This window comes from Athene cunicularia (genome assembly GCF_003259725.1).
Source record: "Athene cunicularia isolate RWA chromosome 4 unlocalized genomic scaffold, athCun1 chr4_part1, whole genome shotgun sequence".
In the NCBI taxonomy this organism is placed as follows: domain Eukaryota; kingdom Metazoa; phylum Chordata; class Aves; order Strigiformes; family Strigidae; genus Athene; species Athene cunicularia.
In genome coordinates, this window is record NW_020799098.1 from 6566863 (window position 1) to 6638951 (window position 72089).

At 36.7% G+C, this 72089-nt stretch overlaps 3 protein-coding genes across 3 annotated transcripts; all 3 read right to left on the reverse strand.

The window, feature by feature from the left end:
• Positions 1 to 24040: 24040 nt before the first annotated feature.
• Positions 24041 to 47023, reverse strand: RNF212 (ring finger protein 212). Its single transcript, XM_026846551.1, has 12 exons — positions 46912 to 47023; positions 45222 to 45283; positions 41090 to 41164; positions 38308 to 38364; positions 35187 to 35245; positions 32996 to 33060; positions 32841 to 32910; positions 31979 to 32024; positions 30611 to 30674; positions 27433 to 27505; positions 26457 to 26653; positions 24041 to 24078 (listed from the first exon to the last, which is right to left on the reverse strand). Exons 1-12 carry the CDS (start codon positions 47021 to 47023, stop codon positions 24041 to 24043), a joined length of 918 nt encoding a protein of 305 aa, XP_026702352.1.
• Positions 47024 to 49697: 2674 nt separating this feature from the next.
• Positions 49698 to 54338, reverse strand: LOC113479305 (transmembrane emp24 domain-containing protein 11-like). The gene is made up of 4 exons (XM_026847102.1): positions 54169 to 54338; positions 53158 to 53258; positions 52290 to 52415; positions 49698 to 49847 (listed from the first exon to the last, which is right to left on the reverse strand). Exons 1-4 carry the CDS (start codon positions 54296 to 54298, stop codon positions 49698 to 49700), a joined length of 507 nt encoding a protein of 168 aa, XP_026702903.1. The 5' UTR covers positions 54299 to 54338.
• A 5811-nt stretch (positions 54339 to 60149) lies between these two features.
• Positions 60150 to 66510, reverse strand: SPON2 (spondin 2). Its single transcript, XM_026847267.1, has 6 exons — positions 66311 to 66510; positions 65291 to 65516; positions 64722 to 64945; positions 64266 to 64457; positions 63046 to 63220; positions 60150 to 60900 (listed from the first exon to the last, which is right to left on the reverse strand). The coding sequence occupies exons 2-6, from the start codon at positions 65511 to 65513 to the stop codon at positions 60722 to 60724; spliced, it is 993 nt and encodes a 330-aa protein (XP_026703068.1). The 5' UTR covers positions 65514 to 65516; positions 66311 to 66510; the 3' UTR covers positions 60150 to 60721.
• Positions 66511 to 72089: the final 5579 nt, after the last annotated feature.

Consider the following 72089-nt stretch of genomic DNA (forward strand, 5'->3'; position numbering starts at 1 on the left):
ACAGATCCTGTGAAGGAGACAGAGGAGTTAGTACCTTCCTGTGAGTCTCTTCCTCCCAGCGCTCCTCAGGAAGGGCTTTTAAAATGTGGATGCTTAATTATTTCAGCTCATGTGAGTCTGATATTCCAGAGAAATACTGGAGTGGCTTGTAATTCTGAAAACTGGAAGTTGCTCAGCCAAAACTTTAGTTTGAAGTTAAGGAATCTACTTCTGTATACAGCAGCTGGAGATGTAAAGAGGAGGAGATATAACTAATCAACTGGATGGAAAGCTTCATAGCTCCAACCCTGCGCCACTGCATTTACATGTAGATCACTGCTAGGGAAAGAGGAGATTGTCTGTTTTTAATAACTCTCCTGAGACCATTGCAGTACGGCTATGTAATGTGAACACCTGGTAACTGAGGACAGAACGGAGGCTAATAATCTCATTTTGAGTGGGCCACCAGCCCAAATACCATTTGCATCTATTATCAGGCTGGACTAGAGTTTGGCTGGGCTTGGAAAAGAAAACTGTATCTTTCAACAAGCCCCTTGAGCCATCCTGTTCAAGGAAGAAACAAACAGCAGTGAGACATCACAGTAAGGTAATGGAAAAACATTGTCTTTTCTCTTAAAGTACATGTCTAATGTTTAGAGCCATCTTCCTTTGGTGGTAACATCGTGCAGGCCTATAGAAAACAAAGCTATGTGCAGGTGCTCAGAAACACCCCGGGAGCAGACACAGAGGAATCCAAACTACAATCTTCCAGTCTTCTTTGAGGTAAAACAGTGACAACCTGCATCTTCAGAGACTGACATTCACAATCCTCAAAGAGGATCAGTGGCAGTCTTGGAATCTTAATATTTATGGCAAAGCGTTTCATAACTGAATAGAGCTGAATAGCAAAATAAAAAAATTAATTCTTTAGAAATTAATCTGCACAATTACACAATGTCATAGAAGTGAAAGCATTTCTACAGGAAACCTAAAAATTCTGCCCTGAGGATGTAATTCCCTACTAAACTCCCCAGAAGGAATTTAACTACTGGATCAAATGTAATCAGTTTGCACTATTTGGGTTAGTAAATAATGTTCTGACTTCTGTAAAATTACTGCTAATTTCTTTCCTTTTGGTCAAGTTCTGATGATGGTCAGTAAAAGAAAGGGATGTTTGAGAGAAGTAAGAGAGCAGCTTTGTAGTGAAGATTCATTTAGACAATTTGGTATCTATTACAAGCTGAAGTCAGACAGTGTCTGCATGCAAATGTGGAGAGGTAGTGAAAGGAAACCTCACACAGTGAGAGGGTCCTTTTTCTTCATTAGCATTTACAAAGTTAAGTGACATAAATATGGGATCTGATGACTTGAACCACACTAGACACGTCCTGTATGTCACGAAGCTCTCAGGGCTCTGTGCTAACACCATGTGCTACTATCATGTTCAGGCGCTCTCTTCATCCACTTGACCTTGAGGATTTATTACCATTGTGAAAAGGGTCTGTAATCTCACATCGGTAGGATGTGACTGTCCACTGCTGCACACAAGAAGAACCTTTGTCCTTCAATTCCTTGTCCCTTAAGCAGAATGGCTGCACTTAGGGGAAGGTAGTAAGGGTATTCTCAGATGCTCTAAATTCTTTTCCATGGTTGAAAAACAAGGAAAACAGAAAGAGGGTGCAACTCAGAAAATGACAGTGCATGTCCCAGTCTTGTCAGTGTTTAAAGAGGCATTTGGACAATTCCCTTAATAACATTCTTTAAGTTTTGGTCAGACCTGAGTTGGTCAAGCAGTTAGACAAGATGATCATTGTATGTCCCTTCCAACTGAATTCTATTCTATTCTATTCTATTCTATTCTATTCTATTCTATTATTCTATTCTATTCTATTCTATTCTATTCTATTCTATTCTATTCTATTCTATTCTATTCTATTCTATTCTATTCTATTCTATTCTATTCTATAGTCAGTTGTCTTTGCCTTCAGATCATGTCAGGAAAACAAGACACAAATTTCTCACAGAGCATGACAATAGCTGTTACCTGTATAAAATAATTTTTTGCCATGCTCCATGACCACTGCATGTGTGAGAAGGCATGGGAGCAAGGGAGGAAGGCAGAGGATGGCCTTGCACCAGGGCAGGTGATTTTGAATAGTTTCCAGATGGCACTGGCACAATATGTTCTATCTGTCTCCTGAAGAAAGTGGATCTGTCATTCAAGTCATTCAGACAGAGTTTCTTTTCACTCTCCTGGAAGTGTTTGACTTTACCTGGTGGTTTTCTTACTGTTACTCATGAAATAAAGATTTTTATCAGTTACAGTGGAATAGTCAGAACTTCTTTATGATCAATTCTGTTGAAACAGGATGCCAGCAATAACTGGTAGAGTTGGCAGACTGTGCAGGCTGACATGAAAAATAATTTGCTGAGCCCTATCATTCAGGTAAGGACAAAGGACCAGATCCAGCTCTGGGGAAAGAGTGCAGCTTAAACAAGGGTCTGCAATTTGTCAAGAGCCAAGGCAGCAGACGGGTATGGGTGGGGAGATATTTCTGAAGTGGGGATTGTGAAAATAACATCGAAAAAGATGGATCAAGAGATGGCAGGTATCTAAAAAAATGTTTACAAGATTTTATGCAGAAAGGAAGGGACAGAACATCCGTACTACAAGAACAACTTGTACAAAATCTTCCCACCACTCTCATCTAGCCCCATTATTGCACAGGAAAGAAGGAGAGATATTTTGGGTACAGCTTTAAAACAAGCAATCATTTGCTTGAAATTACACAAAAAAAAATCTGGTTTTAATTTCCCTGCTGAAGTACTTTTGCTTGATTTAAGTGGCCAGACCAAGACAGCTCAGAAGAACAGTAGGAAGCTTTGTAACGTATGATTGCAGAAAGAATTTAGCAGGGACAGTAATCTGAATGTCTTTAGACATAATATTAATTCCTTTTAGCCTCGCAGTGGAATCAGAATATACCATTAGTAAGCGTTACATGCCATATCCTAATTACTGTACTTACATACAAGATATATTGTTATAATGCAGCAGCCCCTGCCTTGGCCTCGTCATGAACAAATATATGAGACAATACACTTCCCATGAGTCTTTCAACATGCCAGACAAATGTTTTTTCCAGAGAAAAGACAAAAAAGAAAATCTCATGAAGGCTGAGTGAAGCAGGAGAGACGAGGGGTAGGAGAGGGAATGGGGAGTGATAAAATGGTGAGTACAGAGAAGTACTGACTGTACAGAGGGATTAGCAGGTCTGTTGTACCCCCTTTTTTGCAGCACACAGTAGCATTTTGTCACTTGAAGGACGAGAAGAACCAGCACAGGGACCTTCTCCTGCATCTTCCACCCTGCAGACACCATCACTGCTGTCTTGGACCATGACAGTGGAAGTTGAACAAGATATTACTGATATTACTGCATTTACAGGATAGGTTCAAACTAAACTGCTAAAAATAATTTAAGGGTTTTTTTTTCAATGTTTAAATCTCAAAATATTCCTTGAAGGCAGTTCCTCAGCAGGAGCTGAAGGAAAATAGGCTGGTTATGGTTTAATGGACTAGTCCCAGAGAGCTTTTCATAAAATGGTTATAATATTATAAATAAGAAATGTTGTAAGAATAGCTAAAATGGGAATTTACACAAAGTATGGTGCCTTTTATTTGCATATGACCTCAATGATTATGTGCAAGATTTGGCCCTCGTCACAATAAGTGCCACATTCTGGTTAGAGAAATATGATGCCTTTGTTTTGGCAGAAAATAAATCTCGCAAGGTAATCAAAAATTCATGTAACGTATTCTAAAAATATCCATTCCAAAACTGTCTGTGCCAGACAAAACAAGAGAAAATATATGCTTTTGCTAGGGATATTGATCTATAAAATGTTTCTTTTCTTCTCCCTCCTTTGCCCTCTTGATTTTCTTCCAAGCTCCCCTCTTCTGGTACTTTCAATGGAGCAAGGGCTTCTACTGGTAAGGAACATCTTGAAACATAACTTTGCCAGCTATCCCCTGGATTTTATTTACACTGAGGCCCTCAGCACTGTTCTGGCAATTTAGAAAGGGATTATGTCCATTTTTAGCTCTTTAGACTTCTCCCAGCATGTGTAAGGACCTTTGTATGAATAAGGACTTAGTATGCACATTACTGAAAAGTTGCTTTGGATGCCCTCTCCCCTACATAGAAATAAATGGAAGTGAACCTGGAAAAAATGTTTCACTTCCTATGAAAGTCAATCCACCTAGAAAGAAATCCTCATAAAGAGGAATACTGCTCGAGGCAGGGATTTCTCTGAATAAAGTAAGTGTCTAGTTGCTCAGGAGGTGGATTTCCTATTCATTGGTGTACACTAGTGGCTTTATAATGCTACGGTGACGCAAAGCACCTATGCTAGCTTAAAAATACAAGTTTTAGGATCCCTGGAACAGAAGTGCAAAGCAGCTGGGCTAGACCAGTGTATCTGGCACTTGCTATACTGGTTGTGGAAGCTAATTTAGACCAGCTGTGTCTTCCTTACATTGGTCACAACTCACACCTCACATCTTTTTAAGCTGGGGTGAGGAGAACTTGCACCAGTATACCTCTTCAAGAACAGGATCGTGTTTAATTTCCACTTTACTTCAAAGGCCCAACAGTGTAAAAAAAAAAAAATAATCTGCAGGTCTGACTGATAGGATTACAAGACAGGGGGTTTTCTTGGGTAGAGTGAGGTTGTTTCTCAAGCACAACAGCAAGTCACTGGGGGGATGGCATTTCCAAACAACAAATATCCCACCTGTCTCTTTGACCTGGCACCCTGTCACACCAGGAACAGTGATGGATTAAAGCTTTTATACAGCTGACTGGTGTTTCTGGGTCTCATTTTTCCACCAAGGGCTCTATTTCCCCATTAGCAAATGTTTTCATTTCACACAGGCTACAGTGCTTTGTTTGTGTTTGTTTGGCAAGCCATGGTTATGCCTGGTCAAAGGAAGACGGAGACAAAACTCATCCCTTATGTGACTGTCTTTTAACAGCTCTGAAATGCTGCTGATGGGCAGCTGTCCCTTCTGCTTCCATGCTGTTCTTCAGGCAGACCATTACTGAGATAACCCAATATAACCTATTAAGCATAAGCTGACATATGGCTTTTGAGGGACAAAATCAGATAGGAAAGAGTTTAAATATTGAATTTACTTGCACAGACTTATAATTTCTCTGTTTGTAAGGAGGAACAACATGGAGGCTTAGTATGAACTCAGTCAACCATTTCAAAATGCAGTCAATAAAACCAGTACATAATAGCTGCTGGTAGCCACAACCATGTGACAAATGAACCATCATATTTTCTAGAAAAGAGGATGTAAGAAAGTCTGGTTACAGGACCATTCTTTTGCCTGGAATACTCTGTGTCTAAAACAGCAGTTTAACAAAACACCACAAAGTACAAGGGACATTTGCTGTCAAAGACCAAAGGAAGCACAGGGTTCCTAAACTGAGGAAGCCTTCAAGGCCTAAAGGAGCACTGAAAATGGTCTTCCAGATTCTCTTTCTCTCCTTTCTAGTCTATTTTTTATTTGAGGATATTTCTAGTCATTTGTTGAACCGAGGCCTTCTTTCAGATAATCACAGACTCATGGAATGGTTTGTGTTGGAAGGGACCTTAAAGATCATCTGCCACCCCCCTGCCATGGGCAGGGACACCTTCCACTAGCCCAGGTTGCCCAAAGCCCAGTCCAACCTGGCCTTGAGCACTGCCAGGGAGGGGGCAGCCACAGCTGGGCAACCTGGTCCCATGTCATACCATCCCCACATTAAGGAATTTCTTCCTTAGATTTAATCTAAATCTCCTTATTTCAGCTTAAAACTGTTACCCCTTATCCTATCCCTACACTCCCTGATAGAGTCCCTCCCCATCTTTCCTGTAGCCCCTTTATGTACTCGCAGGCTGCTATAAGGTCTCCCTGGAGCCTTTTCTTCTCCAGGCTGAACCCCCCCAACTCTCTCAGCCTGTCCTCACAGGGGAGGGGCTCCAGCCCCTGGTCATCTCTGTGGCCTCCTCTGGACCCACTCGAGCAGGTCCGTGTCCTTCTGATGTTGGTGCCCCCAGAGCTGGACACAGCACTGCAGGAGGGGTCTCACTAGAGCAGAGTAGAGGGGGAGAATCCCCTCCCTTGCCCTGCTGGACACACTTCTCTTGATGCAGCCCAGCACAGGGTAGGCTTTCTGGGCTGTGAGCACACATTGCTGGCTCACAGTCAGGTTTCCATCCACTAATACCCCCAAGTCCTTCTCCTCAGAGCTGCTCTCAACCCACTCTTCATCCAGCCTGTAGTGAAGCCATGTTGGCTGTCACCAACCACCTCCTTATTCTCCATCTGCCCGAGCATAGTTTCCAGGAGGATCAACTCCACAATTTTGCCGGGCACAGAGGTGAGAGTGACTGGCCTGTAGTTCCCTGGGTCTTTGGGTTTTTTCCCCTTTTCCAGTCAGTTTCCCCTTTTCCATCATTCGTCCTAATTTTTAATTCATACTTTCGCATGGAACAGGCTTAACATTTGTTCAAGACACATGACACAAACCGGTATTAAGAAATCTGAAAATTTACATCCATATCTTTGTGCATACATGTAAGTACATGGAGGGTAACCAGGTACTCTGCTAGCAGTGTCAGGCTAAGGATTTAAGCCTTAATATTTAAATAAGTCCTTCAGATCTTCACATTTTGTGACAGGGCTTACTCTTTTCAATGACCTTTCAGAAGTGCTACCATGTTCCTGGTCCGTCTTTCCCTGCAGCCCTCAGAGATGTCAGGTCAGGTCTCTAATTTCTAGTACTGTCATATATTTTGGAGCAAAATAATAAGGGAATCATATCACATCTCTAACCTCTTATAACCCTTCAGACAGTTCTTTGTAGATTTTATCCAGTGCATAACTTTCAAGAAAATTCAATGAAAAGATGAGTGGGTCACCTGAATCCTGCAACCTGTCACTTTCTCAACACAAGAGCAAACCTGGGATCCAAGATCAGGGCTATGCAGAGTCCCACAGTTGAAGTCACATCATTCAGAGCTGTATCTCTGTTAGAGTCAGGTTTTTGGCTCTCAATGAACAAAACGAACACTTACATTTGCTTCTTGAAATCTGGAAGCAGCATGTGCTGTTGACAACACATCAGCATAATTGTTGCCATGGGCATTTTGAGGGCTGTCGATATCGTGACAGTGTAAGCTGCCAAACAGCTTTGAAATGTAGGCCCAAGACCCTGTTGATCACACCTGAGATCACCGAACCATCTGAATTTGGTTGAGCTCCTACCTTTTTCTTATCAGAGAGAAAATACTACAAATTCCTTGTGTGAAATAAAGGGTAAGCAATCGTGGCTGCTTGTGAAAATCAGTCCTGGAAATAGAGTTGCGAATTCAGGAATAGTAAGAGTGATTGTATATTGTTGCATTAAAATATGCTTCTCTCTTGGGAAAAACACCCTGCATGCCGTCACTTTGTGCAACACACAGCCAGTAAGCAAGTTAAATTTCTTTGAGTGAGTAAAAGGAAATAATATCCCTCCTAAGGACAGCATGAGGTTTTTTCTTAAACTGTGCGTCCAAATCAAATAATTTTCAACTTCCATTGCAAAAGCAGGAAATAATCAGATGTAAGAATCACTCACTGCATGGAAACAAGAGGTTTTGCACAGCTTGGCTGAATTCTTTCCTCTACCCTCTTCTTCTGCCAGATCTTCCTGAAAAGAGCTAAAATAACATTGTCACGAGACTATCGATTACTGACAGTTCATTATACTAATTTGAATGGGATTCTTGCTTTCAGTTTAAAACTGGGGATTAATTTGCCATTCATGAATGATTTCATATTTGTTATAAAATACAGCACTGTGGGAATGTGTCATTTCAGTAACAAACTTTCACTGACACTATTAGTCCCTTTCATATTATAGTTAGAATTGCTCTCTGATTTTATTTTAAAAGATAAGAAAGTTTCACATAGTACCTAGAAGCTCCCTCATGCTGAGCTGCTCTTGACTTCTCGCTTAGAAGATGGGTCAAACAGTAAGATGTGACAGAATTACATCTGACAGACTGATCTCCACATCTCCAGGACCAGTGTTATGAAATCAGTGGAAAATATTCTCATTAGACGTTTTGTTAGTTTCTACATTCGAGCAATCTTTTTCTATAAATTTGCAGAAACACAACCACGTTCGAAACTCGTTTTCTCAGAGATTTGCCAATTTATAAGTAATTTGTAATCCGTAATTGTAAAATAGTGCTTTTTTTCCCCCTGGAGATAGTATTTAGTAGTAGGATTTTGCATGTCTGTGTAAGATCATGTATATGTGTGCACAGAAGCACATACTGTTGCATGATTTGCCTTTGAATGGAAATTTCCCATAAATCTAAATTAAACTATTCCACACAAGTGAACACAATTACATCAATGTGTTTCTTACATATTTTGGCAAATTAATAGGATCTGGTTATCAAATTTATGATGTTCTGCTCCCGTAATAAATAATCTGTGAACCCATTAAAACTGTGTTTCTCATATGTCATTAACTACAATAGACTCAGCACATGTGCAGGCATAATCTCCTTCCTAAAGCCAGATACTGTATATCAAACTTCAGGGTTTCCTATGTGGCCTGTTTGTAATATTCTTAGAACCGAGGGAATTAAAATGTTTGCTACATATTTGAGACCTATAAAAGATTGGGTTCATTTCTCCAAAAGTCAAATAAGCTTTCCACTCAACAGATTCATCTGAGTTTTCAGTCAGTACTTCCCACTGTCAGATCTAAACCTTAATCTGCTAATTACCAGCAAAAAAGCAACCCCTTCATTTTTAACTTGCTCAAAATTACAGCTAGACAAAATATTTTCTGCTAATACATCTTCCAGCTTCAGCCTCAACTCACAATGTCAGACCACTTCTTTTCTCCTCTACCCTTATATCTGTCCATTTTACAGCCACTAGCAGGTAGTTTTATTTCCTTAGCATCCTCCACCAACTAATCTCCAGACAATTTTATATCCTTTGCCTCCCCCATACCTTGACAGTGAAAAAAACAGGGGTCAAAAAGTTTCAATGACTTGCTCCTGGTTGCACTGGAGCTCTGTGGATAAGGCATCTTGCAGGAGTGCCAGCACAGTTCTGCAAGGCACCCTTCCTTTGGGCAACAAATACTAATGCTTTTGCAAACACCCATGAATTCAACCTGAGAAGAGTGTTGCTCTTCCCACCAGCAGCACCGCCTCTCACTGCAAAAAAAAAGCAAATTGCAGTTTGAATAAAAGCTGGTAATTGTTAGCACTCTGCATTACTGCGCAGAAGCAGAAGTTGCACTCAAGCTTCCAGATATTTGTCTCTCCCTCTCGCAGAATCACAGAAATTCTCTCACTCACATTCGTTTGAGAATTTTCATCTGTGAGAATATTTTCACCCTGGTCTGTTTCTGACAAAGCTCAGAGAAGAAGCGTCAGTGATATTACAGCCATCTAGCATACTGTTTAGTAAATAATTCTTCATTACATCCCACCGACTGTTTTCTTTGGAGGGAAACAAATATTCTTACAAATACAACAGATGACATATGAAATTATAAAAGTGCCTATTGGGCAAATGAAAGATCTCCTTTATTCTCAAAACCATCCAGCTTTACAAGTCTAATGTGGAGCGCTGTACTATGCCAGATACATTTGGAAACCATCCCAACTATCACTTTGAAACTCTGCCTATTTAAAAGTTTTGGCAACTTTAATCACAGGCACAAAAGCTTCAGAAAAATTGCTGTTTTAATGAGGCCAGCTCTGCCAGGAAGCGACAAAGCAACCAATGCCATCTGTTTGCATCTACCCACATTTAATCTATTAATGTGAGCCAAACTTACAGTCATCAGTATTGTTTTACTGGTATAATTATCTGGTCTAAAAATAAGCTATGGGTCTTATTCATTGCTGAAGTAAGTGAAATCAGCACTCTTACACCAAATATAAGTTTGACCCAATGCTTTTTTGGCCCAAAAGGAAAACAGGAAAAGTTCAGCTCCATATGCTGTGAATACAAGTGAACCTTGGCTAAGCAGACAAATGCTTTTTTTCACATGTGCATTACAAGCTGAGAACTAACTACTCCACTAGTGGGTCACAGTGACTGTATTCTGAATCTCTGTGGAGTTAAAATACGTGGAATAAAAGCAAGTTAAAAAGATGTTACTATGTTCCTGTGCTACTATCAGGTTTCTATTCATTGATCCAACATGCAGTAGCTAAATAAATCAAACTGCCTTCTTTTCTATGCAAGTCCCAAGTCCCTCAAGATTATTTATTCTTCCGTATATTTTCCGTGGTTATAAAACGTTTGACCAATTGCAATGATAAAACATTAATATGGTCATTAGTGACTTCTTTATACTCCAGTGCAAAATTTAAAACCATTAATTGATTTGACACTCCAAAGAAAGACACTGCTGAGAAATGTCAGCTTACATTTCATGATGTCTCTGTCTACACATTATAAATGGAGTAACCAGGGTTAAATGTGAAGTTCAAGAACCTGAGGCAATTCTTGGGCTCTAATTCTGTGAACGAGCTCTAGCTATGTCTCCGCTCTCACACAGGGAGTACCACAGTTATAAATCTCTACTCCCCACCTCCTTATTCCATCCTCTCCCAGTTTGCCCTCATTTTCTAGCTCCTGGGATGCTGGCACACAGATTGAAAGGAACCCAAAGCAAGATCCACTAAGATCCCTGCTCTGTTCAACACCAGGATTGTGGAGCTGCCTTAAAGCACACTTGTCCTGCAGTCTAAGGTAGTTCAAAATGCTTCAAGACTCCTTGAAGAACATGCAAGGCAAAGGTGAAGGTTTTCAGATAGGGATGATGTGAGCTTGTGAGGAACAAAGAGCATTATCTTCCTTGGTTGGCAACAGCCATCCTTCCTGCTGGAATGTTTAAGCCTAGAAAGAAGAATTAATTTCATTTTCCGTAGTATGAGACTGTACACACACAAAAGGAGATGGACAGACGATGTGTATGTGTTGTTCAACAAGTGCTAACACAAAGTAGAGACAATCAAAGCAAAGGAAGAGAAACTGTAAGCTTTTTAACACCTGTAGGATCTGGAATAGGACATTTCTTGTGGCTGGAGAAGGAAATTTTCCTGGTTTCCTACTTGCCTCCCACAGTTAAGAATAAATGTGTGTGAAATTACTATCCTCCTGCACTTTTAAACATAGTTTACTACAAGAAAGATGTTGGTTTCACTGGCTGATTATAGACATTCTCTTGTAATAGGGATAATTCTTCCCAGTTCCTTGGGTCTTTCATGACTTTATTTCTTACTTGTTCAAAAAATTACTTATCATCATGTATATGCACTGAGTTAATGGTACGAAAATTTTTGTTGTTTTGGGCAGCTTATGTTATGATCTCTAAGACCTTACTGGATTTAGGGGTTTCAGTTTGGTCTTTAGTGGCTCATATTTATCACAAATCTAACACGTATCACAGGGCACAGACTAAAACAAAACATGTAACTGAGGACGGCATTTCTGTAAAAGCCCAGAGGGCTGTAGTACATTGGCAGGTTAATCTGTCATGACTAATAATTATTATATTCACAAGTCTGTACCATACAAACCGAATCCTCTGATCTAAATGGAATCACTCTGGTTTCATGGCAGTGCTGCTTAGATTGCATTATAGTCCATTATCCATGGCCTTGTTCTGGCTATAAGAGATGACAGATTCTGGTATCATATATAGCTATATTGCTCATTTACTGTCAGTGCTAGAACAATAGGCACAAACAAGTCTGTTTTGTAAAGATCTGGTACAGCTTGATTCACCTCAGCCTCTTTTCTGGCAAGTACTATATTCTGCTTTTTGATTAAACTTTTTGAATATATCAGTCTTCTCCGTTTTCAACACTCCTCCTTTTATCTTGCTTGCCTGATTCTTAATCATTAGAATTTCACTAAGTTGTGACATGAGCAAACTTTTCCAGCATTTTCTGTCTGCTCAGTGACAAAGTTCACAGTGGTTTATAGATTTTAAATTACCATGTTTACTTCACATTCTATTTAAGATATATCACGTTCTGACATTGCAGCAAGCTATAGGGTTTAATGTTGATTTCTCTTAAACACAATAAATCACAGTTCTCAAACCCAGATTACCTTAAGCATCACTGGGCTGGATGAACCCAAAGGCATAAGCACTGCAGTGCTCCTGCAGGAGAGAAGAATAGCAGCCAAAATGTTTGGTCTGGCTCTGACTCACGGCACTTACACCAGTTGCTGCAGAATAAAAGGTGCAAATAAGCAGATTTAGGGTGACTTCCAAGGAAAATATCTTCCTAACTCACCAGGGCTAGGCATTAGATTAATCTCTGAAAAAGATGCATAGGAAATAATTATGGAGAATGAGAAATATATATATTATTTTTTATGTTTTAGTTCCGTATTATTTTCTCAGTGCAAGAAGAGGTTTAGGCTGGCCTTGGGCAGCGTGGTAGAGTGGTGGCAGCAGCAGGGGCAAGGGAACGTCATGCAATAGTTGCATTTAGAAAGGAAAGTACCGATTACTAATAACAAATACATTATTGCACTTGGGATGCTACACTGTTGTACAGCAATACACAAATAATTCCCCTCAATGCATTGACCTCTGCTGTCTAACATCCATAAATGCAGACCTTAGCCTCCAAATACAAAAAGGGAGATAAACTACGATCCACTTGATTTTAAAATAGCAGTTTAACAACTGTTATAATAGCCTCTGATATTTATTTTCCGAAGTTAAATCCAGACCACTAGCCATATTTAGCAAGCCCTGGCGCATGAGCTGCCTCCGCTGCCCTGCGTGGAGCTGGAACGACGCAGCAATGAATCAGTTACACGCTGCAGACCACACTCCAGCTGTCTTACAATAAACTAAACTGCAGCAGCTCCAGAAGTTCACAGTAGCGGCACTAATTTTTACCAGCTGAGGACTTGAGCCTTTATCTCTTGTTTAGACTTCAGAACAGACCTCAGATTTCTGCAGCGTCTCCTCTAAACAAAGGGCTGATCTTTGGGTTTTTCCCTTTTGCTCAGCCACTCCGGGCGCCAGGACCGTTGCCCAACAAGGGATGGGGGGTTTACATGGTTTGCTCAGCCCCGGAGAGCACGATCTCCCTCGCACTGCAGTAGCGTGCAGCTCTGGTGACAAAATGACATCTAATACCTGGAACAATGCTGCCGTGGATGCGGGAAATGGAGTACCTACCACATGGGTGCTACTGAAATGAAACTGCCCCCCCTGTGCCAACTTTGCAAAAAAAGAACACTTTGTTTCTGCCTGGCCTTGGCAAGCTTTTAACCCTGGCTAATTTAACATTAAAGCTACACTGGCTGTCTCAGATCCATATTGTTAAAGCCAGCTGGATATGCCAAAAACTACAAAGGGAGCGAGCTTTTTGCCTAAACAAATAATACTGACTGTCACTTTGTATCAGGACTTAATCCTGTTAATGAGCTACAGGTGGGGCAATTTCCCTGATTGAATGCATTTTTCAGAGACCATTTCCATTCACTGTATTGCTTGCTGATAGCCATAAGGTATGTACTGTAATTCAGACTTCATTCTTACTCAGCAATTCATTATTTAGAGTGCCTTTTGCTTTTACGTTGACTCAAACCTGTTATCTCTACCATGGTCACAAGGAAATGCGGTTCCCATTCATTGCAGGGTTTGCAAGCTGGATTCAGGTTTGCACCAGACTGCAAATTCATATTTTGTGTCTTGTAAAGAGTTTTTTGGGGGGGTTTCAACTGGTTTCACACTACTCCCGTTCTGCTGTACTGAATACTGGAGGTGCCATAGGATTAAATTATCATCAGTGAAAATGAGGTAAATTCCTTGGTTATTCCACTTCAGATCCCAAGATCTCACTTTGTGCTGTGTAGAAACAGTCCTCTGGATTGGATAAATTTAACATCTGATTAGATATGAAAACTAGCCCAGAAATGTTATTTATATTAATAACATTTTTTTTTCCCATGTATGTTGCTTTAATTTGATCCCACCATGTTTTCATGGATGTAAAAGCAACAAGAGAAAGTTTTTCTTTGCTTCTGAAAACAAATGGTTGAATTCATTTCCCTGTTTATGTTATATGGACATCTTTGGAAGGAAAATCCAGTGTGCTGAATGAAAAGATGCCACCTCAGCCCCTGGAAACTGGGCGAGTAGCTGTTCTTACATTGATCCTGGTGTAGCAGGCTGGGTGAGTAGTTATTTAGCCAAGCTTTGCTGTGTGACACCCTGGCTTTCTTAGCTCCACTTGCTCTCCCAGGGAGAAAAAGATGGGAGAGGAGGCTGTCAGGATACCTGTTTTACTATCTTCTGAATAAGAATATACTATTTCAGGTAAAACATTTTGTGTCTGTGATCTTCCCTGTTTGGTTGACAAGTGGGAGAAATATGAAAAGCCCACGTATTTTTCAATGAACATGAATTTTTAAAATATCACCTACCTCAGAAAACTCATTCCTTTTCACTGAAAACCACTTCTGCTGCTGAAAACCACATAAAGGCCAGTGTTAGCTACAGGCATGGGACCTGCACACCTAACTTCCCTAGGCTGTTTTGCAGATCAATACCACAAATTATTTGCTGCTTGTTTTTAAACTAAGTACTAGACAAAAAGAGCTACTTTAGGTTAAATGAACAAGAACCTCTTTGAGTACAGAAACTAATAAAAGGTTGGCCTCCAGCAGACGGCTATCTTGTGTTCCGTTTGTTTTTACCTGAATTAGATTAGTGCTGCAGTGTGATTTCACCCTTATTAGACACTATGAAGACTACACAATGTAGCACTAAGCTCAAGGAAAAGTTCAGACAGAGTTCACAGCTAATTAGACACCCCAGGCTCCTCACAGCAAAGCAACATGGATGCTGGAGTGGATTCTTGTGTGTCTGATATGACTGAGCCATGTAGGCATGGATTTTTGCTGTCACCAGCTCATGGGGCTCATCTGGTGCCTGAACACTATTGCATCCAGCTGGTGTCTTTCCCTCAATGGTGAGCTAAGAAGGGCTGTTTCTCCACTCTCACGTTGCACATAATGTTTACTGGAAAAACACTGAGAACTCTTGAAAATATCAGTTATATATCACATAAGTATTTATGACAGAACAGGATAACGATACATAACTGGACCCTAAAAACAGATATACATAGCTACTACCATTTAGTATAGCTTTTTGTCTGACTTTTCTATATAAATTGTAAAATTGAAGTGAGCTGTTTGGTTTTTTTTCATATTATTTTTAGGATAAATGATCAGAAGTTAAAGAAATATTTGGTATTATATCAATATATATTTGATAATTATAGCAAGAGTATCAGGTTTACAGAAAAGAATTCAAGACATAACCCCTACTAATTGTCAAGCCAATCTGTGCATTTGTTACCTTCTGGGTTATAACAATTTGATTGCCAGAAGTTTGGTTATTTATGAAATTATGTGGCAAAACACATGCATGAATCTCTTTTTAAACCACCAGAACCTGGGATGTGGGTAGGAACCATGATCATGGCCCTTTGTGTTTCACCCCTGCTTGACTTTTATAGAAATTGTTTTTCTTTCTTCAGTATAAAAGAGACTTGTTGCTATTTTAAAACTGTCGGCAGTGAATAGTTATATTCCAGGCACCTCTACCCAAAAAGCTTCACAAAGAATAAAATTCCCTCTTGCTCAGATGGTCAGGCTCACATATCACTTCTGCCCCACTTGGTCGTATTTTGGGCACGTGAGTGGGAGACCACTGGCTCACGAGCTGTTTGCTGACAGTCATTGCTGGAGTAAATTCACTGCTGGGTGCCGGGCTCCTCAATGACAAAATCTGGCCTGTGCCCACTGACTTGGCTTTAGCTGTGCTGTGTTAATATACTCTTTCAGGATCTGCTTATTACTGCTTAAAATGAAAACGTAAGAGGTTGTATTCCCTGAATAGTCACAATTTTCACTGTCTTGGGGCATAAAGAATGTAGATTAAACAGTATGTATATTAGGGGAAAAAATATAGCTAGTACAGCAGTATCTCATTAAACATGATCTATGCAGTAATATGACATTACATATGGTGTATTCAAATACTTCAATACTGTTGAATGATAATTCAAGTAAAATAAAACATCAATTAGCATATCACAAGAAAGCTCTGAAACACTTTACATAGTTTTTTTTTTTTTTTTTTTTTTACTCACGAGCTAATTAATTTTTTGGAAACAGGCTGCATTTATGAATTTTGGAAACTAAATGAAGCACAGCAGGGATTCCAGTTTATTGCCTAACAAAAACTATTACTCTTTTAACAGTTCTGACAGGCACAGCTGAGTCTTACAAGAGCTATTCCCTTCTCTCCAACCCTTTTCTGTCCCTTCAAACACTCTGTCACCATATTAACAATCAATGTAGAAAATTTGCAATTACCTCAACAGCACATTGTAGAGAGCTGATTTTCTGATTTATATCTTTCTCAACTGATTCTCAAGGAACAGTATGAATTAACCATTGCAAACCACGGGAAGGCTTTCAGTGTGCGTGTACTTTATATACAGTGTACATATATTTGTGACATTTATTTTATAGCTTGTATCTTTAGTGGCAATATTCGTAGCTCCACGATCATCAACAGAGGTAAGAGTTTTATAGGAATAGCAGTTTGAGACAACGATTGCCCAGAAGAAAGAAGGCTTGAGTTGTGATGTATTAGGATGTTTACACATATGAAAAATACTTAGGAAGTCACCACTTTGTCTGCATTACAAAGCTGGGATGTGTGGAGCAGATTTCACTGCTGAAGTGGTACAACTTTGCAGGAAAAGATTGTAGGAAAGTCGCTCTGAGTGTTACAGGAGAGAAGCACAGGGGCACCACCATAAAAGGACTCCAAAGAGGTTTCTACACGCCAGCACGGAGACAGCTTTCTGCCCCATCCACACATTCCTACAAAGACTGCCAAAAGCTGCCAATCTCAGCCTGGCAGTGAGACTCTGAACTCCTCATTTCTGAACCCCAAAAGGCTGCTGTCTCGTCCAGTGTGCAAAGAGGCTTCAGCAGCCTGACGCCTCAGTGTTATTATTATTATTAGCTGTCTGTGATTTATAGTGTGAAGGAGAGGGACTGTAGCTGGGGTGTGGCTTGCGATTTTCCAGTTGGAATTGAACTGGAATTATATAGCAGCTTTCCTCTAAATCTGCAACCACGGCATCAATATTTACATAAGCAAGTGGAGATACAGATCCACCGTGTCTACACACATCCATGGTAGGGGACCAGTTGTTCAGCCTATGCCTACACACCCACCCCTGCCTCATACATGTGGATGTGAGGCAAAATGTGAACGGACGGGCTCTTTAACAAAGAAATTACTTGGGGGCTCATGTAATTGTTTTAGGAGGACAATATTGTACTGCCCAGCATATTGTATATGGCGTAAGTTGTGAGAACACTAGTTAGGTTAAAGGAAAAATCCTTACTATATGCAAAAGCTGCTTTATATTTCATTTACACATTTTCCACAAGAATTATTGAAAACCCTCACAAAGTGATATATGAGCAAATAAAATGCGAGTTTACTGCATACAGACTCACACTTTCTGATACATTTTTTCTCAAAACTCGGTGCCAACTGTTTCCCTTGCCATTTTTCTCGAATCCCACTGTGCCAACCAAATGTCATTGATATGTGACTTTCCACACAGATAGTATTGCAATTTTTCAAAATTCTACGCTGAGGCTATTAAGCATATTGCTTTAAACGTGCACCAAAATTGGAGGATATGAAGGAAGCAGACAATTGGCAGAACTAGCCTTTCCACCACATATGTCAGTAAGACCTATAGCTTGGGAAAATTATGCTTTCTGGAATATAGCACTAATGTATTTACCGTATGCTCTGCTAGAAGCTTTTTACATTCATGCTAATAATCTGCAAACTCGGTAATTTCACACACACAAACTAGACCTCTCTTTTTATGTTTCAGCAAAGATTTAATGTATGGTGCTGTAACATTACTAGGCTGTGTTATTTTTACCCATACACTCTGTAGACTCTATTGGTAAGCTGTGAAATGCTCTCAGAAGTAACAGTAACTGCACTATGCTTGTGAAAAAGTGCAAGTCCTCTACATTATGAAGGTTGTTGGCCTTGATCCTTAACCCTTTATCTATTTATTCCTCAGAAAAGCTGCACACAATTTGTACAAGACCTGCTAGCCACTACTAGGAACTACAGAGATTCTAACAGAAGGGGAAATAAACACATAATTACAAAGACGAAATGACCATTTCAGGGCTTACAATGACAGAAATAAATAAAGTAATCCAGGTTTGCATATCTGCTCCAAGAAGAATGCTATCAAAGCATAAACCAGCACATTTCTTGACCAGGAGGATTCAGCCAAGTCTTCTTTAGGTATTCCACAGTGTCTGCTTGCTTTAAACGCCTTCCAGGGTCAATCCACCACTAATGTTTCGTGGGCAACAACAGAAAGGAGAACATGCATGAACATCTGAATACACACAAGGAGAAAAGCTGAGCAAGACTGGAATGAGGTTGTTTACATTGAAAACATGCCTTGAGACTCCTGGCTGCTTTTGTTCTTCTTCCCTTTAGCCCTCCCTCTAACTCCCAGCTAGGCTTTCCTGCCCCTCCGCTGCACCATCCCCAATTTATAATGCTCCCATATTAAAGGCAACTGTTAGTGTAACAGTTTACACACAGAGAGCTGTCCCTCACCGAGGCTGGGTCCTGTTAGCAAATCTAGGTCAAAAAAATAGTTGACACTGGACTGGGTAAACCCAAATGGCCCATCTGTTCCTTACTCCCATCACACGAGGCTTTGCCTGTCGTCACCCACTGTGACTCTCAGAGCTTTGTGCTGCCTGTTTCAGTTCAGTTGACTTCAGAGGAGCTGGAGGTGGATGAATTGTTTTTTCACCGTATTCCGCACAGCCAAATTCATGAAGATGCAGATGTACTTAGACCACCTCCAAAGCCAGCTTCTGTTTGGCTCAAAACTGAGTTGGGCAAGGATGTCAAACATGGCTAAAATGTGTGCTGGGTTAAGGCGGGGGCCAGAAAAAGCCTCTAGGAATGTCTAGTCAGATGATTTCCTCTTTTGTGTTGTTTTCTCCAGATGCCTGAACATGGGGATAGACAGCCCTCGATCTTGTTATGGAGGCTGCCCTGATGGGAAATGCATTCTGTGCCTTTATTTGAGAGGCCCTGTGTTGGTTAGGTCAAAACACAGCCTGCGTGGGGTGATTCTCTAGAGTGCCACTATTAAAGTGGATTCTCTCAGCGTTATTGATGATCTGCAGAGGTTTTTTGGCATGTGGGCCTTGGCAGCACAGCTGGGGTGGGGTCTGGTTTCACAGTATTGCATGGTGGACCAGGATGGAGAACAGCCTCTTTTCAAGCTTTGATGGCTTCTGAGTAGCTCTATGGCAGCAAGGTCAGGGGACTGCTGTTTGCTGTGGGCAGGGCTGTGAGGGACCTTTCCCATATCCTGTATAGAAATGTAAAGCAACTCTTGTTATTTGCAGAATAGAGTTTTCCTCTTTTGCTGGTGGTAAATTGTGAGTAACTTGATATCACAACTTGTTCACTGACTCCTAACACTGAAAAGCCTTTAACACCCAGAGTCTTGTCTCTCCCCACCTCGTCACCACACAAATATTACTTTGTCCCAACAAAGTTCTTTCCCCTCCAGTTAGTTAGCACCTTAGTCCCTGGTGCTACTGTACTCTCATGGGTCCAGGAGAAATGTTTAGTATCTTTCCAAGGGACAAAGTATCAGGCCTTTAAACACAATTGAGGGAAAAGCTGCCCAGAGCTCATGGGGCACAGCAGCCAAAGGGTCCTTGGGGCAGGACATCACTAACCTTCTCCACAAAGACATCCAGCAAGCTGATCATTTTGTTATGAAGGGCACTGGTGCATAGTGGTGCAAATCAGGCAGTTTTCCCTGTAAAGTACTACGCAGTCGGGTTCTGGTGATGCAGAAGATTGAGTGACTGCATATAAAGGCTGCTGGAGCTGATGGGATACCCAGCAATCCTAAAGGTGTGCTATGAAAGAACCCCAAATGCTCACAGCATGGACAGAGCAGTGTCTTCCTACTCACACAGATGTTTCTGTCTGCACAGAAGAGATCTGTAGAAAAAATCTGGCACAACAGCACATGTCTGACCATCAGAAACAGCATGTGCTCCAGAGGGATGCAAAGCTGATCTACAGACAGAAGTATGGTGGCATTTTTGACACCACAGAGGAGAGAATTATCAAATCGCATTTCCTCAGGTCACAAGCAGGTTAAATTCTAGAGGAAAAACAGGACTATCATAGATAAGCTAATAGTACTGCATCTTGATGAGTTATGGCATTCTTTCCTGACTGCTAGAACACAGGAGTTCAAAAATAAGTGGTAGCAATTTCGCATTTTAATTGGCACAATTGTAGAAAATGCTACTTGGCAGGTATCAGGTATTATGTCTAACAGACCAAGCATTTGTCTGCAACAGACTTCCTTTGTATTACAAAGCAGTAAATAGACACGATGCTACCTTATACGGTATAAGCATCACCTTGTGAATAAGGTAAGTGATGACTGTGAAATGAAGCTGAAGCTGGCAATGATAACGCAAACAAGAGGATACCTTCAGCATTAGCGGTGACCCCGTGCATGAATAGCATGATTCTGACTTGTAATAAAATCTTACTCTATTGTTTGTCTGTGCATAAAACACCCTTGTAGTGAAATATATACTCTTGTGTTCTCTCCCAGAGAACTGCAAAGATAAATTAGTGCCCTCTTATGACTTAAAGTCAGAAAGGTGCAGACAGAAACACTGAAAAGAACTTGAGGATGGCTCGATCCCTGTGTTCCTCAGAGCTATCCACCACAGCCTTAGCACCGGCATCCTAACTCTGAAGTGTTGGATATCTGCTGTGATGGCGCATCGGCCCTGTCCCAAGACTAGTGCCTTGCCAAAGTACTCTGTTAAGAAAGTTTCCTAATACCAAGCCTAAACAGTTTCCTCCTTCAGAGCAATGTTGCTTACACCACAAGCGTGGTAACCCCTGCTTCCCCTTTTACCTTTCACATATTTGTGGACTGCTGTATCTGAATTACTGTTTTAACTTCCACTTTAGTTTATTTAGTCCTTCGCCTTTTTCATTTTTGGGTGCTTTTCTGATGTTTTATCTTCATACTGTACATCACTTTGTTGCCCTTCTTTTATTATTTGTAGCTTTTTTTTATATAAATTCCAAACTGAAAAGGCCAGAATAGTACAGATTTTACTCCACTTACCCAAAAGATTGGTAAAACTAAATAAATTTGTTTAGAGGTAGGTTAGCACCCTCTGGTGTATTATTAGTGTACTGCAAATTTCCTTAATGATTAAAGGACATTAATTCCTCATGAAATCAAGAAAAAAATCGGTGAAGATGGATACCTAAGAAATCAATATAGAAACTTTTGTGCCTGCTGGAAGATAGGGGAAACTTTGCTTTTTTTCCATCTCCTCTTCTTAAAGTGGAAAATACTGAATTAAGTATTTTTAATTTTTATGGAAAATATGATAAAAGCATTGAACTCGGCAAATTACATTCCTTAAATGGTTTTTCTTTTTATTTTTTTTCTAGCAATTATTTTGCATGATATGAGAGCCACTTAGATGTAAGCTTTGAAAAATTTCACATTACAGTCAATTCACATTATAGTCAAACCTTGTGTTTTCAAAATTTTCATTTTGTCTCAACTGGGAAACATTTTTTTTTTTTTTTTTTTTTCTCTCTCTCTAATTACATTGTTCTCTCTTCAAAATGCATTTCTGTTAAGTAGAAGATACTACTAGATACTACTAAGTAGTCCAAAGCAGAAGTAAAATTATATAAATACTTACTTCTTTTCTTTATTGAGGTGATGTTCCAAGTTCTCTTCTCAACCTACAGCCATAAAACACACTCTGGCCATGTTGAGCTTTTACCACAGAAAAGGTGGACTGATGAAGATTCCCAGAGCCATGAAGATCATTAATGAATTTGTGTGGAAACTACTGTGGTCAGCAGCAATACAGAAATCATTCAGCTCTCTAGGCATATTTGTTCACAACTTTGAGTGATAGGATGCATTTTTTTTATTATTGTTATCTCTGTAGCACTAGCATATATGACTCCTTCCTATATGATTCCTTAAAGGGAACATTCAGACAAGTCCCATTTATAGAACAATTTTGCAGCTTTATCGACCTCAAATTCTGTTTTCATTTACAACCATGCAATTGATGGGGATGGAGGCGGGCAGGGAGGAGGGTAAAACAAAACCCAGATATTTCACCTGATAGTAGAATGCAACTGTCAGCAATTCTAAAAGCTATAGTATGACTTTGCAGACTTGGATGATGACTCTGCAGTGTGATAAAATCGAAATTAGAAAGAATGCTTTCTTGTGGTCTAAACAAACAGAAAACCATTGGGGCACAATGGTGGAAGTCAGCAACAATATTTTACTAGTCTAATTTTCCAAGCTCTTCTAGCTCATCTGGAACGAAAGAGTAGGAATTTTAAAAGTTGCAGCATACTCCTTTACTTGTATAGGTATTGTGAAACCAAATATTTCAAATGGAAGTTTGCTTGAAATGAAATTTACTAAGAAATCCCATCTAGAATTGGAAACACAAACTTTCCCATGGTAAAAAACTAAAAGCAGTTTTACACTGAAATAAGGAAAATGCGAAGTTAAAATTTGTTATGGATGCCCCTGCTCCAGAGGTGTTCATAAAACAGGTGTTTCTCCATCTTATTTTAATCTCATTGAAGGGGCACTCTTGCCAGTTAAAACTCTTCAGATTAGCTAGCTAAGGAGATGATGTAAGAAAATGAAATAAAATTCAGAGATAGTAAGAACAATCATTCACTCTTCTATTTAGTGGGTGAATTAACATTTTTGTCACAGCATCACAAAAGAAACTTCTTTATATTCCCCTTTCTGTTCTAACTTTTTTTTTCAGGTCAAACAAAACATTTCAATCCAAAAGAAAGTTATCGTGTGCTCAGGGGACTTTATCTGAAAAACAAACAAACAAACAAACAAACACAAAACAAACAAACAAAAAACAAACCCAAACCCCCCCAGGTTTTAGTTTTATTACTTTTAAAATAGTCCAGGTAAAATTAGAGCCAAAGCAAAGCAAAGGTGCATACTTGATGACTCAGCCCTACCAAAATTTTACCATTTACCATAAAATTTCAACTTAAGAGTTATTCTCAAAAGAAATAACCCTTCACTCAGAGTCTTCAGTTGCTATTCCTGTGTGAGAGTAAAGGTAGTCTCCACTGTGTTTTGTCTCTTCATCCCAGTTCCCCCACTGAATTCCATTTTGAGAAGAAATCATTGGTACCTAAATCAAATGTAAACATCTTGAAGTGTAGAATAGAAACTGTCTTATTAGCTCAGTAGAGCCTGATAGAATGTAATATCCCTCAAACCTTACCCCTTTCAACAGTGCAAACAAAAAGTGATGTATTTATTAAGAATGTAAATTTAGAATTCTGGAATCAAAAATACATAAATTTAAACATTTTTTTTAGGAGTGGGGCTCAACTTTAATACTGTACAGATACAACCATTTAAAAATAGAGTTCTGCTGCAGCTCAGTGCCTCACAGCAAGAAATGCTCATTGAATATATAATCATGCTTTGCCTTAACACTAGTTAATACAGGCTGTTTATTTATACAATACATTTTAAGCCAAAATTTCTAGAAACAGCAAGAGGCTTTTGTACTCTTGTTTAAAACTACTGTAGATGTTGTTAATCAGCAAGATCAGTGATGTTTAAACACATTATTCATGCTGAATAGTTAGCTGGTTTATGCCAATTTGACATTTTATAGAAATTACAAATACTTTGATATCCAAAATCTGTGTGGGGCTTCTTCAGATGCTTATTGACAAAAACAATTCACAGATGTTTGCTTATCTGTCTGTTGAATGTCCTCCAAAATTAGTTGATCCTAGAGTAAGAATACAAGTACAAATGGAAAAAAAAAATAGTAAGACTAAAGGAAAGAAATATTCATGTAAATTATCTTGGGAACTTATTCAAGGAAGAAAGTCAACCTATCAAAAATAAAAAATAAAACCCATACATTTTGATAAGAACTTTTGCATAGCTCTTTTTATGAATCTAAATATGCTCCTTTGTATTTATATAACAGAATTAGTTTTCTGTTTCCATAAAAGCATTATTGCCATATTCCAATTTCAGCTACACAAGTGAATGACCAAAGCATTGTTCTGCATACGAACTGCAATAAACTTGCAAACATCTGGCTCAAAGACAACTAATATTTAAGTTCAGTATAGCTGGGGTTTTTTTTTTTAACTTCAATTTCTACCACATTATTTACAAATTCTATCAGGTTCATGCATTATTTCACATGCTATATCACTGTCCAGAAATTCCACAAGAAAAAGTTACGATATAAGCTTCCACAAGCTATAAGCATTCATAACTTGAATATGAGTGAATTTATTAAAATATCTTTATTTTGGTTTCATGAAGTTTCATGAACTCAAAACTGCTTGGGATGTGTTACTCCTGGAATGGAAAGGTCACATTTATTAATATGGACTCAAAAAATGCTTCATAATTGAATTATTCTTTTAATATAAATAACAAAGATTTCACTTATGGTGTAAACTCTGCAATATGAAGAATTAGGTTTCCAACATGTGATTGGTAAGGGTGCTAGATAACCTCATCTAGGTTCTTCTCCCACAAAAGGTTGGACCAGATGATCTTTCAAGGTGCCTTCCAACATGGGCTGTTCTATGGTTTTATAAATTAATCTGCCCCCATGCAATTCCTACCTACACCCCTCTTGGACTGGTCTCTATGCAGCTACTTTTGCTAGTTTTATGCTGCACTCAACAAATAATACCCTGGACAATCTACTTTTTTATTGTCATTTGCAGACATTCATGCGGGTATCTTGACAGTTACATCTGTAAGAAATGTGAAGTTGAGACAGAAAATTTGGCAAATGACAGAAAAGTACTAGGACTGAAAAAATCATGGGAATGGGAAGATTACTACTGAAGTCTGTGACAGGCTAATAAGTAATCAGAAAAGAAATAAAGTTAATGTTGTACAGAATATGGGAAAAATCACCAGCAACAAATGACTGTAATTATCATCTAAGCATTTCCTCCCAAACTGTGAAAATATAGGACATGTGACAGAAGTACAATGAAGTAAATAGTAATATTTATAAAATATAAAAGACTAGAAAATGCTCTTGTCTTCTTTAATTCTCTTCCCATCATTTCCTTTCTCTTTGCTTTTCTGTTTGGTCTGTTTGTTGTAACTATCCAGAGCATCTCTTTTCTTGCTTCACAGGAAAAACAGACTTTACTGTCCTCTCATTGTTATCCTTTGGTCCATCCTCCTTCCTCTTTTATACTAATTTTTTGCATTCTTATCTCGATTCTTTGTAATCTGCTTCCTCTATAGCCTTTGTTCTGTCCCATGCACTGTTCTGGACCCTTTTTCTACTCCCAATCTTTTTAATATCCTCACCTTTTTTTCTATTCCTTAACACATCTTCCTTCCTGTTCTCTGACTCATCACATGATCACTCCCTATCCAGTGTTCATTTTCAGAATGAGTTCACTCAGTTGTTCATTTCCATTAATATTCCCTAGTTCTAATAACCAGGTGACTAATACTTCACTTTTACTCCCAGAATACTGCAGTTTCCATTTATGTTCATTTTTTCTCTTCTGGACATAGTGAGTTGTCAAATGTCACCCACTTTCTGCAACACACCATTCAGTCATACAGGAGCTGTTTCCCATTCATTCTTTTCACTATAGACATTTTTGTCCTTCTTTCCTATGTGTCAACTCAACTATTCTGCTTTATTAAAGGACTCCCGTTGACTATCTCAGTCTTGCTATGACTCCCACTGAGTTCACTGCACTTCCTCTGCTCATGCTTTTCTTTTCTCTACTCCTTACTTGAGATTTGTTGCAAAATTAGCTTTTCCAATTTATTACATGCTTTGCATTATTTAGAATCGGTTTTCCTAGAAAACAATTATGGGCATTATCAGGATTAAATCTCTGTTAAAATACGATTCTGAAGTGATGCAAAACCACATTTTCACAGTAGATTTCTACTGCACAGAAGACTAAAGCAAAATATGGATCATGAACATCAATATTTTTCACATTCTGCTGATGGCCTACTTCCAATTTTGAAAAATCATTTTCATGTTGCTTAATTTGTTTCTTATTTATGTTCTCCAGTAAATAAGTAACAAGCATATGTTATGCTGAAAATTTTTCAGAAAGTGTTATATGTTGTTATTTTATAAAATATACTTGCCTAAATGTTGTCTTTGCAGAAGTCCTGAGATGGTGATTGGATGCCTTGTTGCAGACAACTGTGGGGAAGGTGATGTAAATGGACACAACTGAGGGGTTCTGAAATCAGAAGTAGCCCATGACCCCATCCTACTACTTTGTGATCCAGATGATGATGGAAGCGAACATCCACTATGAGGTAGTCTTATAGGTGTGGATCTGTTAACGAAATGAATTCATGGATATGATTTGAGGCTACTTTCACACTACAAGAGATTTCAAAAACAATTAAATTCACAGTGCTAATATTTTAATAGAAAATTCTATAAATTATTGTATTGTACATATTCCATATCAGATTTTTACTTCTTTAGGTTTTTTCTGCTTTGAAAAAAGCAGAAGGACAAAACAAATGATATGAGAATCAAAGATGAAAAAAAAGAAATATATTCTTATACATATATTTAAAATTTGTACTAGGAAGATATATTTGGCTTAATGATTATAGAGAACAAGAGTTTACTTTTTCTGGAACCATTTTAAGTTTTTTATTGCTGTTAACAATTCTCACAGTTTGAGGCATTTTCAATGTTTAGATGAAAACCCTGAAACACCTGCTACACACTGCATGAAGACGTTCAGGTTATTCAGAGAATAGTTCTTGTGTAGACATTGCGTTGTCATCTCTGATTTTTAAAAGAATTATAAAAATGACACATTGTTGCAATTTCTTACTATAAAATTACTATCTTTTGTATGAAAGTACCATGACTGTAGCTGCAGGAACTCAGATTATCTTGCACATTTTTGAAGAAAGTGATTTCAAAATAAAACCTTCCAACAATAAAAAACACATTCATATATAGGTGATAGCTAGCCTGCACAAAAATATTTCTTCAGACATGGAATATAACCTTTAAACATACAGATTAATACAGGCCAGAGATAAATTTGTCTCTCATAAGAGATGATAAAATCTTGAAAAGGTATTTAATTACCTTGTAGATCCTGCTCTACCATTTTGACTTGACATTATTCCAGATGACTGAGAACTTCTGTAGGATATACTACCTGTAAGAATTCAATTTTTGAATTACCCATTTTACTTAGGAGATAAGGAAAAAATAGATTAGTACTTTAATTACATTATTTGGGACAAAACCATGATGATTTTAATTCAAGAATTAAAAATGGTACACAATTACAATAGACCATGAAAGATAAGGAACTGGCTGACAAAATAAAGTCACCACATCACTTGAGAAAGGATTAAAACAGCCCTAAAAATTAATGATGTGGTTTTATAATTTATACATACATGACATTTGCTGAGGCATGAGATGTCTTCCAGTACTTCTTGATGGAAGAAGATCCACCAAAAGTGAAAGCTATCAAAAGTCCTTTGCAGTACTCCAACAGAGGGTAAAGGTGAAAAATAGCTTCAATAGATTAATTCTACATAGAGCTTAGCTGTCATGAAAACATCATATTGCACCATTCCTGCAAATCTTTTCCAAGTTAAACACATTTCTTTCTTTCACCTTCTCTCATCTGTTAGACTATTGTTAAGACTATCAAGATAGACCTGCTGAGGTGCTCCAGTTCTACAGCTATGCTTTTCTGCCCCATCCATCTCTGAGAAGGAGACTTTCTTCAGTGCACCATTAAATAATTGTTTCTACTTGCCCTTATTTTTGCAAGTATGTTTTGATTCATTCAGCTTTGTCCACTGCAAAACTTTATGGGTTGATTCTGAAATGTGCTAAACACATAACTGTTCTACATATAATTTTACTATCTAATTAAATATCTATTTATATTTAGACACAATAAAAAAAAACAGTTAACCTCAGCTCTTACTATCTTGTTACCCATAAATTTATAGGTAAGCATGTATTTGGAAAGGAACTGGACATATAAATCAAGCATAATATAGAAAAAGCAATTTTTGCTCCTTCATTACAATTGTATTGTAATTGCATTTGGCTTTGTTTCGGGATGTTTACACCATGTAAAAATACAAGAGTGCAAAAAGCTCCTTATGTGGCTGGAGATGGATTTTATTAACTGTTGAAGCCAGGTAAAAGACTGCCTGAGAATGGACAATTACAGAAACATGCTGAATATAAAATAAAGAATGAGAGGGACACATGAATGGTAGACCTGCAGAGCATTAGGAATTCTGCAAAACTCCTCACAAATAAACAGTACTTCAGGAAACTGCAATGAATTTCAATAGGCTGTTATTCATGTCTTATTCACATCAAGAGTGTTACCCAAGCTCTGCAACATCCCAGGAATGAAAGGAATCACAGTCTGATAAAACATCTTATATCGTAGTGCAATGATCTGGGAAAAAAATCTCACCTTTCTGAAGAAATTCTTGATCTCAACTTAATTACCCTGTTTTTGTTATTAAATATTTTAGTAACACTCATTTAGTTACTCCCCTTTTCCTCATGTGATTTTTCATGTGACATTATGGAAAATTTAAATCTCTGTTAACTATAATTATATATTCTATTAATATTCAATTAATTATAATTATGTTAATAGAGGGTCAACAACATATATTGCAGGTATGCCTGTTCTGTTCAAACTTACACATTGTTACAGTATTTTCTTTGCAATTGTTGACCGATTGCTCAGCAAAAATAATTTTGGTAACAAGTAATTCACAGCATCACAGAATCATCTAAGTTGCAAAAGACCTTGAAGATCATCCAGTCCAACCATGAACCTCACACTGACAGTTCCCAACTCCACCAGATCCCTCAGCACTATGTTGACCCTACTCTTAAACCCCTCCAGGGGTGGGGACTCCACCACCTCCCTGGGCAGCCCATTCCAATGCCCAACAACCCCTTCTGGAAAGAAATGCTTCCTAATATCCAGTCTAAAGCTTCCCTGGTGCAACTTGAGGCCATTCCCTCTTGTCCTATCACTTGTTACTTGGTTAAAGAGGCTCGTGCCCAGCTCTCTGCACCCTCCTGTCAGGGAGCTGTAGAGGGCGATGAGGTCTCCCCTCAGCCTCCTCTTCTCCAGACTGAACCCCCCCAGTTCCCTCAGCCACTCCCCATCAGACCTGTGCTCCAGACCCTGCCCCAGCTCCGTTGCCCTTCTCTGGACACGCTCGAGTCATTCAATGGCCTTTTTGGGGTGAGGGGCCCAAAACTGAACCCACTCATCAAGGGGTGGCCTCACCAGTGCCGAGCCCAGGGGTCAGATCCCTTCGCTGTCCCTGCTGGCCACGCCAGTGCTGACACAAGCCAGGATGCCATTGGCCTTCTTGGCCCCCTGGGCACACTGCTGGCTCCTGTTCAGGCGGCTGTCAATCACCCCCCCAGGTCCCTCTCTGACTGGCAGCTTTCCAGCCACTCCTCCCCAAGCCTGTAGCGCTGCTGGGGCTTGTTGTGGCCCAAGGGCAGCCCCCAGCATTTGCCCTCAGTGAAACTCCCCCAGTTGGCCTCAGCCCATTGCTCCAGCCTGTCCAGGTCTCTCTGCAGAGCCTCTCTACCCTCGAGCAGATCAACACTCCCACCCAACTGGGTGTCATCTGCAAACTGACTGAGGGTGCACTCCATCCCATCCTCCAGATCATCAATACAGATGTTAAAGAGGAGTGGCCCCAACACTGAGCCCTGGGGGACAGCACTCATGACCAGATGCCAACCAGATTTAACTCCGTTCACCACAACTCTTTGGGCCCGGCCAACCAGACAGTTTTTTACCCAGCAAAGCGTGTGCCCATCCAAGCCGCGAGCAGCCAGTGTTGCCAGGAGAATGTTGTGGGAAACGGTGTCAAAGGCCTTACTGAATTCAAGGTAAACAACATCCACAGCCTTTCCCTCATCCAATAAGCAGGCCGCCCTGTTGCATAAGGAGATCAGGTTTGTCAAACACCACTTGCCTTTCATAAAGCCATGCTGATTAGGCCTGATCATCTGGTTGTCCCAAATTCTTCACAGAAGAGAGTAGGTGAGTACTAGAAAGACTTATTTCATTCTTCATCTTTAAACATCACCCATGTGCTGGATTCATGTCTACATGCTCAATTACTTATACCTCAACACAGTTCAAGTTGGCTCAGTAAATGGCTACGGTATGGATTTTAATTTATTAATCCTCTTAACATAATACAATTATTATTCAGTTACAAACTTCATTTTTACTCACCCATACGTCCATCTTGTGGTGGAGTTATTAATGATAATCTTGTTGGACCAGTTGGTGTCTCAGGCTAAATGAATGGCAAGGTATTAATTACAGTGTAATAAGTATGTCAATTATTAAGGTATTTTAAGCAATAGTGTTACACTTTTGAGGTCTATAAAGCCTGCAGATTTCTGGCACTCTTCTCTGGCAGTTTTGTTTAAAGCACTAAAATACAAAACACTACTGGTTTTTAAGAGATGTACATGTATTTTAGTTTTATTCCAAGAAGTCCTCTCTGTCACACTCAGATAAGAAAAATATCAGACACATCATTTTCTGTGCTGAGATTCCATTCTTAAACTAGCATCTGTTCCTGGATGATGCCTCTCCTAATCAGAATAGTAATACAGTGAAGATGTCATTCAAAGGTTGCAATTCCCTACTTAAATACCAGGTTCTAACACTGCTTTCAGACTACTGCCTTCACACCTAGCTTTTTCTTAACATGTGAAGACACTATACACATGTTGATGCCCCTGAGCATAGACAGAAGCAAGATTAACTGGTCAATTTTTTATGAAAGATGAAAGATGACTGGCTTGATTTGTAGTTCAAAAAAACCTTTTATCCATCATAAATTAAATTTCATTGATGTTTTGAAAATCACGTGTGATATGAAGTTAAGAATGACAAGTGATTCAGACATTTGCAATGACAGCATTTACATCCAGCCTAATCCCCTGAAATTCTGTTTATGGTCAAGGAAGAGAAACGGGAATGAGACCAATAACTTAGTTTCCTTCAAAATTGAATGAATCACAGATATTAATCCATAGGTTATACTGATGGATATAGGTCTGTCTATGGATATAATCAATCCATAGGTTATAAAGGTAGTTCTGAGATGAGAACATAGATTTGTACTGCAGACATCTACATGAGGTCTGCTGAAGGTGGAAATCTTACATATATTTCCATTCCTTAATATATAGACCTTAAATTTATTTGCAACTCTCAGTTTCATGCATTACCAACATTTAGTTTGGAAACAGTTACATTTTTATAGTATAAACATACTGAGATTTCAAGAATTTGCCATTTAATTTAGCATCAGAATTTTAAAAGCCTCTATATGGCTTTGGAAAATATAATTCCATAAATCACTGTTGTGATTTATTTCCTTTTGGTTCCTTTTTGGTGAGCATCTGACTTGTACTAAGCATCAAGCATAGCTGAAATTAGCATGTACATAAGAACTGTTGTGAAGTGGCTGGGGGGAAGGGATCCTATTTTTGCAGTATTAACCGAGTAGGAGCAATCAAAAGCAATCAACATCATATGTATGTACATATAGAGATATATAAACATATATACAAAAAAACCACTTACATTCCTCATAGGTAAAGGTACAGGATCAATCTCCATTGACTCCATTCTTATAACAAAGGTCAAAATAAGTATGACATTGTAATAAAAATAACACATTCATTATAATGACTAAAAATATGTTATATTCTCATGTTAAATTTGTCTAATAATGGAAAAGCATAATACATAATGCATAACACATATGAGTATTTAGGACTTGTTCCAAATCCCACTAGCAGTAAGGAAATTCTATTAATTGATTCTGAGATTTTGTTTAGACATTTGCAGAGAAAGTTATTTTATGATTAACATTGTTATTCTTGTATTTAAGTCAGAATAAATATGCATATTTATACATTTGTCACTTGTCTTCATAACAAGGGCATTCTGAAATCTTATTTTTTATAAAAAATAAAGTCATAGTCACAGGTATAGAAATCTTTTAGCTTGAACAAGATCTACGTTCAATTTATTTAAAATTTAATGAGCCTTACTGGAGTTAATTCCATCTAACTTTAGACAACTATAATGTACATATAGGTGTCTGTACAAGTAAGTTAGCTTTTCCCTACAGTCAATGGGAAGAGTTCCTCACTAATTAATCAATTTATCTATCCAGAAAGTCTTTAGAATAAGGTCCATCATGCCTTAGAATTTTCTCCAGTGAATACAAAGGCAATCCATATTAGCTGTTATTTTGTACACTTGGATAGATAAGACCCTCCCAAGTTCTTTCATACCTACAGAGTTTGCAGAAAAATACCCCACAAAATCAGAAAATATACTTATTTTAAACTGACTACAAAAAAAGGCTTTGTGTATAAAATATGAGTATGTTGCCCCTGTTAACATTGTCATTGAAAATTAACAGATTTGTACCTACATTTCAGAAGTGGAAGGATGACTAGGGTGAAGAGAACATGAAGAGTAACCATTCTGTTTTCTTGATGAAACTAAAGTTATTAATAAATTTAATATTAGAACATAACTATATCCAGTGATATATATTCCTTAGTATCTTAAACCAACACTTCTTACTGGAAAGTGGATTTCTGTTTGTACTGGAAAATGGTTGCTGTGGAGTTTGTTCAGGAGTTTTCATACTAAAGGGGCAAACACAAGAAACAACAGATATAAACTGAAAGCTGGTTTGGTTAGTTCATTTGTCTAGCTGGTCAATAAAGCATAAAATCAAAGCATTTTACGCATCATAGCTGGGTTTATCATGACACTATTTGCCATGAAGCAAAATAACAATCTATTTGATAAGCTATTAACTTCTCTATATCATACCGTCTGTATCAGTCATTACATGCCCGAAAATATCAGTTTAGGATAACATTATGGCAAAGTACTTTATGGAACAACAGATGTTAAAACACAACTATTAACTACAGTTGAGCCAAAAATCTTCATTCCAATGTATACATTACCCAAACTTTAAAAAACCTAGTTAGCAAAAGAAACAGTGGCATATTTGTGATATTCACCAACAACTATGTAAAACTGATACCTTTGCCAATAACCATAAATAGGAGGAATATGTCTACTGGGCAGGCAAGGAGAAGCCCTAGGTCACACTCTCTAGGTAGAACTCTAACAAATCTGAAATTCAGTAAGAACTCTGTATTTGGTATAAAAAAGATGTTGTTCATTTGAGATGCAGGCAAGAAAAAGGAGGCAGTGGATAAAAATAGATAAACTATGATAATCCACCAGGTACATAGTTTTCTTTATACCATTTTTCTTTCACACCAAGCAGCATAAGAGAGCATAATACAGTATTATGTGCCTGTCAGAGTCAAAAGAAAGTCTATGCTGGAAAAACACAGAAAAAGAATAAAGAGCAACAAAATTCTGCAGTTAAATTTCTGACTTCATGAACTGGCTTATTAAGTAGATTTCATCATCCTTGATCATTGGTATTCATAAAGAGGTACTCATGAAGGGTTTCTCTCAAAAAGATGGATCTATAGGGAGAAGTACATTGTAACTATACACTAACTATTCAATACCTATATTTCAACAAGTCTGTTAGTTTTGGGGTTTTTTCCCAGTAGTTTTAGAAATCTTAGAAAGTGGGAAGGATAAAATAGGACATAGAACTAATGTTATATGGAAAATGCAATCATTTCACCATAGGTGGATCACAGTAGTTCAATCTGGTATGTTTTTTGTTTTATGTTCTGGTAGGCAGATTTTTTAAAACGGTAGTAAGATAGTACATTTTTTCTGTGTTAAAGCAATTTAAACATTAGAGTGTTATATAGGCCACGTGGACTTTAAATCAGAGATTACGAGCAATTAATTCAGTAAGCGTACCATAAATAATGTTAAAAAGGAAACCACAACAATCAAAGGTGAAGAGAGCGTAGAAATGTTATTAGTTATGTCCCCCTCAGTTTAGTCTTGCAACTGGTCCTGTTTAATATACTCCCAGATGACTGAGGGATAGCCTGCGGTTTGTGAAATCTGAAGACAGAAAGTTCTGAAGATAGAAAGTTACATCAATATTGAGAAGAACTACATAATGATTTTTGTTATGTGATATTTTTAATAATTGAAATAAAATTTAATTAAATGAAAAGTAATATCAGAGAGTGTCCTTAGGAATCAATAAGAACTTTGGCTTTAAGTTGGAAATAAAATGAAAAGATTAAGGTGTATCAGTCAGTGAGCTGGCAGATAACAATGGGCTACCTCTTGGTTATCTCCTTGATGCATTAGTGAAAAAAAGACTAATTTGAGTCAAGAAGTTGATTCTTACTAGAAACTGAGAGAAAGAGAATCATGTTACAAAACCCTGGTAATTTTGTTAATGAGATAGATTCTAAGAGAGATATCATAGTACTGTCTAGGCTGATGCTGTAAAGCCCATCGGGAAAAACAAAACCATGTTCATGTAAACACAAAAGTTTTAAAACTGAATAACTATATGACGGAGATTGTTAACAGATCATTTTTAGAGTTCATTTAGAGTAAATTCAAGTACTGACTTGAATTTAAAAATCAAAGGATTCCTTCCTGACAGGCTTGATTAATGTGAAAATGGACCTGATGACAGACATCATGTTCATTTATTTCTGTAAAAATATGCCACTTCTCTTTATACAACACAATATATGAGAAAGGCAAATAAATAATTACTTTTTTATCGTTTTATCATACTTACTGTTGTCTGATCAGAAAGACTATTTCTCATTTACTTTTGATACATTAGAACTCTTACCATTGTAGCTGATGCATTTGTTGTGTTACTTTCTTGAGAGCTTCTTCCAACTTTACCGTCTGTGAGATAATCATAGTTTTAAACAAAATCTCTTTGTGTGATATACAACTTTGTTTTCATACAATTAGTATCCTAACATGCTGAATGGTTGTTTTCTATTGGTTTTAATCTTAGATATCATTGCTATTCCAGATTTATTGGGGCAAGATCATAGCTGTTATATGGATCCATTAAACAGTCAAGTCTGAAAAAAAATATAATTTTTGGCAGTTCCAGACTTAGTATGATTACCTTTTGTTAAGTGTGCTGGTAGTGTTGGTTAAACGAATAACAAGTGCTTAAAGATAATTTGTGTTTATTTTTCTTCCTCTTTTTCATATCTGATATAAAAGTTATGTTGCATTTAATATGGAATTATCTGGAAAAAACACCAATAACTGTACAAAATACCAAATACCCAAATACCAAATTCCCATATTTCTCATATCAGATTCAAAATTTATTCATTTCTTTGCAGTATCTATCTGTAATAAGTTTATTTGAAGAGTATTTCCTATTCTGTTATAAACAGAACCAAAAATATCTCCATTAAAGAATGTTATGTGCTTGCAAAATGCAGGAACACTAAGGTCTAGAACATTAGGTCAGCTCCCTAATGTGTATATTTTTTACAGTCTTTCATTACATGATCATACATTATATTTTATGAAGGATGTAAAAAATTACTCAATAGCCTCAGTACTGCATCTCTATTTTTTCCTTATTTTCCGTTGTGTGACCTTAGTCCTTCGTTAATTCACACTACTCATATTTTGATCTGAAGACAAATTATGAATTTTTTTGTTGATTTTTCTTGTTAAATTTTCATGCTTCTCACATTATTATTTGAATTCTCTAATAACATTGCCTGATACAGCTTTATAAAATCATATTGTTTGTGAGATATCTTATACTCTCTTTGCAGATGTGCAACTCTGCAAAACAGATTAAAGACAACATCTAATTTACATAAGACCTGATTTTTTTTTTGTATTCTTTTTCTCAATGAGAGCTAGGATTGATTAAGAAAGTGACCAGTACAGATGTCAGGAACAACGTACTTTACCTTGTTACTCTGTAGGACTGGATCATTTTAAGACCAAAATGCCGTAAAGGTGAATAACTATTTCAATATTTTTGGGTCCTAGCCCAACACAGGCTCTAGACTTGCCAGGAATAAAGATATCAAATGCCCACACCACACACCCTCATCTGCACCCCAGTATCTGTACAACTCACAGAAACATCAACAGAGAACTTTTTATCAAGGTCATGAGAGCTGTTTGTTGGCAGTGACAAGGATGACATAAGGACAGGGACCACAAACAAGATATCCAAGCATGAGAACCTGGTTGTGAATTTCCCATTTCTCCACCTTTCCCAAAGGCCAAGACCTCTAGAGTGGAGACTGGCAGGAGGAAGCACTTGTGTCAAGGGGTAGATCTGTGCTTCCTCACCTCTCCAGGGGTCATTGCCATTTGCCAAACTGCTTATACCTTCAATCATTTTTGCTTCATCCTTTTCCCACTCACCTTCATCTCCAAGCCAGTGGCAGGAAGATTCAGATGGAGATTATAACCCTGAGTGTGAGCATCTACTCCCACTCTCTCATCCTGTGTGCCTCTGCCAGCTGTGATCTAGCCTTCCCCAGCTCCTTCAGACTCCCTCCCAGCAGCCCTGAAAGAGGGAGCATTGCTAACTGAAACTCACAAGAAGGAGACAGGTATATCATCGCACAGGGAAAGTCTTCTCTTCCTTGCTCACCTCAGTCTCACTGTCAAACCACTTCTCCACCAAAACAGCCTCACCAGTGCTAGCCTTAGCTGCACGTAGGGTGTTTAAGACAACCAGCCTATTCTGACCCTGATCCAATGCAAGCAGTTTTAAAATACTAACAAATACATGAATGGACAAAACAACAAAAACACCCAAAGCAGTGTACCATTGAAGTAACAGCTACCTAAATCTTCAGTTGTTCTGTACTATCACCTAAACATGTTCCCTAGGTCAAGCAGCGTCCTTTACAACCACTGTTAAATGAATATCTCAACACTTAATAAAGTAGAAACTTATAATCAAATTATCAAGACTCTGTACAGATTCTTCAGAAATAACATTTCTATTTATGCAAAATTCTATTAAGAGCTTTATTTTACTTTGCCTACAGGTTTCAGTTTTACCATCTGGAGTCAGAAAAACAGATTAGAAGGGGTTGTAAAATCATGATTCCTCCATGGCCTGGCTTTGAAAGAAGAGGGTCAGGACCTTGACAGAACTACCCACTCCACAGTACATTTGTACTGATCTCCAAATGCAGTCACATAAACCAGGGGAGAATGGGCCACAAAGCACATAAGTTTCGAAGCTGTTCTATCCACAAGAACCATACCAGATGCCCTCCTCACACGCGGAATGGCCCCTTGACCAGCTATATGAGTTTGCCTCTGTCATTTCATACATAGGGCAGCTACTGATGGGTTGATTCACCACCATTGCCAAATAGCTTAAAGCAATATACCTGGCCATGTCCTTAGAAATGAATGAAACAGCCAACTATTTTATCACATATTTAGAAGTAGCTGAGAAATTAAAAATAAATTTTCTTTCCAACCTACAGAGGAAGACAGGCATAGTGACAAATTCAATAACTGTTCTCCACAGAATAATTAATTCTATTCCTCTTCTCATTTCTAATTCAGGGTACTAGCCCTTAGTCGTCTTCTCCATTGCTCAAGCTTATAATTTAATTTGTCAGCCTTAGTCTTCTTTTCCTCTAGGCTTATCATCTGAGTACTAATCTCTCCCCATCTCACATTCTCCTCCATAATGCGAATTGGTGTCTTCTCACCTTGTCCTTTGACTCTTAATTTAATCTTGGTCACCCCACAACTAAAATCTGTTTTGCTAGATAATAGCAACTATAATTAATAAAGTCCTCACAGATTTTCAACAATTAAAAGCTGATATTTATAATGACAGAAATGAGGCAATCCTGATAAATTATTTTAAGTATTCCAATAAAAGGTGAATATATTTTCTAAAAATAAACCAAAGTAAACATAAGCAACAAAAATAATGTTACCTTTTGTCTGTGATATGCTAATAAATGTTTACGATGTTTTTCTTGAAATTCTGAAATCTAAAAATAAAGTTATATCAAGCTTCACCTAATTACATTTATGCAGCCTCAGCAAAAAAAGTGATAAACTATTTCATAGTATTCAATTTTTTCTTTATTTTACTAAATATTTAACATATCTTCTTTAAATCATCTCCAACAAAACATTCTAAATTATTATCAATGATAGAGAAAGTCTTACAAAGTTTATTTAATCCAGTATGACCTACCCTAGAGTTGGTAGATTTATTTCATTGAATTTATATTTTAATGCTATGTTCAATAACAAGGTAAAGACACAGGAAAGCCAGTCTAACTTATTCATTAGTTCTAAGCAAACACATAAAATTAATGGCAATATAAAAAGTAATGTGTCTAACTGGCAATTATAACTTGCCTTGTAAAAATATTCTGTTAATTAAAAAATAATTGTTAGACACACTGTCTGGTGGTGTGTAAGCACTTTTTGTGTCCAAATGAGGATCATAAACCATGACAGGTTAAAAGTAAAAACATACAAGGTAGGCAAGACAAGATCTTGAGGAACAAATTAACATAGGCAATAACCTAGTAATAAATCTTCCTTCTCACATATAAGAAAACTGCCAGAAAATGTGTAGGGATAGAGACAACGGTGAAGAAACACTGTGAGAAGATGAACCCATAGTGACATATCTAATTGAGATGGTTACTTTTTATTCGCTGTAGAAGAGCCTGGGAGGTTCCCAATGGATACTCATCAAAGGATCAAAAGTCTCTTCAGGAGAACTGATGGAAGATACAGCCACTCAGAAAGTAATGGCTCTGAGCTGCCTCCCACCACTCAGAAATGCAGTCTTGGGTCTATAAAGAAGAAATCTGCAAAAATGTCAATTCAGCACTGAGCACCAGTCAAAAAAGGCAGATCAGATCTTAGAAGTGTTTAAAAAAGGAATAGGAAAGGGAACATCATTATTCCACTTCAAAAATAAAAAAGTATGTTACTATATCCTGAGTCTACTTAACATCTCAGAAAGGACGTAGTAGGTCTGGAAATAGTTCAGATTAACTAGAGGTATGTAAGAACTTCAGTAAAAAAATGAGCACATAGAACATGAAAAAAAGACTTGAAGAAGGGATGTGTTAGCAGTCTAAAACTAATGATTATCACAGATGGAGCATATGGGAATGGTTATTTTTCCTCTAGAATGGGATTCAAGAGTATCAAATGAAACTATCAGGTAGCAAGTTAAAATGTGAAAAAGGTTATCATCATCACAGGGTGTATACAACCTGTGGACCTCCCTTCCATATTATGTGATAGATGCTATTTCAGAAAACAACATGACAATCGCTTTTGAATGCAAAGGCACCAACTGCACCTTTAGAAATCCCCGTGCCACAAACTGTTGAAAGCTAGGATGCTGTTCTGAAAACATATCACTACACCCCAGCCTTGTTTTCAAATGTTTCTTAAGCACCTGCTATTGTGACAGGACATTAAGTTAGATAAACCTTTGCCCTTAACAGAGCACAAGCTGCTCTTATGTCTTTTGATGCTGGTAGAAGTTCTGAGCGTTAATGCCTTAACTGCACTTTAACATGATTCCCATAAATTATCTCAGGTTACAGAAAAACCACCTTAGTCTTTTGAGATCGTGACTTCTTTTTCCTTTCCTTGTCACATTACAGATGTCTGTATTCACATGTGATTGGTGGCATAGCTGTCTGGATTTGTGCAGTTTACAGAATAACTGCTGATCATCATACATGCTGTTAAAAAGTGTGTACGGAAGGACAGAGGAAGGCTTCTTGTTTGCCTTGTGCCCCCTCTGTATCTTAGGAGGAAGAGTGCTGAGGAAAGGGACCATGCCCAGCCTTGGAGAAGTTTGTGAAGCATAGAGTAAAGCAAATGTGAATCCACAATCACCACTGAAGAATACAGGTGATCTTCCCTGGGTTACTTTTCTGCTGGATCGGGAAGCTCAACATAGTATCAAATGGGTAGCAGCCCAAGGGAGACGAGAATACACAGTGAAGGTCGCAGATGGGTTCAGGGAGAATGTACTACTACAGTTCCACCTCGAGGTGTTGAAACAGCCACTGAAATGCTCAGTAAGAGGGACAAGGCCAAGTCCCAAAGCCAAGCTGAAGAGATGCAGAGAATTGGAGGCAATGGGAGTTTACATGTATTCTTTTAACCTAGACAGCTATTAAAGTTCTGGACTGGAAACTCAGCCTGAAGGAAGGGATCCTGCCTGCAGTTTACAGAAGGCAGGGAGGAAATTTACCTTGGAATCATTTATTGCATCTATCTGAAAAAAGGCAGACCTGTTTCGAGTAAAAAATAAAAAATTTAAAAAAAAAAAAAAAAAAAAAAAAAAGATAGCACATTCAGCTCAGGACTTTAGCCAGCTCAGGTTTTCACTCTGTAATTTTTTATTGCTGTAATTAGGGCACACTATCTGGGCATGTTTAAGGTTCTGGCAGATCTAATCTTTCATTGCATGCCACTGAAAGTGATTTTACACCATTAAAACAACCAGACTAGTGATCCTCAGAGAGAGTTTGAAAGCATAAGCAGCTACCGTGATAAATCATTTATGTTTTCTTAAGAACTTTGAAACTGTAGAGTTAAGGAAGTAAAGATTGTAATGGGTATAGACTAATTTTCAAGCATTCACTCATATATTTTTCCCATTTATATAAAATTCAGTAGAAGTTGCTGATTATTTTATAGAGTTAAAAAGTTTTAAGGCAAATTCACCTGTGTTATTTCTTTTGAATATCTCTTGCATAACGTATCTATTCCCATGAACAGTGACTGAATATCAGGACTTGTCTACCAAGAAAAGAAAGCATACCAAGGTTAGCATTTTTATTTGCAAGTTACACTAAATAAAGCATTTTGCGAAGTGTTCCTTAAATTGATTGATGTATATAAATGAAAAATGGACAGATCAACAGTAGGATGACAGAAAAAAATGAAAACAAGACCAGTTTTATTTAATAACCTTATTAACCATCTTGAAGACTTTGTGCTTTTGTTTAAATATATAACACACATATATACTTATTGTACACACACACATACACACTTATTGTAACTAGGATAACAAAAATTTCCAGAGGACATTCAAGTAAGCTGTTGTGTCCTCTGGAAGAGGCATTGCCTTCAGACCAACAGCCAAATTTCTGGCAGTCCCTTTCTGTGCTTTTTGGTTCCCATCCCCAGCCACATGGATGTATCTATTAGTTTTGCTACAAAGTCCATTTTTGGAATAGTTTCAATGCTGATCGGGATCCCTTCATACTTCCTGCCTGTTGGGCAACAGAATGTTATCCTAGCATTGAGGAAAAAGCCCTAAAATGATAGTTGAATTTTTCAAGTATTTTATGACTGAGACTTTTAATCAGAGATCATGATGTGGCCTCCCAAACAGCCATCTGTGTTTTCAGAAAACGCTGAGTAAGTGCTTTGTACCTAAGCTATCATTGTAATAAAGATTTATTTATTATTTATGGTGAGAAAGAAATGCTACAAGATATAAAGTGGGTTTCAGAATAAGAGTGACATTTGGACATCTATCCAAATCCACAAAGCAATGTAGCAATGTAAGCTAACTTAGTTAAGTGCTACTTCAATTCAGAATACATATATTCCTAATTTATTCATAAGAAAAGCAAACAAAATACAACTCCAAAATACTTACACTAGTTATAACACTAAGTTGACATAGTTATACTACTAAGAACTAACATTTCAATTATATTTTACTGTAACAGTAAACACCCTTTAAAAATGAGGAATCTAGCCCCAAAGTAACCCTATTATCTACTTGTAAACTGTAAACCTAAAGGTTCTCTTTGATATATTGTGATTGTTTAAAAGAAGGTAGGTCTACAACTAGTCAAAAGCTGAATAAAAAAGCAAAAACAATCCAAACATACTTAGATGATAGAAGAAGATTGTCCCAGAGAAAATGCATTCTTCATGTAAAGACCCACCTTTCCAAATCCAGTTAAAAATAAATGAAACTGTTGCAGGTAAAATGTAAATTAATTCCAGAAGTACTAAAGAATCTCAGACAGTTTAAAAAACTGAAAAATTAAAGAAAGTCGAATTATTGAAATAAATAGGAAGCAGGCCACCTGTGAAGGAAGAAACAGATTTCTAGGCTACTAAGAAAATAGATGTTATCGCTTCAATTAAAAATACTGCATTGAAATTGAAAAGAATTAGGCTTTTCTCCATTTGAAAATGCACAAAAAATAGAGACAATATTTTTACCCACTCCAAAAATAGTATAATACTATACTAAAGTCAAATATCCAAGACTAAATAACAGTGGTATTTGCCAAACCTATTTTCAACATGTACTTCTATAATGTATTTTTAATAAGAAGAGGGAATTCAGTCTCATATGTATCAAAAATAACCGCATGAAGAGCTAAATTAATAACCTGGATTTGCAGTGGATTTATGCCTTTTGTTCCCCCTATTCTGACACCAGCTACTTTGATGTCCTGTATAGCAATTAATATGAGCAAAGATGGCATGAACTGTTTGGTTACTGTAGAACTGTGCCAATGGCTGCCAAATGCACTTCTGATTATTGATGAGCTTTACTTGCATTTCTCTCACCAGGGGAATTAAACTGTTTTTCTTTGCTTTCCCCAGCTACTAGTTTTTATAGAACTCACAGGAGGAAATTAACTGTATTGGAGACTTCCTCTGCTCTTTTGAATTTGGTTGACATTACCCAAAGCATTCAAAAATTTCCACAGGGTGAGCTCACGGACTGAGAAAGAGAAAAGCACACCGACAGACAGCACAGTCTAACCTATCTATGGTATTCAAAGAAAATAAAGACAATTAAATTTCATCTAGAAAAAAATAATGTATTCATAAAAATACATTTGGCATCTTTAAAATGTATTCATAGGAGGTAAGCTCTAGAAATCTCTTTTGGGTGCTAACAAAGCAATGACCTTGGTTTAAGTATCTATCAGATCTGAAAAAAGTAAAAACAAAACAGCTTCACTGGTGATTTAAAAACTCTTTAAAATAAAGGTTCGTAGAATACTGTTTATATTTTATCTGTTGCATGGAGGAGTAGCAGATGTTAATATGATATTCTGAAATAATGAACAGCGACATTCTGATTTATCATAACACTTAACCATCCTCTGGGAAAAAGCAAGTGGGGATCATAAGACATAGAAGGAAGATATAAAGGTGACAAGCATGCATTACTGTAAAGATGAGAATATTTAATGCGTAACGTTGATTGCCCCAATATACAATTTAATGAGGAGTTTTAACACATTTACCGGACCTCCTACTCATTGGGAATTCTTCCATAGCATCAAGCTCTTAAAGGTTACCAGGTATATTTCCATTTGGGTTCCTGAATTATAGAGCCATGACTTTTTTATATGCATGTTTAATTATCATTCCAATCATTTTATCTGTTCTTAATCAAGCCTGAGCAATCATCATGAATGTCTTTTTTAAAGAATATGGTAATTTGCTTCCTTCCAGTCCTCCAAAGCAGTGGCAGGTTCTAATGAAACATCTAATATTTTTGTTAGTATCACAATCATTGCATTTTTTTTAATTCCTCCAGTATTTTTGAATTAAATCATCAAGTTCTGTTGAAATGCTGCAATTTAAGACTGATCTAACTTCAAAATTAACGTTGTTTTGAGTAAGGTGTTGGACAAGATGACCTCCAGAGGTCCCTGACAACCTAAATTATACTGTGACTGAAATTAGTAACAAAACTTGCAGCCAGGATAGGCTGATAAAAGTTTATTGAAACACCTCCTTTAAAAGTTTTATGAAGGCCTTTTTGTTTGTTTTTAAATTTGATTACTGTGTGCATTGTTCCTTTGTATTATGTTTGCATTCTGTTGTTTTGTTCTAATGTTTTATTCTCAGTAGCATTTTTTTCTTCAATCTGTTTCAGTTCTGCAAATTCTGTGTTTGCAAACATGAAATAGAGCGTAACAGTCTTTTACTTTGTTACAAACAGTCTGTAGAGGTAGAGATTTCTGTGTTTAGATATCTATCAGCTCAATTTTAAACATATCTAAAGAAATATGCCCTTCTTCAAGGTCACCTCTTCAGGGTTAGTCCCAAATTGTCCTCTATTTCATATACCTGATTGCCTTACGGCCTTGGAGAAATTTTTGAGTTAGCTGCATTGAGTGCTCTTAGTATTTTCCTTCTATCATTGTGAGGCAGGCTTGTCTCTTAGGTAGGCATCAGTCTAGGAAAATATAAATGTTTTCACGACCCATTATGAAAGCAACTAAGGAGAAAATAGTTCCTGGGAGAAACAGAAAAATTAAATCTTTCCAATGACTTCTCAAGAAAGAGAATTAGAAGCTATTCATTCTGTATTAAATAACATGAATTCACAACAATATTTCAGATCCTCTCTTAATAACATGACTATGAAGAAAATAGTTAAGCTTAAGATAAAACAGGGACAAAACCACCCAATAAACTTGAAAACATTGATGCACCACCATGCAGATTTTCAATTCAGTCCATTACATGAAATAATTCATTACAGTTCATTTTCTCTGATGTGCAAATGCCAAAGTCAATAAACATATTTCCAAATTTTGAAAGTAGTGACTGATGTTACACAGTAGTCAGTCATGTTTCTTGACAAAGGAGTGATTTAGAGTCTAGCAGAATCTGAAAACTGAAAAAGTCTCTGTAGGCTTTTATTTGAAGAAATACATAAAACTAAGAGCTGAATAGTACATAAGTAAATATTCGTGTCAGAGTTGGCAAACAAAAAGGAAGTATTTTTGTAATGCAAATAATTTAGCTGTTAAGCAAACTACAGATTAATGTAATACAATACCAAAGCTTCATTTACCTGTTTTGAAAGGACTAATGTACGACAAGAAGTTCTACAGATCAAACATTCATCTTTTTTGCCTGTAAAGTAAAGACATATTTAAAATATACATCAAACTGAATAGATATTGAATAAATTTTTAATAGAATTTGATGTCTAAACCTTTGTTTGGAGTTTGTGGAAGGAATCTGAATGTTAGACAAGAAATGCAAATAAACATGAATAAAGAATTTAATTCTATAACCATTACACACAGTTACACAAGGAAAATGTGTGTGAATGTCATCAGATCTTACTTCTGCAAATAAGCATTCATGTAAATGATTCTATGAATATCATTAGTGTCACTGAATGCAGGTGACTTTTAGTTCCGATGATTTAAATAGGACTACTTGCCGGGTTTAATTAAATGTATGCTTAAGTGCACTAATGAGTTAGAGTCAACCAGATATATGACTTTTTAGACTGGAGCCCAGCTTTGGTCTCTTGATAAAATATATGAAACCTTAACTCCAAAGAATTAATAATTTTACCTTGTGAATTTTTCCAGTGAAAAAGTCATCAAATCACTTCTTAAAACTTTATCTTTTTTAAAAATATATTTTTATTTGCAAGCATATTAGCAAATATCTCTAATAAATTCTGTATTATTTCTAGTAAATTCATATTACTACAATATTTATGATTGATCATTTTACTAGCTGCTTCCTTTCTAAGGATTCTAAGAATCAATGTTCATAAATATCTTTAAAGAGTAAATACATTTAAAACCTGTTATTATCATTATTATTGAATTCACAGCAAAAATATATATCTAATATCTATGGGGTTTTTTTGCCAATCAATATTAAGAGCAGAAAGGAAAGCTGCTGTTCAGGTTTTAAGGGCCTGCCAAGCTGTATTTAGTGGCTGCATTTTATGACTCTCTCTCCTCAACAGCAACCCTGTGAAAACTTTTAGTCAAAAGTTTTTTAATTCCAAAATACAGATTGATGACTTATTCTGTGTGCCCTTACAAAACACAGGGCATTTAGCACTACCTCAAAGAGAAAAACATTGATGTTTGTCTGGATTTTTTTTTCTATTGAAATGCAACTTCCTTATTTAACATCTTTTCCACAGATCTTCATTTAAGCACATCACAGGAGTCCCAGAATATGACTCAGGGATTGCATACAACACACAAGAGCTTTAAAACATCACCTCCAATCCTCCTAATGCGACTAGAAATTTTCTAGCGTTCCGGTGACAATACTGAGATTTAAAATGTCTTAAGAACACTAGCAAAACCCTGAACAAATCCTATGTTTTGCAAACTGCTCTTTCACTAATAAAAAAGCATGCCCTTTTGAAAATTGTTCAGAACTGAATGCCTTTTTTTTTTTTTTTTTTTTTTTCCCCACAATGAAATCGTGGATCATAAGCATTCAGACTCAAGTTTTATTAAAGCCTCCAGTTTTCTGTGTCTAAAGGCTTGCTCCGAAAGCCACGTTGCTCCAGACAGATTCATCTAGAGGCAGACACTGGTGTACAAAGAGTTGAAAAGGTTTATCGGTAACATTTGATTGACAAGAAGAAATACTCAGACCTTTCTTTTTTGCACAGCGAGTCAGAAATGCTAACGGTTAAGGTAAATATGTGCACACCAGCCCTGCCTGACCCGCTGGCGGAGGGGGCCGAGCCCCGCCGTGCCTGCAGCAGCCATTACCTTTCTGGAGGCAGATCTCACAGATAACGTGCCCGCAGCTTGTGAGGCTGAACCGTGGGGTGGGCTTGCGGGGCTCACAGAAGCAGACATTGCAAAAGACCCGTACGGCCATGGGGTGGAGAGGCAGGCGGGCCCGGCAGGGAGCACCACCTGCGGGGGTGAGGCCTGCGGGCCTCCCGCCACCACCTTCCTCCAGTCTGAGGCGCCGCCGGGCCCTGAGGCGAGGGGTGGCAGCCTGAGGGCGGCCGAGTTTGACCCTCACACCCCCCAAAAAAGGGGGTTTTCAGGCCTCTCACTACCAAACTGGAGAGGCGTCCACGCACGGGATCCTGAGAGGTTTTTCCCCCTCCCTTCCCTAAACGCGGGCAGCTGAACTGGATCGAGCACCAGGGCTCTGGGTAGGTGCCGCACCATGAGCCCTGTGACACCTGTCCTCCTCACAGAGGCGGCGGGGCAGCAGGGGTGTGGGAAATAGTGGGTTTTCACTTTTAAATGCAGTGATCCGGGAGGTTATTCATTTACTGTCACAGATTTGTTGTTGCTTCTTTTGGTGAGGGAAAGAAGCAAAACAAAGGGTTTTGATTTTCATTTCTTAGGCTGAAAAAACACCACAGTTTGCTAATTTCCCTTGATGAAAATCTGGGGGGAAAATTCCCTTACAGATTTCTCAGTGCAGGCTGTAGCTCTGGGTATGACAGAGCCACAGACTGCACAGAAGGAACCTCCAGCTTTTGGTTTCATAAAGACTACTGCCCTCAAAGTGCTTCCCAAAGAGCTATGATTCAGCTTCTGCTTTATAGATTTAATTAAAAATCTTGAAGGAGACTGAAAACATTTCATCAAAGATATTTAACTATTATTATAGATAAAGAATGAAGCACTGTCAAGCTATAATCAAGGCTGCAAGTCTCAGTGCTGTTTTGAGTATAGACCTAATTAATACAGAGGAACATAATCAGCTCCTTTATAAATTCTGACATGGTGCCTGTCCTTTTGGTTTAAAAGCCTGAGTATATTGTGATACGAGTTAAGTTTGTCGTTGGGATGTAGCTAGGAGCCTTACACTAAATATCAGCTAAAGTCTGAACCACAACCTTGAAGCAACCCTTTATTAAACTTCCTTCTTGGACTTCATATACTATATGGTTGTAACATATAATTTCTTCTTTCACACCACCAACGATGTTATTACAGGACATGTGAGTGAGTGCTCTATAAAAGTGAATTTAATCACACTTATTTACTGGACATTTCAAGTGACCACTCTAAAGTCTCAGAAATTTTAAATATAGGACACAGTGAGTAGCTTTACGAGATTTTATTTTCATTGATTTGGTCCACAGAGTATTGCTTTTTATTTCTATTTTGTATCAACTTTATGGATTCTCAAATACTCACAGCTGTATTTTCATTCCCTTACTGGAAACGTAAGTGAACTTAAAGGGCAATGGCGTTTCCTTGCTAATGAAAACAAAAGGTAAGAAGATAGAAAAAAGAAAGCAGACAGTGCCTTTAAAACAATAATTGGTCTACAGATATTTCAGCTTTCACTACCTTTTAGAGTCGTGAAGGGTCTGAAAGATGAATAGGAAGCCAAGCCACAATATTCTTCTATCACTGTGATCTCTAGAGACTTTTTCAAGTGTTTTCACACGTTAACCTAGTGCTGAGATGGGTCATGTTAAAACCACCTCCAGCTCCTTACACTACTGCTGCTTTGTCAAGCCAGTTATCTGAATTTTTAGCCACTACTTTTGACTTATAATTGCATGATACTGTAGCAACTCTGTTAGTTGTACATAAACTAGCTAAATTAAGGCATGAAGATATTCAACCAAGCTGCAATAAGTGAAATCAAAATGCATGATTAAGTCAAAAACTGGTAAATTCCTTAGACAGTGAAGTTAGAATTGTTGAATAATTAAAATAAAAATAATTCTCCAACACAGAAACAGACTGAAACATTTAGTGTAAGAATAATTTAAAATTATATATAGGCACAAATTCAGTGTTTACCAAGAAACCTGTGATTTGGTTTACTTTGGCATACTTCATAAAGACTATAATTTACATAAACAACTGTGGGAGATGTCTGATCTCAACTCTATAGCCTAATGTTTATGGCTTATCTGGAAATAAAAAGTAAGTACAATTCCAAATCATTTGTCTGGGTCTCTCTCTTCCATGGTAATTCTGCAACCACTGATCATATTCTTAAGGGTGAGCTTCACATTCACTTAAGGCTTTGAATATTTTAAAGGAAAATAGTGGCAATTATATTTGAGGAAAAGCTAGGTGTTATAGGCTGAGTTCAAGACTCTCACCAGATTAAACACCCCAGGGGATATAGTTGTTTATCTGCCTACTATCTGAATCCTAGTCAGTCTGAAACACCAAACTGTTCATGGTAGTACCAAACAAGATCACTAAGCAAGTAGATAAAATAATAGGAAGCTTTTTTTTTTTTTTTTTGTTTTCTACTTTAGATTTAACAGTCCTGAGTTGAACTTAAATCCTTGCCTTAGTCACTGGGTCCTTCTTCTAGATTTAGCTTTACATCTGTAGAGGAAAAAAGCCTCATTGAAGATGGGGTTCAGGGAGTAAAATGTAAAGGAATGCCAGAGGTTGTGATACAGGTAGAGAAACCAGACTTGCGGTAAGAATCAGAGTAGAAGATAAGAGAAGCTTGAGATTTATATACAACCAGTTCTCTCATAGGTGTAAAGTTTCTTTGGATGTTAGGTGGCTACACGGTGTGCAATCTTTGTGCACTTATTTTATAAGGCTTAAACAAGCTTTTTAGATATAAAGAAATCTCTGAGAGATTTGATTTGCCAGACTCCAATGGATATGAGTATTAGTGTTTGTACAATAGCCCACCACAAAATATTGCTGTTGGTTTCTTCACTCATCTTTCGAAATTTTTCTTCACGCTCCTACAGAAAAAAAAGGAAAAGCATAATTATTACCTTTTGGCATCTGTATGTTTCATGCTGCTATCCAGGTAACTAGACAGGAATCCCTCTTCTGTGCAGTAGTGAACAAACACTTTTTTCATGTTGCTAAAAACGAAAGTTTGTTCTTATCCATGAAGTGAGTATCTTTACAAATCAAAACAAAAGCAGACACACTGTATCCTGAAGTGGATAAGCAAACAGAGCTTTCCCTTGTTCACAAAGTATATAATGTGCTAAATGTGTCCCATTAGTACAGGCTTAACCCTTTTTAGGTTTGCAGTCACTTTCACATTACAGTCAATTACTTTTTTGCAGCCAAATTTATGTTTTTAGGGAACTAGTTGATATATTTCAAAGACAGTGTAACTTCCTGCACGTGTAGAGAAGGGAAGACAACGGCTATACACTTGAAGGAGGGTTTTATTTCTAACTGCATGGGGGAGTGGATATTTCCCTTTAAGCTCATTACAATTAATTATACAAATTTAAAATCTTCACTACTGTTAGGTCATTATTTTATGATAGCATTGATTCAGCCACCATGAAAATACTTTCTTTGTCCAAACTACTTAAAAGAATAAGCACCATTAGGACTGCTCATTGTATTTCACATTCCATCCTAATATTGCAGAAATCACATTCTACAGTAGTACTGCAGGAAGCTTTTTATAGATGCACTTCTGGGTTTTCTCAGCTAACAGGAATTAAGACTGGAAGGAGACCAGCTGAATCATTTTTTGCAGTTTATCAGGTGTAAAGCAGAACCGTTTGTAAGGTATCTTTTTTCTTTCTCCACACATGGTTTGTCTAGTATGATATACCTCCTAATGTCCTATAAACTATTGTATGATCTATAGCAAAAATGCCCCAAACCTGCAAAGCAATAGACCCATAGAAAGAAAAGAGAAGAATGCAACTTGCAACTTGGTTTAGCATGAATTAAAAACTTTCCTAAAACTAATATGAGACAGTTCAACTGGAAGTCAGATAATCTGCAGAAATCCAAGAGCTTGATATTGCAATGACGGAAGTTTGGTCTACTCAGACATCATCCATAAATGAAAAACACATCTTCTTTCAGCTCTCTTGGAGTTAGTTAACTGAATATCTGGAAATCTATCTCAGAACCTTATAGTAACCTTTGTCCATTAATTTAGTTAACTTTGTTTTGAAGCAGTTCAGATAGCCACCCATGCATTTGGTTCTTGAAGACCACTTAAAGATTTAACTTAGCTAAAGAATGTTTTTCCTTTTGTGATCTTTATTCCTGAAGATACAAAGAACAATATTTTCTCTTTTTACGTCTGGGTTCCTACGACAGACAAACCACCCTGTTTCATATTTGTGCTATTAAATAGCATAACCAGAACTGTAGATGGTGCATGCATCATGGAAAATTATATTAATACAGCTCCATCTATACCAGATAAAAATCTTCTGATCTATCCTCAGAATCACGTTCATGGTATGTAGTTAACTATGACCAACCAATACTTCATCCCCCATAACCTCTCTAGTTAATGAGCTCCACTGATTTTTTTATTGTTATATCCTAAGTGCTTTTGCAATGTGTATTTCCACTCATTTCCATAAATCAGTCCATAAAAACACCTACTTTTTCCAGTGTAATAGTCCCATTTCAGTATTGTTAACTCTTCTTGCTTCTGTGTCACCTACATATTCCAAAATCATACATCTAAGATGAAATTTGGCCTACCACACAACACATTTACTAAATGTTTATATCTAGCTAGTTATCTCTTTTGCAGTCAACTGGGGAAAAACAAAACAAAACAAAACAAAACAACCAACAACAATTCAAGTGAGTAATTCTCACCTGTTCAACTATCTTTTAAGAGGATGCATATAGATAAAATTTTCAATGTTTATGAAATTATCTGCTGAAATGGGTTAGAACCATGATATCACCTCTGACGGCTTCTTCATTTTTTTTTCAAAATTCGCATTAAGGCCAGCTTTAGTAGACATTATCAAGTATGCTAATATTTATTTCAATATCTTTCAAAAATTAAAATATTAAATTTTCCTTCTGAATTCAATTTAACCTACTGAAGACATGGAATGTCTTTATGATAACTGCTTGTGTTAGTCAATCTTACATATCTATCTTTTTGAAACAAACAGTTGTTCTTATTGATCAGAATCTTTCACGTTCAAAGCACTGTACAAACATTGAATCACTCTGTAGTTATTAGTCTTGCCTCTTTAATCTTATCTTCTTAAATATCAGAACAGTCTTTTTATCTCATCTTCAAAATTCTAGGTTTGTCTTCTTTAATCACTAGAAAATGTTGAATTATCTGCTAGAAGTTAGACTAACTTCTAACCCAATTTGTAATTTCTGCAGTTTGTAAACAATTAATACTATTACAACAAAGAATATTTAAGAAATACACCTACCAGTTTACTTCCTGAAAATGCCACAAATCTTGTGGAGTTAGACTGTAAACAGATAATATGCTCCCCAGATAGATAGGATGTAAAAGAAAATGTTCCCTGTGGCCCATACAGTTTTGACAATAGTACCTGTAATTGAGATATTATGTATTTGGTATATGTACGTTATAAATATTAATAAAACTATCAAAAAGCAGTACTGTGAATTGGATGTAAAAAGTAATCAATTAACCTCCTGACATCATTAAATTTGTCTAGATTTCAGAATAGATTTAGAGAAGAATAAACAATTTTAGCTCACAATGAACATTACGATGTTATAGATTTCTGCAATGTGCAAAAGTCAATGCTCTCTAAAGCATTTAAAGTCTAAAAATTAAGCCCTTGTCTAGGCACAGAAATAAATTGTCTGTTGCTGAAAAAGCTCAGGACCTTTCCTGAGGCAGTTGCTATGCATGATGACTGTATGCAGCCTCATGGTAATTTTGACTTTTGCAGTTTAATTTATCATCCATCTTCCTTTCTGCTGCTCAAGTACATTCTGTACCATTTTACTTCATTAATGAATTTTCATTTTTAAAAAATCTAACCTGTTTTCTCAGTTGTCATTTACTATTCTTACTGACAGTTTCTCAAATCCAGTAGTAATGCAAAAATTGTCCACATACATCATTTTCAAACATTGTAATTTCTATTTACTTTGATAGAAGTCACAGGTGCTTATACTTTTCAGCATCAAAATAATGAACTAGCTAGTAGACTGTAGATATACTTTTTCCCAAAAAGAGTCAATTATTTTCAGATAGTGCTGCCTGCTAGTGCCAAAAGTCAACTAATAAATCCTATAAAAACTTTTGTAAAGCATATTTACCTCAGCAGAAGGAGTTGTGACAGTCACAAACATTCCCAAACCAGGAGCAGATTCAAGAAAGTCTTGTTTATGTATATCCCAGCGTTGTACTTTGTAATTCCCTGAATAAAAACATAGATAAAAATCTGTTAAATAAAACATAGCTTAATATTAAACATCTTTATTGCTTTTGGAGCAAAAATGTAAAGATAAATGATAAGCAGTAAAACAATATATGTATTTCATGTGCTTATGATTAAAATTGCTCGGGGGGCACTTTATAACCATGAAATGCAATAAATTCTTTATACACTAAAAAATGTTCTAGAATGCTACAAAAAATGGTTGATTAACAAGTAGTAGTACTTTCTGATTACTCCTAATGCTCTGGCAAGATTAGCATACAGAAAGCATGCTGAGACCTCCAAAAGCATAATTGTGCTGTATTCAAATTACATTTTTAGGATTGTCTTTCATATTTATCACATTATTTATTAAAAATATTATTATTTATTATTTTTTGCTATCTCCTTTCTGTCCTCCATTTACATTTACAGTCTTGCAGATGAATTTAACGTTCTTGTGATATCCCAGGTGAAGCAGAACTTTAGTACATCTTGAATTTCTTCTTTCCAGACCAGTATTAATCAAAAAAGTAACTGTCCCATTTATATGGGAAAAAACATGTTACAGAAATTCTGGTAAGAATGAGTAAATCAGTGAGAATATCCAGAAGCATATATTGAAGCAGCAATTCCACTGCTGTAGAATTAGAAGATATTCTTTTTCTTTATTTAGTCAGTCAAGGACTCTGGAAACCTGCATTTCTTTGTGTGATGGATACACACAATGTGTGAGGACATTCTGACTAGACCCTACTGCAGAGACTTATTTTCACTATGCCCTCTTTCTTATCACCATGGTTTTACCATATTTCATTAATCAGATTTTTCTGCTACAAGCCATCTTTATTATTATTTCTGCTAGAAGCCATCTTTACTATTGCATCATATAGCATTGAGAGGTACCTACCAATTACCAACGTGTCTCTGGGAACATCTTCAATTATACATTTCTCTTCTCTTTCTCCACTGTGAAAATACAAAGCAAGTGAAAAAGAAATCCAAAAGTTCATGAGAAATCCTATTAATTGGATTTTCATGGTTTTTTACGTATCCCAGTTGTACGGCTTTTGAAGATAACTGTTTACAAATGTATGTAGTCCTGTGGTCGTTCCTTGTTTGCTGCTTATCACTGTATTTTTGAGAGAGGAAAAAAAACCTGTGAGAAAAAGCAGCTGGTGGTTACACATTTATAAATAACTACAGTATGTTCTGCAGAATGAGATAACATAAAAAAGATAACTTGTAAAATCTTTCTTCTTTCTCAGCATCGAGATTAAAATTTTATTTTATACACATAGAAGAACATGAAACTGGAAAAAATCTCTCAGGTACTTGAGATCAATTCCCTAGATTACTTACTTTAAGCAACCACATGGCTATCTCTTTCCATAAACTGCTCAATTTTCAGCTTAAATGAATTTGTTAATTTATATTTTCCATTTTTTCTGGATCATTATTCCAGAGCTTCACTCTTTTATTAAGAAATCTTGTCATTTCCAACATAAATCATTGGACATCTGTATATACCTGTACAAAACCCACAGAGACTGTGGACTGAAAGAATTATGAAGAAGAAAGTCAAAAGAACTTGAACAATAAAAGTGTCTAAAACACTATATGATACTGCAGGGGGAAAAAAAAACAACAACAAAACAAACAAACAAACAAAAAAAAACCAAACAAAAAACCCAAAAAAACCCACAAAATCCACACATTCTGAATAAGATTTTACTACAAAAGAATAACTTTTTCTTAGATACTGCCTAATAAATTCTTTAAAGAACATTATAGTGTAAATCAAACAATGATTGAGGTTTTTATTTTTACCCTTTGTACTAATATAAATCAACATATATGTTGATGAACTCATTTACCACTCTAGTGTTCCTTGTCCTTTCACCAGTAGGGAGGACCCAACTTTGAGCTCATTTTCTCCTTCACAAGCTCGCTACACTCCTGTTGAAGGCTCTGTAATTTGATCACTGACTCTCTCCAACCCTGCCATGTTCCTCAGTAGCACCTGGCATTTTCAGAGGAAATTGTCCAGTGATTTCCTTGAATGTGTCTTTGATGAACCTCTCAGTCCAGAGTTCTATCATCTTGACTTCAGGGTATGGGATATAAGCTGCACCCACACATGCCATATATGTGATATGCAGTGCTCTAGACAAGGAAAACACCATTTCCTTGCTGGAATTTTGCCAGCATTTATTTTGCTTGAAAAGGTGGAAGTTGGATTTTATTTTATGTTTTTGTTTTTATATAGCTGTGAGATGCCTAGTTGCATTAATTGCATCCTCAGCACTATGCACACACCAAAGGACCATGACTAGCCCTTTTCTCATATTGTTCACCATGTCCTCTGAATTTTTCTTTCAATTACCTCATAAAATGTCCCATTTGCATTTACTGTTATTTAGTTACACCTGTACTAAGTAAATAAAGTTGTTTTGGTCTTCCTATCAATTTCTGAGCAGCCCTTCTGAGAATCTGCTTGCTTTGTCAGGTGATGCATTCTGCTAATGCTCATAGCCACGGAACTGGCTCCATCATAGCACAAGAACATGTATTTTCCTAGTGTCAAGGAAGAAGGGTGGACAGCAGCTCATCTTCAATATCTGTAACCTAAAACCCTAAAATTTTGGATGGTAACTCTTAACTGGATTATTTCACATATGTAAAAGAAGGACTGATTCATGTTTATTGCCCCTCCCTGCACTTGCTATCTATGAAGTTGCCTCAGTATAAAAATGTCTTTGTCTAACCTGGCACAGGCTTACAACCATCATTGGTTCAATCCGTTCACAGTATGAAGTGTCTTCACACTCTAGCACAAGTATTAGTTCAGCCCATCAAAGTACAACATTCCTATACTGATAAAGAGGTTGTCATATGAGAAGACTTGATTCCTTGAATATTACTTATTTTTTGACTTCATATGGTTAACTATAGAGTGATACAAATTGCATCCCATGGCCATTGAATCCTTAGGAGTCTCAAGGGTGATATTAGAGCTCTGTTACTACTGTAGCATTTATCCATCAGAAATAATTTCAGAGTCTACAGAATCTCATCATATAATTGGACTCTTACCCCTCCACCACAGGGAGATCTTGCCTGACATGCACCTGCATAATTTCTCATGCCATACTATACCTGCAAGAAGTATTAGGTTTGTCTGCAGATTGTGAGCTACTTAAGCAATCATCCTTTTAGCTTTTTATTGACTAGTTGAGGTTTCCAAAATTCTGTGTTCCAGTGTTACAACACAAGATTTACAAGGGGACACCACTCTATCCTTCACTCTGCCCAGACCAGTTGGGACAGACACATTACTTCTGTACTTATGGCTAACAAATGCTAATATAGTAGGGCTGCTGGACTTCAAACAAAAATAAGTCAGCCTCCAGGTGATCGGGTTGTCATGTAGCATATTAAGAGCTATTTTGTCTCAGGCATTCACACTACCTGTAAATTATCATGGACACAACTTCTGCATACTACATTCTATTAAACAGGATTCAGCTGACTTCAGAATTGCTGTATCAAGTGTTATATTTATTTTCTGAGCACGTTAAATATTGTCATGGAATAATCTTAGTTACTTTATTATGTTGGATCATTCATGACAGATCAGATATTCTCAATGTACTTCAAATACCTGGGACTATCATGAAATGGACTTTTTTTGCCTTCAATACCTTCAGTTAGTCTCAGATCCTTTGTTCACACTCCAGTTATGTCCTGCTGAGGTCAGTGCTCATACAGGGATCAGAAAGGCTGCCATACACTTTCCTTCCTCTTCTAGAAGTTAGACACACATTAGTTTCCATGACCATGCTTAACTTAGCATGGCTGGGGTTTTAGAACTATTTTTCAATTAATCCAAGACTGTCCTCCCCCAAAATGATCTTTGACAGCAGATTCTGTGCCATTTTGACAACTGCCTGTAATATTTCATATCAGGCTTGGTAGATGAGATTTGGATAGTTAGAGTTGGCCCACTTACACAGTTGGCCCTCTGATACAGCTTCTCAGTTGTGGGAAAGCATATTTAGTCAGACATATGGAACAGGGCCTCAAACTGCAATTAGTAAGTTTTTTTCACACACACACCATCGGCATCCATCCCAGTAATTCTGGAGTATTTGGTAGTACAAAATGTCTGCCCTCTCCTTTAGTCCACCTAAGGCTCACACAGCCGACATTTATGCCATGGTACCAGGCAGAGCTTTTCAGTTCAGGTCAGTTCATAAAACACATCGGCCCTTCCTGTGTCTTGGCTTATCTACAAAAGTACCCTGTTTTTTGTCTAGTCATTAACCACTAAGGTTCTGTACTGGATGTCTGCAGAGAAGCCACAGTCCATAGAAAAGCATGAACTCATATACAACTTCATCTGGCATTCCTGCCTACCAGGAGACAAAGAGCTTTCATGTGTTCACCACTCACTGTCCTGAAATTCCTTAAGGTACTGAACAAGTTGTTCTTAGTATTGAGGTACCCTGTTCCACTATAGGAATTGAATTTGGTGTTCATGATTTATGTAGGACCACAGTTCAAGTCTGTGGTGACTTTTTCATTGCTACGTTTACCTTTAACCATGTCTTCCATTCTGCAAGAATATCTGCCAAGGCATTAAAGCTGATTCTTCCTACAAAACATTCTTACTAAAAAAAAATCATCTTTATGAAACCATTTCAAGTTTCCTCCCAAAGTGTTTTCTGAGATTACTTTAACCCAGAAATTAATTTACCTATTTCCTTCCCTAAATCTCATGTATTTAGGACCACAGTACCTTGGCTGCAAGCCATCTGTAACACTGGATGTAAGGGAAAAGGAAGGGAGAGCTTCTCTGTGTTTCTTCACTGTCCTAAAATTTTTAGGAAAATTCCAATCCTTTGTTGAAATTAAAATCTACAAAGGCCTAGCCATATCCACATAGGGAACAGGTTCCTCACTAATCAGTTTAATAAAGAGATGAGAAGTGTACTCCATCATTAGAATGTGCTTCACTAGAACTCATTGTATCCACAGTCTTGCCAAGAAATGTCTCCATTCCTGGTGTTTGCAAAGTAAATACCTGGAACTGCATGCACAGCCAAATATTATGCAGCCACAAGGGCATCCTTCAAGAATGGCGTATTTACCAGAGTCTCCTGAAGTCACTGCTTACAAAAAAACCCTGATCTATGTAACTGACTGGTTAGGAAACTTCTGCCTGAAGGAACCTCCAGTGAATATTAATCTATGCAAACTTAAAATAGCTAAGTTATTTATCACTAACTGGAGTTTCCTGAAGTGTGTTGGCCTTTTACATATTCACTTCCATTTTTACTCCACCCCCTCCTCTCAATCCCTTCTCCCACACTGTCCTTTGGGAAACTTTTGCTTTCAGGAGTCTGAGTAAACACTGGAACTGCTCCACTATCAAATCATATCTTGTAGGACGGAAATCCTAGATCCGGGTCATGTATACAATTATAGATGGACCTAGCCCTTTAGCCGATCTGGACATGCGAAGAAACAATACTAGTGTTTAGAGAACTCCAGGAAGTTTTCTCCAAGGATATCTTGTGGCTTGTGGTTTTGTTTTCCCTAAGTCATAATTTAGACTTGCACCTGATTTCTGTCTAAGGCCTTTATTGAGTTTAATTTATCACTTATGGGTTAATCAATTTGAAATTATTCCCATCCTCAGAGAATATTTAAATATAATATTCAATATATGCTTATGTTTTCTGAGATGATGATAACTGTGTAATTATATAGCAAATAAGTTTAAAAGAAAATAAAACATAGAATGGGTCAAAATTAATATAAAAATAAGAAAGAAAAAAATTGGAAAGGTGGAGAAATTAACTAAACACAAAATATGAAAATTATAGTGTAATAATTTCAATTATAGAATGGAAACAGGGGAACCTGGGGGAAAAAAAAATAATAAAAAAAGTGAAACAATTTTAAAAAACAAGCAACAGTGGGAATCTGTATAAGATGTAGAAATTCCTGTACTTAGATCTAACAACTGCATTTATCAGCATTTGCAGGACCAACTTAGTCTAGTCATAAAGTTTCACATTTCTTTGGGTCTTTGCAAGATTTATCTCCTGGAAAAAAATATAGAGAACTTTTTAAATGTTTCAGCCCTACAGAGAATGCAGTGTGCTCCTTTAAGTACATAATAATTTTTCTGATATTTGGCATATTCCAGAAAGAACCTATTATATTCAGATCAACTCTCCTGTTCAATATCTATGCTGTATATTTATAAAATTGCAGTGCACTATAAAAATTCTGTAGGCAGACTCTAAACATATTCTGTTGAACAGTGTTGTTCCAATATTCTTTTCCTAGTTAGTAGCCACTGCACTTTATAAGCCATATGTTACTTTTGCTTTATAATGGTTATTTGACCGTTAAAACTTGCAGTCAGGACCAGTTTCTGATATACTGTGTTTTGTTATATCTGTGTATACTTCAAATTTAGATTGAAATTATTCCCATCCTCAGAGAATATTTAAATATATATTCAATATATGCCTATATTAAAACATTAGTAAATTTTCTCTATAAAATGGTCAGGATGACACAAATAGCAGCAAGGACATTTAAAGAAACAGACACATTTACTGCATATATAAAGACAATGATATAATTTATGTTATGATCAAGTGTTAACTTCGAGATAGTTGTCTCATGAGGGACACACACCAGCTAACTACCAGTCATGTTTTAAATCTCAGCAAATACTTTTAATTAAATTCAGAAGTATTCTACTTGTATCCACACTTCTGATTTTTTTCTAGTAATTTTGTTGGCCGAGTGTCCTCATGACAGATGTTCTTCTCACTTTTGAGAAAAAAAGAAGAATTTTCATCTATTCATGTCTCAAGACAAGTTTACTCAGTTATACTATTGTCTTAACCACACTGCAAATATCTGGTCACTCTGATTTATGTGAGTAGTTTGTGAAGAAACGCATGTTAAACATCTTTAGAAAGACGACAAAAATGCCAATAAATTATTAAAACATAATTTAGAGAAAAAATTAATTTCTAGGTATAAATAGCTGTAGATCAACAAATTACAGTATCTAATAACGTTATTAGTTTAGATTTTGTGGCTGAAATTTTTACATATGTGCAGTGTAATCTTTTCAAATGTCTTCTTTTCTGCCACTAGAGGGTACTCCAAGAATTTACAGTATATTTATAGCAAGGATTTATTTGGGGTTTTTTGGTCTGTAAATGATCAAGTACTGTTGTCATACTAAACCTTAGGAATTTAACCCCCCAAAATCTTGATATTAAACAACAACTTTTAAAACCAGTCTAATACCTTTTCGGCAAAATAGTGCAGCATACCTGAATTATAAGGAAAATTGACTGACATGTAGTTTAGATTTTGTTAAACTAATCCTACTTTTAAATTATCTAAATTATTATATTTTCTTTATTTCAGACACAGTTCTCTGGTTCACATCCTGTTTCTTCATCCAGATTTGGACAAGGCATTCCATTATTGGCAGGCTGAAGAAGTACAAAACGAGTTCTGATCTTGGTCCCTGTTTTTCTGCAAATACCTCTACAAAGACCCCAGGAAGACCATTGTGAAACCTCACAGTCCAGTGGTGTTTCTGCAATAGACACAATAAAAAGGTAACTTTACATAAATTTCTGCTTAAGGCAAATACATAGTTGGCAAAGCATTAAGGACTGGTGATCAAATAGTACCCTTTCTTATAAAAAATACACGTGATATTAATAAAATCCATATGTTGCCTCATAAATAAAAATGTCTGTTTTCAGCTCCTAAACTCATCGACACTGGTGGTATTATTATTATTATTACTACTTCAGTCTAGAGACTGTCTGAAGTATTATATCACTAATTCAGCATATTATCTATTGAATTGAAAATATAGAACTCATATCAAAGAAAACTATGCTTAAAAGAATTCCTTTCAAGAGATTGTGTTACAAAACATTTACTGTCAATTTTATAACTCATTTGCCTTTCATTAGTAAAAAGATCAGGATGAAAGGTTTTCTCTGGTTTATTTGGGTATATTTATATTTCACTGCAGATAGATACTGTTTCTATAGCTGCTCATATCAAATCCCATCTAACTTTTGTTCTAATTTGCTTAAAAAATAAAGTCCCATTCTTTTATCATTAAATCATCCTGCTCTTGTTTGGTATGTACACTATAGTTCCCCTTGCCAATAATGATATTCTGCCACTAGAAGCTTTTTAATACTAAAAGGGTTTTCATTATAGTTTTAATTTAGTGCAAGAAAAGAAGTCAGAAACTCAAGTACTTTTCATAATGTATACTTCCACAGAAAATATCTTTATAAAATATCTCCATTCCTTAGCAGGTTAAATAAAGATATTGCTTGTCACAGGAAATTGTCTCACAAATGTGTATTACAGCATTTGTGGGTAAAATAGGTGTGCACAAAACCAGCTTTAAACGCTGTATTAAGTGTGTGACCACTGGTATAAATTTCTGGTATTACAGTGGAACTCACCACTTCTGTTTTGATGATTCATTCCCATGTTTCTAGAGTGAATGAGGGACACAGTTTGATCTCTGGTAATTAAATCTATCCTTTTGATTCTGGAATATGTTTTTCAATGGACTTATTTACTGTTAATATACAATAAAGAGGGGATATATGAAAAAAATGTTGTTTTAAATACCATACTTTAAATGCATTGTTTTAAATATATATCCTAAAGAGGGACAAATGTTCCTTTCAAATGTTTGTGGGAAAGGAATATGACTGAAAATGAGATGTTGCACTGACTGAATATGTCTTGTTGATAGAGAAATAAATTATAAATCGTGCATTATTAGCTGTGTAGGGAATAAGCTTTATTCTGGTGATTTTGAGGTGACCAGCACAGAGCTAGAGGCACACAATCTTCAGACATTCTGGAGAAGTTCATGGAACATAGGATCTCTTATAGGAGTACATTCAGGATTTAGCCTATTGCTGTCTCTCAAATAGTATTTAGGATGTCAGTCTTCTTATTCTTAGCCCTTCCTCTTACACTTTGTAAAAATCCACCAGAAAAGTGTAAAGAGAAAATCTCAGTGGACACTGTCCAACTGCTATCTTTCCCTTAGAGCAAATATTATGTTAATTATGTATTTGTTAATTTGAGATTTGAAAATTACCCTTAAGTCTGACTTGAGTGAGTAGTTTGCATGTATTCCTACCTAAGTAACGTTATTAGATAATATATTTAAGAAAGTAAAAATGAGAGAGAACATTATTTTTGTTGTCAGGATGTATGTTTCTATCACAAATATGTCCAAATCAATTGAATTATATTAGTTCTTACTGCACATAACTATCAAGCCCTCTGACCCAGAAAGTGACCCACAATAGTTCTTTTGCTCCATCATCATTAATACTTACTTCAAACTTACAAAGAATCTGAGAACGCTATTCTGAACAAGTATTATTTATTTCTCATAAACTTCATGGATTATTGCTGATACTAAGGCTTGAGTAGCCCTTACTGTATCACCAGAATTTTTGAACCATAGCTCAAATATGCAATCCCTTCCTTATTCTTTCTGGTATTCTCTTTTATGTCAACTGACTTGTTTTATTTCCCATGTGTGAGTCTGGAAGCTATTTCTATGTAGATAGGAGAATATTCTGCCTAATCACCTATTTCATCCACATCACCTGCCAGATTTCCGCATATTTTCTGAGTGAATGGAAATAACAGAATTGAGCGTATCAAAGTACTACTCACTTACCTGAGACCGTGTCTATTATTTCATTGCTTTTAGCCGGAAGATTAAGATAAGGTGCAGGAAGACCCAGCTGGTTTTTCTTTATTTTCACCATTGTCACTTGAGCAATAGGTGGCAAAATTTTGAGTTTGGGATAATAAAATGAGTTTGCTGGGTGACTTGGAGAGGAACAAGTGATCTGTGAAATAAAAAGGGGAACCTTAAAGAAACTACATCATATTAGTAAGAAGATAACTGTAAAATCATGTTTACACAATCATGCTAATACCTTTTTGGCAAGTAAAATGCATGTAATCAGTTTCTATGAACCTCAGTTCACACAACTATTGCTAGTAATCCCAGAATTTTTATGCATAATGAGACTGGGCACAATGAATTGTACCAACCTTTGGATAGAGTACTGTGCTGGGAGGTACTGAAAACACAATAATGTATGGAATGGTTTGATGGAAAGAAGTGGTTGTTATTACAAGGAAGAATACAAGAGTATTAAGTAATAATATTATGTATACTACAGCAACCGTCATATGAATAGTGGAGGCCAAATATATTGTCTTTCAGCTTCTCTGTTCCTTGGCTCTAGAAAATCTGATATTAAAGAAAGGATTAAGTGAATTCTTATAGTATTCAAAACATTTGAGACATAGTCCTCTGTTCCCCACCACCCTTAAATTTCAAAAGCAAAGTATGAGGCATATAGAGTATCAAGTGAGCAAAAGAGACTGAAAGTGGGGTCACCATAGTAGGCATGAAGTTCTCTGCTTTCCCTTAGGTCTTTTCCCTCAAAGGTAACAGTTTCAGGTTTCAGCAATGCTTTTAACTGAAAAATCCTCCCTACATCTGTATTCACTACTAAGAATTTTCCTGTTCAGATCTATATTTACTAATTCCAGGACTTTTGTGAATATTTTTATTTTCCTAGTGTTCAAAGAATTATTAAAAATCATCTAAAAATAGTCAACTTTTACAGAAAATACTTTAAATGTAGAGCCAAATTTTCATGAACCATCTATATTTATCTAATAAATTTGGAAGATATAGAAAATAAACAAAAGCAGTAGGGTTATCACCTTATGTAATAAATCCATATTTAGAGAGCATCAGCACTCTCAGGTAACTGAAATCAGTTTCACAAGAGCCTATAGTGTAGTCATAAGATAATTATCTTTTAAAGGACTCAAAATATATAGGTACAAAGTGCTAAACTATGTATATACACCTACCTCTGTAACTGTGTCCTGTGGAATAGTGGCAAAGTTTGGGGAAGAAAATGTGAAACCACTGTCAGTTCCAGCATCATACGGAAATAGATCTACTGATACTTCTTCCATCCAGTGGTCTCCTTCACAGAGACTGAGGCTGTCAATACCCACAAACCAGTCAGGGCTTGGAACAATTCGTACAACAAATGAAACCTAATGAAACAAAATGATCCATGAGGATTGTATCACTTGTTTTGAAATGTTTCAGTCCTCCTTATAGTAATTTTAACTTAAAATCTTTGAAAGAAATGTCGTTATGCTCTTCTACTTTATAGAACCTATACAGTGCTCCCTGCAATGTGACATGCTTTGTAGTAACTCTTTGCATTATATTGTTCCTACAAGTGAGAACTCAAATATTTAATTTTGGGTGCTAGTGACATAAAATAAACTTTTAAAATATGTACATTTACTTACTAAGGGATGTCTTGAATGCACTTCTAATTCAGTGGAAGTTTGTCCTGTACCACTGGAAATGGCAGGAGCAGAGAAGATTCCATGTACACTCTGAATTTTCTCTCCAGCTTCTTCTATTTCTTTCATTAGTACCCATGCTTCACCCTTTTCAGCAAAATCACGTACACCATTGCTGGCATATTCATTTTTTTTCCACATGCTGTAGTCAGAACTATGAGTAACACCTATTTGAGTGAATACATGGCATGACATAAAAGTCTGGTTTAGATTGTCCCTATTTCTTCAATTTATTTCTGAGGTTAAAAAAAAATGTGTATAAAAATGAGTGAACACTAAAACATTTGGCTTATCACTGTTTGTTTCAGCTGCAGCCAATTGAAAACAGAAGCCAATTGAAAACAGTTGTAGATTTTTGAAAGCATTGCGGATACTTCCATTTCTGCATTTCATACTTAATAACTTTGGCTATTTTTTTTCCTTTTTCGTTAATTATCCTAAAATTGACTATTAAGAAAAAAAAAAAAAGATCAAGAGATCTCTGTTCTTAAAACTGTACATACTTCACTTACCTAGCATTGATGACCACTGTGCTGGGGGCCTATAAAGTGGATACTGTTTGGGGAAAGCAGTCTGACTCCATTTCCCTGTGAAGATTATGCTGTACTTAGCAAGTTCTTCTGCTGTGCAAATAGAATCATCCCCCACAGGCAGGCTGCTGGCATAACCTAGTATTGTTATAAGTAAGGTCCAGATAACTTTACAGGAGCAGTAGACAAACATCAGGTTTTCCATTCCCTTCCACACAAAAAGAAAAAAAGTATGTTAGCCATATTAGTCACCCTAAACTCCAAATCGAATAACAGTTACCTAATAAAATGTAACATACCATAAGTTATAACCAAAAAGAAAGCATACATCTGAAACACTAAAAATTGTTATGCTTCTAAAAACATTATTATAATGCTTTCATATTTGATATTTCCATGCTATATACTACAAATTTGTAACTCTACCTGGTACAAGTGTTTCTAATGAAAATAAAACTTAACCTTGTCCATAGTACTACCTCTGAGAAGAATCTGTTTCTAATTTTCTTTTGCAATCTTATTAGAGTCACATCTTGAATTAATTAGAGTAGCAACTGTTTCTGTGGAAAACATTAGTGGTATATTTATTCTTCTAAAGATTAAATTGCAGGTTACTTTGCCAAAAGAAATGATTTATTTTAAATTTGTATTCTACAAAAGCTGTTTTATGGCATAACATTTAAAGTCAAATATATTTCATATTTATATAAATTACTTTGCTGTCATAACTTGTGCATTAAAAAATACATTGTAATTACTTCAGATTGTTTAAGCTACATAGTTGTTAAAACCCATATTTTTTAAAAGTTGCTGTCATAGGTTTTGCAAATTTTGTTTTCAAATTAATATGTAATTGCATCAGACTGTTGAACTCCAGCAATTGTTTAAAATAACAGCCTTAAAAACTTATTTTTAAATGCTTTTGTCCTTTGAGAAAACTATACAAATATAACTAAAACACTAATAATATATTAATCTGTAAAAAGAGCTGTGAATACTCACTAAATATTTCCTCTGGAGCACTGGTAGGGGGAGAGCACCTGCTTTTGCTGGCAGCTGAGTTGGTCTGCAAGAGAAGACAGTAGGAGTCTTGCTATTTATGCCTGAAGAGGGTCCCTTTGGTCCAACAATTATTGTAATCTTTAGACTTTCCAGGTTTGCAAAATCATGCCATCTTCTTGTTTGCAATCTTTTGGATGGACTATCAGAGGTTTCCTGTCTGTCAACTGATTCAGGTTCCTATCAGAAGACTGTGATGCCGAATAGACGAAATGCTTTTAAAAAATACCTTGGATTCTTAGTAACAGTTCGAGTTTTCTGGTGCCTTTACAGCTCTCTGCTCTTATTAATGCCTCCAAGCTATACAAATGAACTGATTCCAACACTGAAATAGTTCTAGTGAATACACTTTAAATGAGAAGCATGTTTTCTTGTAAGTTTTATTGTCTGACAGATGCTCCTTCCAAACATTTACAGAGAGCTTGCTCACTCTCACACACCATATGTATGTGTTCAAATAAAAAGGGTGAGGCAGCTAAAAAAGTCAAGAGGAAAAAAAAGTTACATTTCATAATTGCACATACTCACACAGACTGTGTCTCCTGCAAACATGAATTAATTTAAAGTAGTACAGTGTATATTTTTGTGTTCTACAGTACCGTATGCTGGATGATGAAAGGGCTCTGTAACATTGTGGTTTCTTTGGAAAGAGTGGTTTTGGAAAGCTCTGAGATTTTTCTTAGCTGTCTTCAGAGGAAAAACCCCAAATAAAAATCTTATTATTACAGTTAAATCATGAATCCTCTGTAGCACAGTACATATACTTACATCACTAAAATTATTTAAATTGTCTGTGAAAAATTATGCATAATACAGTGACCCAATTAAGAAATAATGTTTAATATTTATTTTAAATTATTTTCCCCACCACCTTTCAAATAAGGGAAAACAAGGGCTTTGTGCCATGCCTTTAAGGTTAACAAATGCTATGGTGGCTGATCAGTGAAGGAAGTTCAGTTCAAAAGTTTTCAGTGAACCATGAAGAAAGTCTTTCATAGAGTCTTCTTTTGAAATTGTGAAGAATGTCACTTAAGTACTTCCACAGATCTCTAATATGGTGGACAGCATATTTTTACTTTTCAGATGGAACTCCCAGGCCATCACAAGTATATAGCTTAAGTGACACACTATTGTCCACCAGTAGGGGGTTACCAAACAACCAGTTTGTGCTTCGTGGCACTTTAACTGGAAACTTATCATTCCTTTCCCCCCATCATGGTAAATCAACAACAAAAGCCAAGAGATGAATAAACTGGGATGTCTGAATGGAATTTCCATTGATTATTCTCCTGACAAAATGGAATCTATTGCAAGTTTCAACACAGATGGATTCAGCACCCATAACCACAATTCCTGTATATCTGGACAGATGATGGGAATTCTGTAGCAAGTTGAGCCATCTAGACGTGGACATGCCCTTTATTTCCAAGGCCTCTTCCTCTATCCTATGTTAATGCAATTTTTTCCATAATTTATTTCTGTTCCAGGAGCCAGATTCCACTAAGAGCAAGAGCAAAGAGACTTCAAGGGCACTTTTATACCAGTTCTTTGAGTGTTTATTGTAGGATGATATTTGAATTACATCCAGCCCACTCCCTCCTGTGCACAGAATTCCAGATCCACAAGTTCCTTAGAGAATTGAGTCTACTTACACCAGAAGTGGGTGATCTTTCCGGCCCCTGCAGCCCTCTAGATGAACTAAAGGTCTCACAAGTTTTAAAGTATAATGCTCAGAGCACTCTTAAAAGTGCTCAAGGCTTGCTTATTTATTACTAAGTAGCTTTAAATTTTGGTAGGTTTTGTTGTTTATCATCACAGTTATTGAACCAGCTAACTTCACATACTGAAACATACTGTGAGACTTCCAGGACAACTCTTAAAATGAGAACAAAACAATTAGCTCTGGATTCAGCACAGAATTATTTAATATATCAGACTAGCCTTTTCCTTTCGAAGAAAAATTACTGCCAAAAGGCACATCACCAGACTAGATCATTCTAGTTCCGTGACTGCATGTTATGAATGTATCCACGAACAGGACAATACATGCAAACTGCATAATTTGGCACAGCTATTATAAAAAAAATTCACTAAATGATAAAAGAAAGTGAATCATTGGAAGTCGTTAACTTGGGAAGTCATCTGAGGTTTCTGAGTACAAAGTAGACAAACAAATACTGAAAATCACAAAAGTTATAGCTGATTCTTCCCTTGGAATAAGAGTGCATGATGCTTTGTACTGAGTATCCCAGAGGCTTTCCAGTTCTACAATTCTGTGTAGTCAGTTTATCCTTCTTCGAGAGCTCTATTACTTCAATTTCTTGAGGTTACCATATACTTCAACATCAGATATGTAGTCAATGGAATACAACTGTGTCTAGATCTTTTATTTTCCTACCAGTGGGGGAATGAGATACCTTGAAGCGTATTAGTTTTAAAAACCAAAGACGGCAGATACTTACAGGGAAACTGGATTATAATTATTATTTTTGTTCTCTGATCTTGGTCCAAAAAGGAGGTTTTCTTCCTTACCATTCATACCGTGGACCTTTCCCTGTTTACAATGAGGGCTCTACCATGACAGATTTCTCAGGATTAAAATATTCAGGACCTACAGCCTCATTCTTATCTTTGTTGGATTCATAATGAAATAACTGTATAAAATGCAGTATCTGTAAATGTATTTAACTATCTCCTCTCTCCTCTCTTCACACCCCCACCTCATGGCTGAAGGAGGGGGAAAACAGAAAAACATACCAAGTAATGTCAGAAAATACTAACTTGAGGACTCCCAGTCTTATTTCTTTAAATAGAAACTGTACTAAGCGTAATCAATATCTGACATTGTGAAGAACATCAAAACATCAAACGTATCTCATAGATGGGAAGAAAAAAAACCCAGAAAAACAAACAAACAAACAAACAAACAAAACAAAAAAAACCCACAACCAAACAGATTTCCACTCAATGGATTACTTTCATGGCTGGAAAACCACAGATGCCAAATTTCTGTGGGCCAGGATTTGGAGAAAAAAATGCTGTGGGATCAGAACCTATGCTTGCATTCCTTCTTCAGTTTCTATGTCCCATTAGAGAGCAGCTGAAAGCTCATGGAAAATTGGAAAAAAAAATCCTTCCATTTAGAAACCATTTTGCTTGTATATAAAATCGGACTTTTTTTTTCTCTTTTGTTTTTCAGTTTTTGTCTCTTCAGGTACACCTATTTCCTATCCACATGCATACCTCTATAGTTCCTGAATGCTAGAGAGAGTAGGCATACAAACTTGTTTTATTTAAGCACCAGTGTTAAAGTGTGCTTTGTGTTTGATTTTACTTGCAGAAGTGTGCAACTTCTGCTGTTTCTTGTCAATAAGAGAACAGTCTTAAAGTTCCTGCAGGCTTTACCAAGATGCACAAGATGAAAGCTGGAAAGTATAAAACAAAAATGGTGTCCAGATATTTCTGGGTTTTAAATAACAGTCATAACTGTGTCTAAAATATCCGGCATTTTTGCTAGCCAAAAATAATTAGTAAAATAAGAAAACAAGGAAAAGATGCTACTTAAAAATATAACAGTACAGTCAATGCCATGTTGATTCTTGAATCATTTCACCATAGGAAAACATTTATATGAGCATGTTTAGGCTATCTCACAGGAATATAACGCATTAAAAGGGTGTAAATTCCATTTTGGTTAGTCAGAATACTTTAACCTTTTTTCTGGTAAGAGCAAGATTGGCATGATTAGTTTTGACTGTAAGATTAAAAGTGATTTAACTAGAATGATTGATCTGAAGTTACTTTGCCTACTTTTATTCAAAACAGAAGCTGCAGAAATCTTGTATTTATATTCCTGAAGTGCTACCCCACACTACAGTTTTACTAAAGCAATTTCCATTTTGCTGGTAAGGAGTGTATATGCAACTTTGATATTCACAGGCTGTTTAATATGCTTATGACGAGCTAGCATCTCTTTGTCTACCAAGAAAAACACAACATTGTATTACTTAAGAAGGATTACAGCCATACTTTCTCTCCTGTAGTTACCATGGATACACATACAATTATGGACACTCAGCAATGCCAAAAGGTTTACATTCTGCTGAAGCCCTCTGAGCTCTAAGTTGTAAAACCTCAGTGCCAGAGTGGCAAGTAGCAGAATATTTTATCATGGAGAAATTGTGGTCTTGGTTTAGAAGCTTTTATAAAATGAAGCATTTACATAGGAGAATAAAGCGTTCCCAATATTAGATGGTACAATTGTAGTGAAGGCATCTTTAATCTTTATTCATCTTTTGGGATAAAAAATCAGGTTTTATGTGCTACATATATAAACTGCCACTATAAATAATGTCATTATAGTCGATAGAATTTAGAGAACTGTCAGTTCACCCTTTAATCTATACTTACATCTGACCAAATGAATAACTGATGAGTAGCTCCACTAACTGTATTGGTAAGCTCTCCATTGATCAGACACCTAGCTCTCATGAAACCATCTACACATAAGTAACTGATTCAGGCATCTCTATATTTTGTTAAATCCAAATCCTAGTGGACTTCATTAGATGTTGTCACTGATGACTATAATCAAGGTTCAACCTGCTAGTAGGGAAATGCAGATTCACTCTGTACTTAGAGTTTACAATTTCCCTTTGTAAGTGTTGGGGTTGAGGGAGGGTGTGATTTGTTGTTGTGATTTTTTTTTTTATTTTTTTTTTACTTCAGGGCTCACTGAGAATTCAAGCCAAGATATGGAAAAGGAATAAGGATAAGGAAAAATCCCAGTTTTATCAACTACCATGACACTGATCAGCAACAAAAAGCTCTTCTGTCATCTTCCATCATCTGTATTTAAGTCACTTAGTACTGAAAAATCTAATATGTAGGCCAGACCTAAATAACCAAATCAAGGTCCTCTATGACAGTGACCAGAAACTATGCCTCTCTTTGGGTTTCTTTCCATGCCCATGGGTTAGGTTCACCTGAACTGTGCAACAATAACAAATATATAATTTTTCCCGTTTTCCAAAAGAATTTGCAAGAAGGTGCTATAATCCCACTCTTTTTTGCATCCCAGTTTCTTATTTTCACCTCCTTTACACCAGTAAAATGTGGCTACACAGTGAGACAAACTGAAGAACTGACCTGGTTAAGAGAAAATCTTTCTTAATTATATTTCAGTCAAATTAGTTCCTTCATTTGACTCACTGACACAAGAAACACACTAGAACAAGCATCTCCCAACAGAAAAGAGGATGAGAGCACACATGTCCCTGGCAATACAGGGTTCAGTTTACATGGAAGTGACAGTGTAACCAAGTAACTCATTGGTTAGTGAGACTAGGGTTTGTATCTCTTAGTGCATCCATTGCCTGGGAATTCTTTGGCCATTCCAATTTGCTGAGCTCTCTCAAATACCCAAGGTGTTTGACTTTTCTGGATAGCCACCTTCACCAGCACTTTTGGTTTCCAAATATATTGTTTATCATATTATCACAGAACTTGTCTTCCACCGTATCAGTATCCTTCAGAAATCAACTCCTGTTAGTAAGGTGTGAGCCATTTTCTCCTCTTTCTCCACAGTCCTTCAGGCATAATATGTACAGCTGGTTGTTCTTGGCTCCCACAAGTGCTCATCAGCTGGAACATCCTGATGACCTAACCATCAAGGTTATCTATCCAATTCATCTGTAGCAGAAACAATGAAATCTTGTAATCT

Excerpts from the sequence above, each read along its gene's own strand:
- RNF212 (XM_026846551.1), bottom strand. The coding sequence starts at position 47,023 with ATGGCCGTACGGGTCTTTTGCAATGTCTGCTTCTGTGAGCCCCGCAAG. Across the intron at positions 32,911-32,995 it reads AAACAGAAATCCACTTTCCA|TTTCATCAAGAAAACAGAAT; the intron begins GTAAGAAGTGTT and ends TAATAACTTTAG. Across the intron at positions 26,654-27,432 it reads GGTAGAGCAGGATCTACAAG|ATCCACACCTATAAGACTAC; the intron begins GTAATTAAATAC and ends TTTCGTTAACAG.
- LOC113479305 (XM_026847102.1), bottom strand. The coding sequence starts at position 54,298 with ATGAAAATCCAATTAATAGGATTTCTCATGAACTTTTGGATTTCTTTT. Across the intron at positions 53,259-54,168 it reads CAGAGACACGTTGGTAATTG|GGAATTACAAAGTACAACGC; the intron begins GTAGGTACCTCT and ends GTTTTTATTCAG. Across the intron at positions 49,848-52,289 it reads CATTTTCAGGAAGTAAACTG|GAGCGTGAAGAAAAATTTCG; the intron begins GTAGGTGTATTT and ends TTTTTTCTGTAG.
- SPON2 (XM_026847267.1), bottom strand. The coding sequence starts at position 65,513 with ATGGAAAACCTGATGTTTGTCTACTGCTCCTGTAAAGTTATCTGGACC. Across the intron at positions 64,458-64,721 it reads TGCATTCAAGACATCCCTTA|GTTTCATTTGTTGTACGAAT; the intron begins GTAAGTAAATGT and ends TTGTTTCATTAG. Across the intron at positions 60,901-63,045 it reads AATAATAGACACGGTCTCAG|AAACACCACTGGACTGTGAG; the intron begins GTAAGTGAGTAG and ends TGTCTATTGCAG.